Genomic DNA, 68223 nt, shown 5'->3' on the forward strand with positions numbered 1-68223 from the left:
AGGGCCCGCCCTTGCAGGGCCCGGCAGCAGCCAAAGCTGGAGGCGCCTTGGCTTCCAGGCCTCTGGAGCTCGTTCCACAGCCCCTGGCAAACGGGACTGGTGCACCAACATCCCTCCCACTGCAGCCGCCTCCTGGAGCTGGCCCTGAGTGCCCATAGGCCCAAGGCACAGGAGCAGCCCCGAGCGGGAGCCCTGCCGCTAGCCCAGGGCCAGAGCCAGCCCTGGCTCCCACACTGGGCAGGGCTGCTGTGTGTCCTGACAGGGCCTGGCTCTGTCTGCCTGCGCTGCGGGAGCTGTCGCGGGGCAGGGAGGGTCGCGGTGGCAGCTGCTGCTGCAGGGATGGCTTTGGCCCGTGTCCCTCGAAGGAGCCCCTGCCCCAGCAGCTGCGCTGCCCCCGGGCTCTCCTCCCGGCCCTCTGGGCTTTCTTGGTGGCACAGCCTGTGCCCAGGGGCGGCAAGGTGCCTGCAGGCCCCAGCTCTGGGGAAGCAGAGAAGGTCCTGGCCGTATGCAACGTGCTGCCAGCTCAGTAGTGGTGCACAGCACGGCCTCACGCTCCCCATTGCTCCCACAGATGTGCTTGGCAAGTCAGACACAAATGCCCAGAATACATCGAGCAGCCCGAGTGTTTTCTGCCCCCAGGATGTGCGTGCCTCTGCGTCCCTCTCGGTGATGTACCCACTCGGCACAGCCAGCTCTGGACGCGACAGGCTGCGGGGGCCAGCCTCCGGAAACCGGGAGGCCGGAGGTCTGGCTCGTGGGTCCTTCTACGGGACCAAGGCAACAAAGGCAGGTGGTGGAAGAAGGAGGCAGGCTCAATTCTGGGTGAAATCCGGAAGGTTTATTGTGCCTCCGGACACAAGACTTCGCCTACCAGGGGTGCCCAGCAGAAAGCAACCCGGAGGGCTAGCGCAGGAGGTTTTATGGAGGGGTGTTGACAAGGGAGGGATCACAATAACAACCAATCAGAGAAGGGGAGGTTGTGGTAAACAAGATGAAGGGCACACAAGGGAACCAATCTTGGGAAAGGAAGGGAGGGACTCTCTCCCCAAGACCAATCACTCGACCTCCTGGCCAGGACTTTCTAGAAGCTTGGGAGGGGTGCCAGAGTGACTGGCAGGGTTCTGGGAGGAGACAAAGCTAGCACATAGGGCAATTATCATGAAACTGGGAGGGCGCCAACTGGGATGTTACAATGATACAAAATCTAAGGGGAGACCCGGATCAAACCAAACAGAACACACTCCCACATCTCCCCCTTTTTTGTTTTTTATGATGGTTTAAACTCAGGCTGGGGGCGATATTCAGAGTCTGGATAAAGGTCCCCAAACCATGACAACTCAGGGGCCATAGGTCCGGGCTCAGGTTCTTGCAGGAACTCTGCATCTAAAGACATCTTGGCTCGATTGATGTCTGCGGGGGAGGAAGAGCTCATAATTAACTTTAACAACGTTCTTTTGAGAAGTCCAAACATAACTAGGGCAACCAAGAAATCGAAAAGTAACAGCAGTCCAGCTCGGAGAATAGATCCTGTCCATCCGGATAGTCCTCATCCGTTGAAGATGTCACCAAGCCAGTCACCAGTTTCTCTCTGAATCTGCTTCACCATGGCCTGCATCTTGTTGATGGTTTTGTGGATGTTCTCTGCTTTTGATGTCAAATTGAGGCAGCACAGCCCTTCGAACTCCTCCCACCGGTGGTTGTGGAGAAGGAGTAGGAAGTCGATTGAGGCCCTATTTTGTAGTGTGGCCTGCCTGGTCAGTTCCTCGTGTTTCAGGAGGTCGCTTAAGGCGCTTGAAGTAAGATTTGCTTGCTTAGCGACCCAACACTCTAGATGGCCTAATTCCCCTAGCGCTTTGGCTGCAGCCACCCACGGCAAGAGTACGGTGATTGCAACCCCTTTTGGTCTCGACCAATGAACAACTTGTGAGCCACAACCTTGATCTAATTCAGATAACTCGCGTTTTTTGATGGCCATTTCGGAAGTCTGGTTTCTTTTTCTTTCCCAATTATTAACTACGGTTTGGTTGGGTGTCAACAGCATCAAGCGGCCTATTGTGCAAGGGCCTCCTTATAGGCGAGAGGGGATGCCTGCCCACACCCTGTCGCCACAGATGAGGAACAGTCCTCGGGGTAACCCTTTCGGGCGTGACCTGTGAGGATTTTCTGTGGTCACTTTGCTGACGGCCAGGCACCATTTGGTTGCTCAATACTCTTTGTGACTTGGGGCAATGTTTTTAAAGAATTCCTGATCCGGTGACAGCCTGAATTGGAATTGGATGCAGTAGTGAGCCGGGTACGATCCCAGGAGATCTAGCTCTTGGGGCTCACTACTGGCCTTCGGGAGCTTGGGCAGCCACTTCTCAAGGGGGTTGTCGGTGTTACGCTTCCCCCTGCAGTGCCAGCTAAATGGGGGCCGTCTCCGATAGGGCACCCGGGGACGGTGCGAGCTGACAGGCGGCTTGACGACAGAAGCCTTACCCGTCTCTGGCGATTTTGTGGTTCGGGAAGGCATCGTTGAAGCCTGCGTGGGCTTGAGCTCTTCAGAAAGAGAAATAAACTCTTCTTGCTCAAGAGGGATCCCCACTAGACATGTAGCCATAAGGTTTCGGGCCGCAGTTGTGGATAAACATATGTGGTCCTGGCCCATGGTTCGCGTTAGGACTGACCATACGTTGGCTAACGGTTGGGGAACTATCCACACAGGCCATGGGAGCATATGCAGGATGATGACAACCTGCAGGCTTCTGGCGATGGCTCGGACGGATGATACAGGACCCATCTCTGTTGTTTCTAAACTGAAACAAAGCTCGAAGAATACTAAAACTGGAAACAACAACTGGAGGCAAACTTGGGGCCCAAAGAGGCGTACAGTCAGTCCACCCCGGTCTTAGGGGGTACCTGACTTCTCTCTCTGATGGGCTGGGAGATACACGGTTTCAGCCACTTTGATGGGATCCACCTGAGGCCCTCGGGGGTGGATACGCACACCTTCCCCTTCCCCCACCCTTCCCCCAGACTACCAGCTCATGAGGGCCCTGTATCTCTCGAGTCTCCGGGTCTTTAACTAATACCGGAGGCCTGTCTTTCACTTGCAGCTGCCGAGACTGCCCAAAGTGTCGCACTATCAGTGGATTCAGGTTCTCAAAGGCACAGTTGAGAAAGTTTAGCATGAACAGCGCCTTTGAGAGCCTGATGGCTGGGGATTCTAACTTCTCCGAGGACCTTTGACGCTGTAGCATCTTTTTGATATTTTGGTGAGCTCTTTCTACAATGGCTTGACCTGTCGGGGAATAGGGGATGCCCGTCTTATGTTCAATTCCCCATTGCTGCAGGAAGCTCCTGAACTCCTTGGAAGAGCAGGCTGGGCCGTTGTCAGTTTTAATGATTTTAGGGATGCCCAGGGTAGCGAATGCCTGCACTAGGTGCCTTCTGGCATCGCTAGCCTTTTCCCCAGCGTGGGCAGAGGCAAAGATGGCTCCAGAGAAGGTATCCACCAACACATGCACATACTTCATTCTTGCCGAATGAAGTGACATGTGTCACGTCCATCTGCCACACCTCACAGCTACTAAGTCCACGGGGGTTCGCGCCAGTGCTGATGGCGGGAAGAGCTAACTGATGACTTTGCGGACATGCCGCCACGATCGCTCTGGCCTGGTCGTGCTTTAGATTGAATTGCCGAACCAGGGCAGGAGTGTTCTGGTGGAACAGCTGATGGCTGATTTTTGCCTGCTCGAATACGTTCGGAAGCGGGGCCATCACAGCTGGCGCAGTGAAGGCATCTGCTTTCCTGTTGCCTTCTGCGATGAACCCGGGCAGGTCCATGTGTGACCTGACGTGCATCATGTAAAACGGTTGCTCTTGGTGGGAGACTAGGTTAACCAACTTTGAGAGCAACTCATACAAGGCTGTGTTGGAGACCTCTCGCAAAATAGCACGCTCGGCTCTGGAAACTACTCCTGCAACATACGCAGAGTCTGTTACTAAATTTAGATGTTTGGGGAACCTTTCAAAAGCTCTGACGACTGCGTCCAACTCGGCAACTTGAGGCAACTCGAGGCAACTCTTCCACCCTTTTAATGTCAGCCTCCCACCGCTGAGTTTGGGGGTCTTTCCAAGTCATAACCAACTTGTGGGACGCCCCAGACACGTCGGTGAAAACAGTCAAGGCCTTTAAAGGTGTCTCATTCCAAACACTCTTTGGGTTTAACTCGAATCTAATTTCCGAATTGAAAATTTTGTGGGCTGGCCTATGAAGGGAAATTTGGCCTGTGTAGCCCTCCAGAGCAAACTGCAAAGCTTCACAATCCTGAAGCAAACTCTCCAGCATTGCCTTAGTAATTTGGCCCGTTCATGTCTTAATTGGCACATGAATGCAGTCAAAGTCACGTCCTGACAATTCTCTGATCCGGACCCTAGCCTTCCGGATTAGTTCCGCCATCAGCTCTTGTGTCTGAGTCATTCTTTTGGACCTGATGACTGAGGAAGACCCACTCTATTGTCAAGAGAGGGTCCCTCCGGTCCTGGTCCTCTTTGCTCTTTCTCTTGTCTTCCCATTGGAAGACAACCCCATGCAGGTGTGGCAGATTGCCCAGGATAATGAATTTAAATGGCAAGTCAGGTCTGTACCTGCTTGCCTGCCTGGTGGACATCAAGTGTTGAACCTTCTCCAGGGCTGTCCGCACCTCTGGGGTAAGTATCCGGGGAAAACTAAGCTCCTCTCCCCCTTTCAATAAATCGAAAAGAGGGGCTAGGTCTTCGGTGGACAGACCCAGCCACGGCCTTACCCAGTTTAATGATCCACACAGTTTGTGGACATCTGCTAGAGTCTTAATATTTGTTTGAATAGCCAATTTTTGTGGCACAATGGTCCGCTTTGTAATTTCAAGGCCTAGATATTTCCAAGGTGGCATCTTTTGAACCTTTTCTTCTCGGAGCTCGAACCCTGCAGCAACCAATGCATTGATTGTCAGGTCAAGCACGTTCGTAAGTATGTCACTGTCGGGGGCACACACAGGAACATCATCCGTGTAGTGGAAGATGATGGCCTCCTTAACGGCTGCGCGAACTGGGGCAAGCAAGGAGGAGACATACCATTGGCAAATGGTCGGGCTGTTCTTCATGCCTTGTGGCAGCAATTTCCAATGGTATCTCTTCCTTGGGGATTCTCGATTGATAACCAGAATCAAGAAGGCGAAGCGTGGGGTGTCGTCAGGGTGCAGGGGAATTTGGAAAAAACAATCTTTAATGTCAATTACGGCCAGGTTCCAGTTTTGGGGAAGCATCGTCGGGGATGGCATCCCTGGTTGGAGAGAGCCCATATCTTCCATAACATCATTAATTTGGCAAAGGTCCTGGAGGAGCCGCCATTTGTCTTTATTAGGCTTTTTAATAACAAACACCGGAGAATTCCAGGGGCTGATAGTTTCTACTATGTTCCCCTTCTTAAGCTGCTCCTCTACGAGCTTCTTGAGCGCCTCTAGTTTTTCATCATAGAGCGGCCACTGCTCTACCCACACTGGGAGATCCGTTTTCCAATCCAGTTTCTGGGTAGGGCGCTCTTCAGTGGCCGCGACCCAGAAATTTTTTGGGGGGTCAGGTATGTCAATCGTGACTCCCCACTGTTGCATGAGGTCTCTCCCCAAGAGGGGTTCTTTGTAATCTAATACAAAGAAACGTACGTTAGCCAATTGTCCGCTCGGTCTCTTAATTTGCACGACGCTTTTCGATTGTTTTGCCAATTGGATACCTCCAACACCCTGCACGTGTCCTGCCACGTTTTGCAGTTCCCAATGTGGCGGCCATTCTCGTGTGGGAATGATCGTCACATCTGCCCGTGTCCAGAAGCCCCTTAACGTGTAGGACTTCTTCCCCTCTGTTAATCTTGCAGTCCACCCTCGGCTTCCCTCTTCCTATTACATGTGTCGCACACACCATCGGGTGTGGCCCTTCTGCAGGGATAGCTTGGGCGACCGTCTGCCCTTTAGGCAGAAACAGAGGTGGATGGACACAGCGCAGCCAGAGAATGGGTCCTCTGGGACTAGACGTTGTGAGTCCTGGAGCGACTTTGATCTCGGGTGGTGTGCACTTAATGTCTCCAACGATGACATACCTGTTAGGGTTCTGGTCCCACGCTCCCAGCTCACCACCAACGCCCACCGGTGCGGCGTGCCACTCGCTGGCCTCAAGAAGAGCGGTGTCGACAGCTGCAACTTGAAAGAACTATCGGAAGAAGAAGTCAGGCTGAAATGTCATGTTCGGTAATGTTGCAGAGTCTCGTTTAGCCCCTTTCTGTTCCCCCTCCCCCTCGCGTCCTGTCCCTTTTTTATCTTCACGCGGGGTGGGCGCGCGCTCCCCACTCAGTTTTTTTGTAGCTGGCTCTCATGTCCCCCAGACCTTTGCTCTTTTTTAAACTGGTGAAATGGCCGCTTAAGTGGGCAATCTTTGGTCCAGTGACTGGGTTGGTCGCAGAGGAAGCAGGTGGTTCTGGTCTGCTGTTGGGGCTGCCTCTGGCCATTCTTCTGTGGGGGTTGTCCACCATTTCAGCTCGTGGTCCTCTTCTGGTCCGCAGCAGGATGTCGTGTTGCTGTTCTCACTGAAACTGCTCCCTGGGATCGCTGCTGGGTCGAGCCGGTAGGTTGCAGGTGTGGTGCTTTCACAGTGCAGACTTCCAACATGGCCTGAATCGTTGGCGGGGGGTCTAGTGGGAGGCTCAGGATGGCTGCTTTGCACTGCGGATTGGCATTCGCCATCGCCATCTCTGCGATGACCTCCTCTCTGGCCGCCGGCTGCCTGACCTGCAACTCTATGGCTCAGGTTAACCTCTCAACAAACTGGAGGAACGACTCTGTGGGTTGCTGTCTGACCTGTGAGTAAGTTTCTACGGGCGCATCTGGCCTCAGGCTAAGGAATGCCTTTCCGGCTACTTCCTTGACTTGCTGCAGCACCTCTAAGGGCAGACCCTGGGCCTGCTTTGGCGCTAACGCCCATTCCCCCTTGCTGCTCAAATGGTCCATCGTTATTGCCTGGTTATCGGCATCAACGGCTGTACCTGAGCTCTGCAGAAGCACTGGAAGGAGCTGGCAGAGCTCCTTTTCCCATGCTGATTTCCAGAGCAGAAATTCTGCTGAGGAAAGCAAGCACAAGAAAAGTTGACACAGGTCAAAGGGCGTCATTACTGCTCCGGAGAGGTTTGCCTTTAAAAGGCTGCGAAAATATTCGCTGTCTCTTCCGAATTCTTTCTGCGCTTTGCAGAGTTCTTTAATCGTTTGATGGGAGAGGGGTTCCCAGTTAGCGTGGGTCATTCCTCCTCTCCGGGACCTTTGATAAAAAACCAGAGGGGCCAAAGGAATGGAATCCGGTTCCGGGTTCCGGTCCTCAGACCCCTCCTCTTCCGGCCATTCACCGTGGGAACCGGAAGTAGGAAGTGGGTGGCAACCGGACATGGACCTACAACAATTTCCAGGGGCGGAGCACGGGGGCATGCACTGATGATGGGTGGGAGGGGCAACAGGGGCGGGCCCAACTTGGGAGTGGGAGGAGTTGGGGTACAGGGAAGGGTTGGGACGGAAGGGATTGGGACTTTGGAGAAAAGGGTTTCGGGATGAAGAAAGGGAGGGAGGGCAAGGGGGGGTCCCTGCCATGTGGCACCCGCCATCTTGTGCTCTCTGGGTAGGGAGGTTATTTTCTAAGCTATCGGTGTAACTAAAGCGAACTCGGGGTTTAACAACTGGGGGAGTCGGGGAACGGGATGAGCCCCGGGCAGTCTGGCCAGGACTGTCCGGGCAGGGGAGCCGAGAATCTTGAGGAGAGCCAGGGAGTCGGCAGCAACCCTGCGCAGCATCGCGGTTTGCTCTTCTCAGGATGCCTGTTTTAGGGAACACAGGTTTAGGAGAAGGCTTAGGGGTAACTGGGGAACCGGGGGTTGGCTGTCCTTCCATTTCCCTCTTTTGATTTAACGCAGACCGAATTTGTAGATATAACAAAGAAAATTTTTCTAAATCCCTTTTTTTCACCGATTCTAACCGAGCTAGCTTTGCTCCAACGGCGTTCCAAAAAGGGACGCTCAAAACTGAACTCGGGGAGCACTGAGGGAAATGATAAAACCGCCACTGGATGAAACTTTTTAATAACCCCTTAGAAAAACGTTTCCCCCCACCCTGCAGGAGTCCCATAACTTGGAAGAATACCCCCTTCTGTGCTGTGGACAATCTTGCACCCATTTTAACAAACCCACAGCACCATGACTGGAGCTTAACAATAAAACCTCAGACACCAACTTCCCAAAACAAACCAGAGGCAAGCGAACTACACTCGCCCCAGGGCTGCGCAGCCTACCCTAGGCTCTTATACAAGAGCTGAGGACCGTGCAGGTCCCAGCAAAACTTATAAAGGCAAGTCCCCTCTGTGCTGGGGAATACTTACCTGCTGGCGTCCAGACGAGCTCCAGGCGTCAAACCTTCCACCGAGGACGACTCTGCTGGTGCAGGCGGAACTACCGTCCTCACCCCCAGGAGCACAGCTCACTAAAACGGAGCCTGCTACCACTGGGGTAGCTTGACGTCCCAAAGACGTACTTGGAACCCCAATCAGTCCTTTCCGTGGGGTCCGGTAGAAGCGGGGGCCCCACACTGGGCTCCAAGCTGCCTCTGCGTCCCTCTCGGTGATGTACCCACTCGGCACAGCCAGCTCTGGACGCGACAGGCTGCGGGGGCCAGCCTCCGGAAACCGGGAGGCCGGAGGTCTGGCTTGTGGGTCCTTCTACGGGACCAAGGCAACAAAGGCAGGTGGTGGAAGAAGGAGGCAGGCTCAATTCTGGGTGAAATCCGGAAGGTTTATTGTGCCTCCGGACACGAGACTTCGCCTACCGGGGGTGCCCAGCAGAAAGCAACCCGGAGGGCTAGCGCAGGAGGTTTTATGGAGGGGTGGCGACAAGGGCAGTATCACAATAACAACCAATCAGAGAAGGGGAGGGTGTGGTAAACAAGATGAAGGGCACACAAGGGAACCAATCTTGGGAAAGGAAGGGAGGGACTCTCTCCCCAAGACCAATCACTCAACCTCCTGGCCAGGACTTTCTAGAAGCTTGGGAGGGGTGCCAGAGCAACTGGCAGGGTTCTGGGAGGAGACAAAGCTAGCACATAGGGCAATTATCATGAAACTGGGAGGGCGCCAACTGGGATGTTACAATGATACAAAATCTAAGGGGAGACCCGGATCAAACCAAACAGAACACACTCCCACATGTGTGCAAGTCCTGCATGGTAGGCACAGTAGTGACACTGATCACTGTGCCACTTTCCATCATCCTGTGCTGTGTCGGATTCCGGTGGTGGAAGGGCAAGGAACAGTAAGTTGTTGATCTCCATTCCCCAGCTTCCTTTAAAGGCTGCTTGTAGACAGGAAACATTCCCTGTGAAGCTGTGGAGTTGTGGCGAGTCCGTGGTTGTCCAAACAACTCTGCTGAGGGTTCTGCTGCTGTGCAGTGCTTTAATTGGCCTCTTAGTTGCTGGGCCTTGTCCTGGGGAGCCCGCTCGGGCTGCAGCCAGTGCTGGCTGCCACAGAGGCTGCCTGGCCAAGGGCAGCGCCAGGAGCACCGGGCAGGGGCAAAGCAAGGTGGGGAGGAGAAGGAGCGGGGCCGAGATTGCCCTTGAAAGGCAGACGCGCTCTGGGGCCCGCTCCTGGCCAGGGAGCCTGCCCAGAGCCATCCCCTGCTGGCTGGGGCCTTGAGGGGCAGCTGTCCACGTGGGCCAAGGTGTGCCAGCAGCTGCAGCCATGCCGGGGAGCCTTGCCAGCTCGGGGCCCTGCTGGGGAGGAGGGTCCCTGTGTGCCAGGTGCAGCTGGGGGCCTCAGACACCTCCTCTCTCCACAGTCGCCCTGCTCCAGCTCCAGCGTCCCAGCCAGGAGGGCCCGACTCTCCCTCGCCTCCAGGGAGCCCAAAGACCATCCGTTTTGACAGCTCTCAGACATAGCCTCAGCAGCAGCCGCAGTCACCCAGAAAAGCAGAGCACCAGCACTCTCTGCCTCTCCCATGCCCCCCCAGCCCAGCTGTGAAGCGGAAGCCCCCTGAGATCCCCCCACCTCCTCCCCTCCCGAGCCAGCCACCCTGGTCCTCCAGCTAGGACTGAAACTGGACCAGCCAGAACAGGGCTTGGGCCACCAACAGCTTGGGGCATCTGCTAGAGTCAGTTTTCTGACTTGTACCTACAACAGGAAGGGCTGAAGACTCTTCCCATGCCCTGTCTCATCCTTTGCTGCTTTGATTTTCATGCAGCTGAGTGCTGGCTGAATCTCGTCAAAGAACTTTATTTGCAATAGCACTGCATGTTTTACCCCACCTGTAAGCAGAAAAAAAATTAAAAATTCTTCAGTTTAGACTTCATTTTTTAGTGTGGTTGGGCCACTCAAATTTTCAGCAGTTAATTTTCGATGGCACCCCTTCCCTTTTCCTTACTATCTAAAAAAACTTCATCTGGACACGAAAATCACCAGAATTACTGAGATTTACCTCAAAGCCCAGAGGACAATCTAGCACAGAATATTCTTCCTGTGTACTGCACAACAAGAAATATTCTGAGGAAATACTGTGGCAGCTGAGGCTCATGGAACTCCCAGAATACTGAGCCTGCAGAGGAGGCCAAGAGCCCTGGCAGTGGCTGAGAGGACTTCTCCTCTGCAGGCTCCTCTGAAAGTGTGTCACTTCAGGAGGGAAAGCTTTTAAACCTTTCCCTTACCTTCCTCCTGTGCTAAAATGTACGGCTCATCCTGAGAAAATACTAAGCTACAAACAAGCCTCCATTCCTCAACAATAGCTACTCAGGTGCTCAATTTATCTTAAAGAGCAAAACCGAATGTGATCAGATAAATCATCAAAGCCTATTTGCAGAGAAACCCCACCACATGTGAGCAAACATTTATTAGCGTCAGTTCACTCAAAAGAAACCCAACCCTGTATTAACCAGTGTTTCAAATGAACTTGAATTCTCTTTCCTCACGTATCAGCTGGATTGGTTTTCTCCCTTTTTTGTCCTAGAGAGAATCTTAGAATGATTTACTCTCGACAGGACTCCTTGGATGGTCCCCAGACCTGGCCCATGCCTTGCCTGGGCTGTTAATGCAGCCTCTTAGCACCACATGACTTTGCCACCCTCTTCAGACCTTGGGCACGGCTGGTGCCACGGTCCCCTCTGGTGCCACGGTCCCCTCTGGTGCCACGGTCCCCTCTGGCTCGTGGTGTGTCCCTGCTGCTGGAGGAGCCCTGCTCGTGCTGCTCCCTGCGTTCAACAACTCCGGTCCTAGTCCCCAGCCAAAGAGAGACTAAAATCACTGCTTTGGGCAGCTCAGCATTTGAACAGGTTTAGCACTTACTCATCTCTATCACAGACAATTTAAAACCCACATACCTACACCATAAAGTCACCTCATCTACAGAGATAAGGAAGCCTGAGCGAACAGAAGGTCGACTTTCAGGCGCATTGGGTTTTTAATTTAGTGGAAGCACTCACTTGTTCACAAACCTCACTTGTCAAACTGGATTGTGCGATGCTATTGTCTTGCTGCTATTAAAGAGGAAGCAGGGAGAAATTACTTAAGAAATCAGAAACAAACTTGGGGCGCAGGCTTGGCAGACAAACCAAGCAGGGTGGCACCTGCCCACTTTGCCTGAATCCCTTTTCCTGACGGACAAAGGGGATCGCGACTCCGCTGCGGGGCGAGCCGGGCGCTCCGTGAGCAGCGCTGGAGCAGCGCCGGGGCAGCGGCGGCCCCGCCCCGCCCGTCCCGCCCATCCCATCCCGCCCCGCGTGGCCAGGGATGTTGGGGCGAGGCTCTGGGAGCAGCAGCATCCCCTGATGGACTCGGTCTGTATTCCACAGGAACCCTGTTGTACAGTCCACCCGAGTGGATCCACCACCAACGCTACCACGGCGAGGCAGCGACGATCTGGTCCCTGGGCCTCCTGCTGTACCACCTGGTGGTGGGGAAGCACCCGTTCAGGAGGGGCCAGGAGATCATCTGGGGGCGGATCCTGTTCCCACGACGGCTCTCTCTAGGTGGATCCTCATCTCTGCGGCACAGGGGGAATAGCAGTGCTGGGAGACAGCAGCGGGCTCAGGAGCATCCCGCTCTGGCAGCTCTGAGCAGGTGGCACATGTCCTGCTCTCCTGCTGCCCTCCAAAGCACAGAATCCATGGGCAAGTTTAGGCACAGCTCTGGGCACAGCCAGCATGGCCTGGGCACAGGAACGGGGGGCTAAGCAGGCGGGATCCTTCTGCAGCTGCCTGGTGCTTTCTGGTTTCTGTGCCCAGAGTGCCAGGATGTTCTTCAGAGGTGCTTGTCCATGCAGCCCTTGGCCAGGCCGTCCTTGGAAGAGCTCTTCAGTGAGCCTTGGCTGCAGGGTGTTCATGTGCCCTAGAGGATGGCAGAGAGCCACGGGCACAGTGTGATCCAGGGGCCTGGCAGGGAGCAGCCCCACCCATCTCTTGGCAATCAGTGGCAAAGCAAAGCAGACTCTTTTGTCCTGCCTATGGCTGTGAGCAGGGAGCATCAGAAGGGAACACGCAGCTCTTGGGCTGCAGCTGAGCTGGAGGCCTGCTCTGGCAAGCACTGGTGGCCACCATCCCCCTGGTTTTGCTTGTCTGGTTCATTGATGGCTGGGGCCCTGGGCAGAACCCTGAGAGCCTGGTGTGGCTCCAGGGAAGGAGAAGGAGCCCCTGGAGAAGCTGTAGCAGGTGGGGCTGCTGCTGCTGGAGCCACCAAGGACGAGCTCAAGGCCGACAACCTCTTCCTGGAGCTGGCCAGCGGCAGCTGAAGATGATGGCCTTTGATTCTGGCACCTTCTCCAAAGACACGCTCCACGCCCAGTGTGAAGGTGAGTCCAGAGCCAGGGGGATGCTGCCAGAGCTGGGCATGGCACAGCCTGGCCGGGCACCAAAGGTTCCCCCTTTGCTGGGGCGGCTGCAGGGAATTCTTCAGTGGCTGCCAAGCTGCTTTTGGGCTCTGGGCAGCTGCTGAGGAGGTGGATGTGCCACAGCTGGCTGCAGGCTGGGCACATGTCCTGCCCTCCTGCTTTCCTCCCCAAGGCAGCAATGCTGGGCAGCTTTGGGCCCAGCTCTGAGCACGGCCAGCACGGCCTGGGCACTGCGGGCGGCTGGGACAAGGGGGACAGGAGCCTTCAGCTGACGGGCGGCTTCTGGTTTCTCTCCTCACAGCCGGGCTCTGCCGGTGCTGAGGCTGCTCCGGGCTCTGCCAGGGCTCTGCTGGGGCTCAGCCCCGGGCACGGCTGGGCCCGCTCTCCCCTCACAGGGCTCTGACAGCTTTGCATCAGACGAGCCCCTTGTGAGCACAGCGACGGAGCTTTCTGCTTTTGCAGGTGAGTGAGACTCTGGTGCAGGCCAAGAGATTGCAGTCAGGGACACACATCCCACTGGCAAGAACCCAAACTCTGCACAGTCCCAGCTGAACGCCTGGATCTGCACAGGGTGTTCTGTCTGTCCCACTCTTCCTTCCTTTTGGGCTGGAATTGTGCCATTGCACTTTCTTCCTCCTCTGGAAGTGCCACGAGCGGGCCCAACCTGGCGAGTGGGCCGTGTTCCTGAGGCAGTGCAGCCTGGAGCTGATGGATGAAGAATTGTCCTTCTCCAGTGCCAAAGCAGAGCAAAAAGCCCTGAGTGGGACTTGGTGTCTTTAAGAACCCCCTGACAATTTCCAAGGGAATGTGCAGCTCATTGGCAGGGTGAGAAGGAAGGAAGGGCATCTTCTCCATGAGTTGGGGTGGGAGAGAGTTTAGATTGCCAGTGCTGCTCGGAGCTGGCAGGGCACAATCAATTTCCTATTGCTTCAACCACAATTTAAAATAACAATGTTGGAAACAAAGCCCCAAATCTTTAAAAAAGGGCAGCTGAGGTCAGTAAGATGGATCAATGCCACCAGCATATTTACAAATACCTGAGTTGTCTTTTTGAAAAGAGCAGTTACCTCTTAATCCAGAGTTACAAAGGACTTTTCACTCCACATTTGGGTTTTGGTTTTATGTTTCATAATATTTTCTGTGTTTTTTCTTTTTTGTTTTTCTATTAATTTAAACAGAAAACACGTCCTAAATGATGGAGCAGCACTGCTGAACATGGGGACATGCAGAGGGAGCAGAAGCAGCTGCCTTTGTCCCCCTGCAGCTCCAAGGCCCAATCTCTGAGCAGACAGGGCTGGCAGAGACTCGCAGGCTCCCTGTTTGCTGTGCTGCCCCACTTGTGAGCGGCCCAGCTCTGCGTGAGGCACCGGGAGAACAAGGGGCAGCTCCCTGCCAGCCCCGCAGCCCAGGCACCCCTCGGGCCCCGGGGCTTGGGGCACTGTCAGCACCCGCTGCTCCAGCGCCCGCTCCTGCTGGCACTGACAGCAACACCCAAACTGTGCCTGATCCCGAGGGAGCAGCAGCAGGGCCTGGATCTGATCCCTGGCTCTGGGGCAGGGCTGGACAAATGACCCCCACAGCAGCAGCAGCAGCAGCAGCAGCAAATGGAGCTGACTTTCAGCACAGCCCCTGCCGCTCTTCCCTCCCGTTGGCAGCGGTGTCACAGCAGCCTGGGGCACCTGGGAGCCCTCAGTGCCAGCAGGGACTGCAGATGGCAGCCCTGGGCTCCTGGAGGGTGTGCAAGGAGCAGAGGTGGGCACTCCCTGTCCATGTGGAGCTTCCAGGTGGAAAAGGCTGCTGTGAGCAGGCAGCTCCGAGGGCAGAGAAAGGAGGGTCTTGAGCACTGGGTCTGTGCCAGTGCCACAGCCCTGGGCAGCAGCCACCGAGCCCCGGGGGCACAGAGGGCACAGCAAGAGGGACAAAAGCAGTCAAGGGCAGAGACTGGGAAGGGCGAGAGCTGGGAGCAGGAACAGCTGCTTCATTGCACTCTTGGAGAAAGCTCTTGGCTATTTCAAAGCGCTGAAAGGCGTGAAGGGCACAGAGGGGGCCACAGCAAACAATGCTCCTGTTTTCACAGCCTCCCCTCTCCGTGTGCCAGAAGGAATTGGATGAACTGTATTCTTCTCTCCGAGTCGTCTTGTTCAGCATGAGCAGCTCAGCCCCAGGAGCTGAAGGAGCTGAAGCCTTAGGCCACAAGAGCTGAGCAAGAGGAGACTTTTGACCAAAGTAATGCTGCTACCATGGGCCTGGCTGAATGCAGCAGACAGAATCCTGGAATTACAGAATCCTTCCTGTTGGAAAAGACCTCTGAGCTCATCAAGTCCAACCATTAACCCAGTACAGTCAAGGCCAGCACTAAACCACATCCCTGAAGTGCCAAGGCCTGGACAAGAGGCCTGACTGAGGCCTGAACAACAGGCCCTGAGCCAAAGGTGACCTCTGGATGAACCTCCCAACCAGAGGTTATCTTTGTATCTGCTCATTACCAAAATTTGCATGATCTTTAGCGCTGTGATTGATGTATCCCCTCATCAGTGAAACATGTATTGACCTTTCTGTGTTTAGAAGCCGGACAAGGCCATGAAATCCAACATCTGGCCTTGTTTGGGGCTGTGTGGTCAAAGTCAGCTGCCTTGGCTCCTCCTGGAGCCCTGGCCAGGCTTAGGAGGAAGCCAAGAGGAGGATGAAAGCAGATGTTCCCGCACTAGAAGTGCTGTCAGTTTGTTTCTCCAGCACTGTCAAAGCTGGGCCCTCTCCCAGCAGGGTTGGAGCCTCAGCTGTGGCTGGAGGCAGCTGCAGGAATTCCCAGTGTCCGGGAGTGGCTCTCCAGTCCCTGGCTGGGACAGCTTCCCCCAGCTGATGGGTGGCTCTGGGTGATGGTAAAGTCTGAGGGGAACTGGGGCTGCATCTTGGTTAATCACTGCAGGCAATCTTTGGCAGTGATGATTGGGGGCATTGCTGAGCTGCTCCTGCTGTGATTCTTTGCTGCTTTGAGCTGTAGAAAATGACACAGTTCCTTCAGTTGGTGTCTGTGTCTTTGGTGCTGGCCCTGACCACTGGTAAAACAAAATTGTTGTAGTCTGGCCGGATCACACCAAAACGTCGCTTTTTAAATGTAAATGTAAGGAATCAGTCCTGTCCGAAATCCTGAATGGGAAGAGCTTCCCTGGAATTCGCTGGCTCTGGAGTGGGCTGAGGTCGGAGCACCGTGCGAGCAGTGGGGCAGTCGGTTAAAAGGAGCTGAAGTGCTGGATGTCTTAAAATGCATCCCAAAATTGGATATGGAAAAAGGAAAAGAGCTTGTGGGTTTGGGAAGAGGAGGATGGATTTTGTTAACAGCGTATTGGAAACAGCACCAACAGAAGGAACAATTGTTGTTGGAACGCTCCCACATGGAGCAATAGAAGAAGTTTTTAATCTTGAGCTCAAATGTCTTTGTGCAAGTGAACTAGTAATAATATTCTAGTTTATATATATATAAAATGATATTTATATTGTATAGATTAATAATAATGTGAAATAGTGCTAACAATACGAATTCTTTAGCTATGGCTGCTTAGGGATGTAACACTAAATACCCTCCAGAAAATGCTTGGCCAGGAACCAAAGGTCACTGGTAAATTTTGTGAGATGGCACATAACGAATAAAGGAGGAAGGGATGGAATTGGCTGTTTTTATAGGGTTTGCTGGTACTGTGGTCTGGAATGCTTTGTCTGTTCCTGTGAAAAAGACAGTGATGAAGACTGCTGGGTTTTTCATATCCCAGCCTATCCACAAGCTACAGGATTGGTTGAACAGATGAAGGGGTTGTTAAAAGAGCAGCTGAAAAAATGAGGAGATGGGAACCCGTCCCGATGGAGAGCCCATCTCCCAGATGTGCTCCATACCCTTAACAATGGGCCTGCTGGGGAAATGGAAACCCCTGGGTGTGCCCGGCTGCACCCAGTCTGCAAATCCACCCATGGACAGGGAGACTTGGACTTCCTGGGAAATCGTTCTGGGTGCGATGGGCCCTGACAGGGCCACCCCAGAGGCTTCAGGGCTGGGCCTTCCTGCATTAGGATTAATTGGGATAAATCAGAAGCAAGTGAGAGTTATCAACGCAGGAATAGGAATTCAGATTCCTCCGGGACACTTTGGTTTGATAACTGCTTGCTGGAGCTTGGCCTTGCAAAGTGTTCATGTCATGGGAGGAGGAATTGATGCAGATTATCAAGGAGAAATCAAAGGAATTCTGGTAAACGATAATGAACAAGATTGGATTATTTAACTCCATGACAGGCCAGCACAATTATTGATATTACAATTTTATAAACAATTGTGCAAAAAGGAGATCCACCTCAAATGACCACTGTTGGTGGAGATAAAGGGTTTGGATCCAGCAGTCCTAATAATGGAGCCCGAGTGTGGGTCCAGAGGCCCAATGGCCCTCCCGAGGCAGCTGAAGGAACAGCTCCGGGGAAAGACAGCACTGTTTGAATCCTGAAACCTGGGCAGGAACGATGGGAATGTGTCCCTGCAGCCAAGTGTTCTGTGTGAGAACAAGGAGATGTTACAGGATATTGTTTTACAGATCCTGCCAGACCCAATCTCCCTGTTTGCCCCAATGGCCCCTTTGGAAAATGCTCTGATCCATGGGGCTCCATGTGAAGGCTGATGTGACTCTGAGTGACTTCCACACAAATTCCAGCCAGGAGCCTGGGTGCCCCTCAGGGACTGGGACCCGGCACCTCTCCAGCCAAAGGGGAAAGGACCCCACCAAGCCTTGTTACCCCCAGACACGGCGGTAAAGCTGAACAGCAAAGGACCTTGGGGGCATTATTCTGGAATTAAAAAGGTGCCAGCTCCATGGACAATGGAATTATTGTTCCTAACCCAAATGACACTGAGCAAAAATATTGATGCCTCCCTTTAGGGTACTTCAGCAACAAACACAAGCAAGAGTTTCACATTAAGAGAACATTTTCCACCCCAAGAGTGCCTGGGGTTTCAGAATGCAAAAGATTCTGGTTCACCCTGTGCCCCACATGCGCTGCCTCGTCCTGTGGTGTTGACATCAACGAGCTAAATCGATTATTAGAAGAAGCAGCAAATGATACTGTTAAAATATCCAATAGCACATCCTGTGAGCTCCAACAAACACAAATGGGGGCTCTGCAGAACCGCGTAGCCTTGGATTATCTGCCTGCTGGCCAAGGAGGAACCTGGGCATTTATTGGACAGGAATGTTGCAGTTAGCAGTGATGGGTTTGAAGTCCAACAGTCAGGAAACACCTTGATGGGAAGAGCAGTAGAAGAGTGGCAGAAAGAAGGAATTTCTTCTTGCTGGGATTGGCTTCATGGCTGCTGAACTGGAGGCTGCTGCAAAATGCATTTGTGGCAGTCACTTGGTGTGTTATGATTCCATGTTAGAGCTGTTGTGACACTTTGTGCTGGGAAATGGAGCACTGAGACTTGTCTAAAAAGAGACACAGTCTCTAGAAAAAGGGGGATTTGATAAAGAACAGAGAATAGCAACTAATTAGGCATGCTCTTAAAGGAATGTGAATTGTAGCTCTGAGAAATTAACTTGAGCAGCACTTAATTGAGGAACAAGAGGCCTTTATGCCTAGAAGCTAAATCTCAGACTCCGTTATTGAAAGAATTGTTTGAAGGCTGTAGTTCATCTGTAGATCAAAGGACCAGTTGAAATACCCAGGCTGGAACACCAGGCCCTGAGTGAGGCCTGAACAACAGGCCCTGGGCCAAAGGTGACCTCCCAAGGAACCTTCCAAGCAAAAGTTATATTTGTATCTGCTCATTACCAAGGCATTATTAGCAATATGATCTTTGTATCTGTTCGTTGGTGAAATGCAGATTGACCTTTCTGTGTTTAGAAATGAGACAAGGCCCCATCGGGCCTTGTTTGGGGCTGTGTGGTCAAAGTCAGCTGCCTTGGCTCCTCCTGGAGCCCTGGCCAGGCTTAGGAGGAAGCCAAGAGGAGGATGAAAGCAGATGTTCCCGCACTAGAAGTGCTGTCAGTTTGTTTCTCCAGCACTGTCAAAGCTGGGCCCTCTCCTAGCGGGGTTGGAGCCTCAGCTGTGGCTGGAGGCAGCTGCAGGAATTCCCAGTGTCCGGGAGTGGCTCTCCAGTCTTTGGCTGGGACAGCTTCCCCCAGCTGATGGGTGGCTCTGGGTGATGGTAAAGTCTGAGGGGAACTGGGGCTGCATCTTGGTTAATCACTGCAGGCAATCTTTGGCAGTGATGATTGGGGGCATTGCTGAGCTGCTCCTGCTGTGATTCTTTGCTAATGATTATGTGCTTTGCTGAGCTTATGCTTTTGTGACTTTTTGCAGATCTGCATTCTATAAATGACACAGTTCCTTCAGTTGGTGTCTGTGTCTTTGGTGCTGACCCTGCCCACTGGCAAAACAGGGCCCCGTCCTGCCTGAGTGTTACCTGGGAAGACAAAAACCCTCACTCCAAATGTCCCCCCTTCCTCCTTGTTCCCCCCCCTTTATACACTGGCCATGATGTCCTGTGGTCTGGGATATGCCTGGGGTCAGTTGGGGTCACCTGTCCTGGCTGTGACCCCGCCCAAGCTCCCCCGCACCCCCAGCCCCTCCCCAGCGTGGCCGGACGAGAGGCAGGAAAGGCCTTGGCTCTGTGCAAGCTCAGCAAGAACAAAACCATCTCAGTGTGAGCAACGCTGTGCTCAGCACAGAGCCAAACACAGCCCCAGAGAAAGGCCTGGCAAGGAAATTCCCTCTGGCCCAGCCCACAGCAGCACCCCATGGCCACCCAGCATCACCATGGCTCCACGGGTTCCTTTCCATGCCCCCAGCCCTGGCCACAGGACCTTGGGCTGGTGGCCACGGCAGCCGCCTGTGGCCCAGGGCTCCGTGCCTGTGTCCATGGCAGCAGTGCCCGGCCACGGGCCCTGAGTGCAGGTGACCGTGCCAATGCCCATGGCAGTGGGGCCAAGCCTTGGTGTCCGTGGCACCAAAGTGAGGAACGGGTCCCTGTGGCCGCTGCCGTGGCACCTGAGGGCATCAGCGAGTGTCACTGCAATTGTAGCTGGCACCAGCCCGGCACCGCTCTGTCCTGAGGGCTGCCATGGCAGCCAAGGGCAGCCACAGCTCTGCGGGCAAGTGGCCACGGAGCCTGACTGCAGCAATGGGTCCTGGGGGGGTTTCCAAGGGAACTGGAACTGCTGAGGGTTGCCATGGCATCCAACCCCCTGGGATGTCACACAGCCACCCTGGGATGTCACACAGCCACCCTGGGATGTCACAGCCTGCTCTGTGATGTCACAACCACTCAGTGATCTTATAGTCTACTTTATGATGTCAGACCTATGCACTGTGATATCACAGCCATATCTGCGATGTCACAGATCACTCTGTGATGTCACATAGCCGCCCTGTGATGTCATAGCCACTCTGTGATGTCACACCACCCATCTGCAACATCGCAGTCCTCTCTGTGATATCACAAAGCTGTTCGGTGATGTCCCTGCCGACTCCATGATGTCATACAGCCACCCTGCACCCCACAACCCACTCTGCAATGCCACAGCCTATTCTGGGATGTCACACGACCACTCTGTGATGTCACACCAGTGCCCTGTGATGTCACAGCCTGCTCTGGGATGTCAATTTCTCAGTGATGTCATAGTCTGCTAGATGATGTCTGATCACTGCCCTGTGGTGTCAGAGCCCATTCTGTGATGTCACAGCCCACTCTATGATGTCACAGAACTGCTCCAATAGACTCACAATAGAGTCTGTGATGTCAAAACCCCCTCTGTGATGTCACAGCCTGTTCTGGGATGGCCCAGCCCTCTCTGTGACATCACACCAATACCATGTGATGTCAAAGCCCACTCTGTGATGTCACACAGCCCCTTTCTGACATCACAGCAGCTCTGTGGTTCTATGACATAGGCACAGGGGTTGTGAAAAACGAGGTTCACTCTTTGTAAAATTTTAAGAAAAGTTTAATAAAAGGGACAATTAGGAGACTATGGCAAAAACGGTATTACGGCTGGGTGCTTTGGCAGAGAGCCAAAGGCACACCTCTACATCCAAAAGATCGTCTTTAAAAGTCCATCTCTTATTGCATATTCATCACAATCATGCATGATTCATAAATCCTTTGGCTTTTCTGTGTGTCATTCCATCAGCCTTATCTTCCTCCTTGGCTCCACTATGTCTCTGCTCTCTCCATGAATTCTTCTCTCTGGTTTCTGGTTTTCTTCTTCTCTTATAAGACACACCAGGAATGTGAAGACTTTCTCTGCCTATCTTTTCTAAATTGACTACATAAACAATAGACATTCTATGTCGTGCATTACATTACAGAATCTAGGTAAAGTTTTTCTAACATTATGTAACATGAGAACAGCCAACATCACAATACATTCATAACAATCCCTCCCTTTTCCTTTTTTTACAGATCATTTGGCTTGAGCAGTATCCCTTGTTTTCTAGCCTTTATTATTTGCTCATTTTTTTCCCAAATCACTCTTGCTTCTTCAAAGGGGTCTTTGGCACCATTTTGCTTCTTCAACACCATGATCTTTTGTGCCGTTCCCCATGCAGCCAATTTTGGTTCCACAGGCATTGGTACTATTTGCATGCCTTGGACCATGGTAGATATTAATTAAATAAAACCGGGGACCAAGGAAGGGAGAAATATCAAGCCGGCAGTGCCACATAAAAGGAAGAAGCCTAGCTTCTTCCACACTTCTATTCCCAATACATTATCTCATCAGCTAAGTTTTAGTGCAGATTCCCACTTTTGGACTGGTACATGGGCTATTTTTCTGATATTTTTGGCTATATCTAGGATGGCATCCCCATGGTCACCTATCTTCAAACAACAATCTGATGTATTAAATTTTCCACAAACACCTCCTTCTTCAGCCAATAGAGAGTCTAAAGCCGACCTATTCTGATACACCACAGCTCTTGTTTGGCTCTGTTGGCTAGCTAGTAATTCCAATGCCTGACCAGTTTGGTTCGTTATTATTTCTACAACTGCTTGGAGTCTTATAATCCAATTCAGCATGTAAATTGGGGTTCGATATCCCCGACTCCCATCTTGTGCCCAGGTGGCTGACCCATATGCTTCAATTATGTGCTCAGCGGGCCATTCCTCGTCTCTCTGTTTTTGAGATCCTCCAATCAATTCTCTTTTATTCCTTTTCAGATCCTCATATAACGCTGTGTGTGTCATTAATTGTTGTCTCCCCTGATGGGAGAGACGTTCAGATTTTTGCCAGGAGGAAAAAGGAGGTGAATGGGACTTCATGCTTCTCAGTCTCCAGATAGGTGTTTATTAATTCTTATCTAAGGAGCACAAGCCACTGGCGTGGCCTAGACATAGCACAGAGCAGAGAATGCAGCAAGAAGACAACTTATCAAGATTTCACAGCCTTTTTAAAGGTAAATTACCCCATGAAAACTTAAAACGCAAGATATTTCCACTTTTTTACCAATGTCCAACAAGTTCCTAAATCACGTAGACAGGAACTGCGGAATTCTGTATCCAATCATCCCAGACCACTATTGCTGCAAAATATGGACTTTGTGAAGAAGGAGAAAGAAGCTTTTAACTACAACTTACCCTCCATCTTGAGGTTTTCTACTTTTATCTATTTACTATGCAAATAGACCTAAAAACTCTAAAGTTTTCACCCTGTGATAATCTCACATAGTATTCTATCACCTAATTCACACTACTGTAGATTCAAATTCTTCCCAGAGGCAAGGGAAATTTTCCCATGGACAAAAGCCAAAACCAGTACAGTCCTGGGGGATAAAACTCTTCAAAACAGGCAGAGAAATATTCTCTGCATTCTGGGTTCCCTCACTCATACACTGGTATTCCTAGTTGATCTCTGTCTGGCTCTGGTAAAAGAAAGAATCCTGGGTGTATGATTCCCAGGGTACAACTCCCTTTCCACCGAGAGAGGAGCTTTGCATATGCCCTTTTTCCACATTTACAAAATAGGCCATCTGGTGCCTTCCAGTAATCAAATTTTTGTTGATTTATATTTTCCCAAAATTTTGATATGTCTGGGATCCCAAAATAAGGATTTTTGTTTGCATTATTGCATTGAAAGAGTTCGATCTTATTGCTCTACTTACAATTCTCTTCCTTTGTTTTTCTCTGAGTCCAATACAGAGCTGGTTTCTCGGGAACGCACCAGGTAAAAGTTCCATTACTGACCTTATATCTCTTATAGGGAGTATTTCCTGCTTTGTAAAGGACATTGTTCCTGGTGTGCCAGAGACACTCCTCTCCTATCACCGTTGAACTCAGTACCCACCCTTCTGGTCTGTTTTCTCCCCTTATCTTTGTCTGATTCCACTTACGGAGTTCTATTGGGCTCAAGCTACTGCCTTTCCATGGCCATTCCTCTGTCATCAGAGGCCCTCCACAGACCCAACAGTTGGTTACATTAAGCTCCTTACCTGTCCTTTCCCTTATTTCCACAAACAGGTTTTTTCCAAATTTTGAGATATCCTTTTCATTTTCTAATTGTTGTTTGAGTTTCACATACAAGTGTTGAATTTGGGTCGATATAGAGTTAGATTGCTGTGCTAGCTTTGCCTTCTTGTTTTCCAGTTGTTCTTTTACTAAGCCTGAGACTTTACTCCCAACAATATATATGAAACAAACCCATCTTTCTCCTTTTGGACATTTACTTCCCAACCTGCTACAACTTGTTCCTAAATTTTCTACAATCCAGTACTTTTTCCCATTCTATATACAGTTTCCTACTTTGGATGGGTTGTAACAGTGACTGTTGACATGGGTATGCGCAATAAAAAAGGAACCTCGGTGTTTTTCCATATACAGCTTTGGGTAACACCTATGGCATGGCTGTGTCGGTATCCCCAGAGGGCAGAGACAAAAAAGGAGTGACAGATAAAGGAATAACAGAGGTCCGATATGGCTGATACCTCCAGCCCCCATGCCTATGGGGTTGCTGCCCACAGCAGGGGTATGTGATCTTCTTGGTGGCAGCTACAGTGGTCAATTCGGTCTTGCCCTCTATTTCCTCGTCACTTCCTTTTTGCTAATTTCCAGGCAAATTGCTTTTGACACTTAATTGTAGCTTCCCACCGTTCTTCAGGTATCTCCCATTCAACAGGCACATCCACAAAGCAAGGTTACTATTTCAGCTGTTCTTTGCTCTGCCTGGATTGGGGAATAGATTTGGCGTTCTACACTTCATGCAATGAGAGTGCCATTTTTGTGAACTACTACACCAATATTTATTACACTCTAGTGTTGGGGTTTTAGTTTAGTCTTAGTTTTTTTTCTGTTAAAGGAATTTTCTCCCATATGCATGTTGCTAGGGGACAAATAGCTGTACTTAAGAAAGACAAAAAAGGGAGTGGGGCGGGCCTGGCTACTCCTTTTGTCTACAGCTGGGTGTGGGGTCAGTTCGCTCTGAGCGTCCGGAGGGAGAAGCTGCAGAGAAAGGAACTGCTGTTTCTTTCTTTTTAGCCGTTCTTCCTGCTGGAAACAACGCCGGGACCCCAAAAGCCGCTTTCCCTGCCCTGCTGGAGGCCGAGCTGTGGCTGCCCTGCCCCGCTGCTTGCTGCTTCGAGTTTTCGCTACGCTGTAGCCCTGCTCGCCCTGCCTGCCTGGGCATCCCTGGGGTTCTCCCATCTGGATACATCTCGCCTGCCACCCGGGATTTGCATTCGTCCCTGCCGCTCTAGCCTGCCGCTCTAGCCTGCCGCTCTATCCTGCCGTTCCAGCCTGCTGTTCCTGAGAGCCCGGGATCGGCTGCCCAGGGGTTTGTGAAGCCTTTGTCCCATCCCTTCCCGGGATCCCGGGATCGGCTGCCCAGGGGTTTGTGAAGCCTTTGTTCCATCCCTTCCCGGGATCCCGGGATCGGCTGCCCAGGGGTTTGTGAAGCCTTTGTTCCATCCCTTCCCGGGATCCCAGGCCGCCAGTGCCGCGTGCTCCCCGAGCTCGCTCCGGAGCGCCCCCTGCAGCCGCGGGGGAACCATCGCACCTGCCCTGCTCACCGGGAGCCGCCAGCGCCCCTGCCGGCTGCGAGCGGAACTGCACCGGAGGGGAAAGGGCCCGACAGCCGAGAAGGCTGGCACTGGGTTTGTGTGTGCTGTTACTGCCATAGGTGGTGTTGTTTTGTTTGACTGGTTATATACATATATATATATATATAGTAAAGAACTGTTATTCCTATTTCCCACATCTTTGCCTAAAGGCCCTTAATTTCAAAATATAATAACTTGGAGGGAAAAGGGGTTATATCTGCCACTTCAAGGGGGGCTTCTGCCTTCCTTAGCAGACACCTGTCTTTCAAAACCGAGACATCTAGACATTTACATTTAACCCAGCTAGCATGTCCAGTATTGGGATGAATCAGACAGGGTATATGGTATGGCACTGTTGGAAGTGACAATTCCTCCTCCTTTTTGAATAAATCACAGGCTAAGGCCAGAATATGAGAACCCTCAGCCCGAAATAGTCCTGATCCTCCTGTTTGGAGTGGAAGTATTCCTCTCCAAGGAGGGTATTGGAGGTGTCTCAGGACTTGTCCAGGCAACACTTGAAACCACTGATACAAGCTTGGCCTTATTTCCCAATCAGGTGTGGTTCTTGGTATATCCCTTGGATCATTTGGGTCTTCCCAGTGCATTACCACCCAGTTCCCGCTTAAGAGTTAACTTGGTATCACCAGGCTTAGATGTTCTAGTCCACTCCTTGGGTTCTTCCACGGGTCCTTTGATTCTGCTGGCATGGATCCACCCTTGCTCCTTGGTCCAGATCGCTGCTTCAGTCATCAGTAGCACTTGAAAAGGACCTTCCCATTGTGGAGTTAAAGATTGCTCTTTCCACGTTTTTACTAGTACCCACTCCCCTGGATGGATATTATGGATTTTAAAGACTAAAGGAGTGGTTTGAGGGATTATCCCTTTCAACCGCAAATCTTCAAGGGTCCTTGCAATTGTGTTGACATATCCTTTAACACTCATTTCCCCTACTTCATAGGTAGCAGTTTCATGCTGGGTAGTCAGAAAGGGTAACCCAGACATCATTTTGTAAGGTGACACTCCCAGGTCTGACCTGGGTTGTGTCCGAACCCTCAATAAAGCCAGAGGTTGGCATTTTACGCACGACATTTGAGTTTCAATTATTAATTTAGTTAAGGTTCTCTTTAAAGTTTGGTTCATCCTCTCTACCTGTCCTGAACTCTGTGGGTGCCATGGGGTATATAGTTCCCACTTTATTCCCAAGGCTTGAGTTAGCTGCTGTAGAACTTTTGATGAAAAGTGTGTCCCTCTATCTGAGTCTATCCTATTAATCATTCCTTACCTGAATGAAAAAATACCAAAAACCCCTTTAAAGAAGCAAGAATGATTTGGGAAAAAAACCAGCAAATAATAAAGGCTAGAAAACAAGGGATACTGCTCAAGCCAAATGATCTGTAAAAAAAGGAAAAGGGAGGGATTGTTATGAATGTATTGTGATGTTGGCTGTTCGCATGTTACATAATGTTAGAAAAACTTTACCTAGATTCTGTAATGTAATGCACGACATAGAATGTCTATTGTTTATGTAGTCAATTTAGAAAAGATAGGCAGAGAAAGTCTTCACATTCCTGGCGTCTTATAAGAGAAGAAGAAAACCAGAAACCAGAGAGAAGAATTCATGGAGAGAGCAGAGACATAGTGGAGCCAAGGAGGAAGATAAGGTTGATGGGATGATACACAGAAAAGCCAAAGAATTTATGAATCATGCATGATTGTGATGAATATGCAATAAGAGATGGACTTTTAAAGACGATCTTTTGGATGTAGAGGTGTGCCTTTGGCTCTCTGCCAAAGCACCCAGCCATAATATCCTTTTTGCTATAGTCTCCTAATTGTCCCTTTTATTAAATTTTTAAAAAAAATTTTACAAAGAGTGAACCTCGTTTTTCACAGTGGCTCCGGTTCAGCCCCAGAGTGAAGCGGCCCGCGCTGCCCCGGAGCGCGCAGGGCTCGGCCGTGGGGCGCGCGGGGGGGAACAGGCAACGGACACACGGACACCGGACACACGGACACGCGGACAAACGCTCCCAGCGCTTCGGCAGCGGCAGCGGCAGCAGCAAAAGAGCAGCGAGTGGACAGACACTCTGCGTCCCTTCTCCTGCCCGTGTTCTCCCTCTCCCAGTGTCCCGCACCCTCTCCCGCTCTCCCTTTCGTGCTCCACCCCCCGCCCCCTTCCGCAGCCTCCCTCTCCCCACGCCAGGCCGGGCCATGCCCCCGGCCCGCCCCCGGCCCCGGGCGGGGCTTCGCCCTCCCCGCCCCCGGGCGTCCCGCCGCGGTCCCGCCTCCGCCCGGCTCTCGCCGTCCTGGCTGTGGCGCGGCTGGGCGGGCATCAGTGCCTGGCTCCTGGGCAGCATCGCCAGCCCCTGGCTCCAGCTGGGCCGACTCCGGCTCCGGTCCCGGCCCCGGCCCCGGCCCCGGCCCCGGCTCCTCCCGGGACCCGCCGAGGACACAGACGGCGCGGCCGCTCCCGCCGCATCCGCTGCATCTTCCCCGGTCCGAGCTCTTCCCTCGGCAGCTCGGCCCCCGCCCCCGAGCCGCCGGTGTCCCCTTCGAAAGAGGCAACATCTGGGGACGCCCGGCCCGCAGCAGTTGAGGGGCGTTCGGGGGCCGTTCCTGGCCCCGGGCCGAGCGCTGACAGCCGCGTCTCGCCGGCCCGGAAGGGCCTGAAGGAGCGCTACCGGCTGGGTTCGCTGCTGGGGCGCGGCGGCTTCGGCAGCGTCTTCGCGGCGACGCGGCTCTCGGACGGCGCCCCGGTGAGTGGCGGGGCCGGCGGCGGGCGCGGGAGGAAGGGGCGGAGGAGGAGGAGGAAGGCGCAGGAGAAGGACGATGGGGCTCGGCACGGCGGGCGGCGAGCTCAGCCCGCTGCTCCCCTTGGCTTGCAGGTGGCCATCAAACGTGTGCCACGGAACCGCATCCGTCACTGGGGCGAGCTGGTGAGTGAGCGGGGGGCCCAGCGGGAGAAGCCGGGGTGTGACGGGCAGGGGGGATGAGCCGGGGCCCGGCAGGGTGGAAGCCACCAGGAAGCCTCGAGGGAGAGCAGGCGTGAGGCCAGCGGAGGGCACAGAGCATCCCGGGCTGGCTGAGGGCTTGCCGAGGCCTGGCACAGCATCAGCCCCACTGACGGCACCGTGCTCCTCCCGCAGCCCGACGGCACCAGCGCACCACTCGAGGTCATGCTGCTGGACAAGGTGTCCACCGGCTTCCCCGGTGTCGTCCAGCTCCTCGAGTGGCTTCAGCTCCCCAACAGTGTGGTGCTGGTGATGGAGCGGCCGGAGCGGTCCCAGGACCTCCTTCACTTCATTCGGGCACGGGGCTTCCTGTCCGAGGAGGTGGCACCGGAGCTGTTCCGCCAGGTGCTGGAGGCCGTGCGGCACTGCACCAGCTGCGGGGTCCTGCACAGGGACCTCAAGCCAGAGAACATCCTGGCTGACCTGGCCACCGAGCAGACCAAGTTGATCGACTTTGGCTGTGGCACCTACATGCAAGCCTCAGCCTACACCAGCTTTGCAGGTGAGCCCAGGCAGGGGTAGGCTCCCAGTGGCGGCATCTCGTGGCCCAACACCTCGTGGCTGAACCTGGCTGTGGCAGCAGGGATTCACCCTTTTGCTGCCTGTCCTGGCAGTTTGAGTCTTCAGCTGAGTTGCTTGTGAGTGGGGGTGGCTGGGGGGCCATCTTCCAGCCCTGCTGGCAGCCTTCACCAGCCCCTCTGCCCAGGACTGGCGCTGGGGCAGCCAGCGTGACAAAAACACCCGGGGTGGGCGTAGCAGAGAGGGGGGGCCAGAACCTGTGTGGCAGCTGGTTTGGTGTGCAGGCAAGAAGGGGCTTGGACTGCTCCACTCACCTTGTTTGCCTTGGCTTAAGAACGTTTTCTGGGGCAATGCAGGCAGGGAGGACGAAGGCATGGTTTTTCCCCAGCACGGAGTTGGTTTTCCCTTTGCATGGAATGCTCGGGCCTTTTTCAATGCTTCCGCTGCCCTCTTGCAACACCAGTGGCTTCTTTTCCAACCTCCAGTTTGTATACAAGTCACAGGTGCTGGTCACAGGGAAGCGGGTCATGCCGTGTGCCACTGGTGCGGCCCCCGCGTGCCCAGGGATGCTGGGGCGAGGCTCTGGGAGCAGGCAGCGTCCCCCTGAAGAACTCCATCTCTATTCCATAGGAACACCGTCCTACAGCCCCCCGGAATGGACGCACCTGGGCTGGTACCACGGCGAGGCAGCGACCGTCTGGTCCCTGGGCATCGTGCTGCACCAGATGGTCTGCGGGGAGCACCCTTTCAGGAGGGGCTGGAACAGCACCTGGGGCCGGCTCTCGCTCCCACGATGGCTCTCTCCAGGTGGATCCTCGTCTCTGCAGCACGGGGGGAATAGCAGTGCTGGGAGACAGCAGCAGGCTCAGGAGCATCCCGCTCTGGCAGCTCTGAGGAGGTGGCACATGCTCTGCTCTCCTGCTCTCCTCCAAAAGAAAGAATGGACAGGAAAGTTCAGGCACAGCTCTGAGCACACACAGCACGGCCTGGCCATGGCAAGAGTGGGGCAAAGCGGACAGGAGCCTTCTGCAACTGACTGGCGCTTTCTGGTTTCTCTGCCCAGAGTGCCAGGATGTGATAAGGGGGTGTTTATCCCTGCACTCCTTGGAAAGGCCCTCCTTAGAAGACCTGTTGTGTGATCCTTGGATGCAGGATATTCACATGCCATAGGAGCAGGGAGAGAGCCACATGCACACTTTGATCCAGGGAGCCAGTAAGTTCCAGCTGCACACATGCCTTGGCAAGAAGAAGCAAAGGACTGCAGGCTTGTTTGCCCTGCCTGTACCACTGCGCAGGGCTCCTGAGATGGGCACCCGCAGCCCTGCTGCTGGAGCTGAGCTGCTCTTCCCAGCACTGGTGGCCCCCATGCCAGCTGCTTTTGCTTGTCCTGCTTCACTGACAGCCAGGGCCCTGGGCAGATCACTGACAGCCTGCTCCAGCCCCAGGGAAGAAGAAGCCCCTGGAGAAGCTGTGCCAGGTGCGGCTGCTGCTGCTGGAGACATGGAGGGTGACATCAAGGATGACAAGCTCTTCCTCCACCTGGCCAGCGGCAGCTGAAGATGATGGGCTTTTATTCGGGCACCTTCCTCAAAGCCAGGCTCCACAGCGAATTTGCAGATGAGTCCACACACAGGGGGATGCTCCCAGATTTGTGCATTGCACAGCCTGGCCGGGAAGCAAAGGCTCCCCCCTTTGCTGGGGCGGATGCAACTAATTCTTCAGTCGGCTGCCAAGCTGCTTTTTGGCAGGGCTGGGGGGATAGGCTGGGGTGGTTCCGAAATGGGAGTTGGCTCCTGGCCCTGCCAACAGCCCCCAGCACCCAGCGTGCCGCAGGCTGGGGCTGGGGCAGCCAGCCCGACACAAAGCCCCATGGCGAGCAGAGGTGGGACTCCAGAAGTTGTGCAGGGGCTGCTTTGCCTTGCAGGCAAAGACGGGCTTGGGCTGCTCCACTGCCCTTGTTGGCTTTGGGCTCAGCATGACTTTTGGGGGGCAGTGCAGAGGGGAGGGGAGAAAGCGTGGGCTTCCCTGGCCCGTGGGTGGGTTATTGCTCAGCATGTAGGGCTTGGGCCTTCCTCAAGCCCCTGACGGAGAGAAGATTTTTTACGTTTTTCCTTGTTTCCCCTTTTTGTCTGTAATCTCTTTTCATTGATGTGTTGTTTGTTTTGTTAAAGGAAGCGTTCTAGGTGGTGTCCGGTCTGGATGGGGAAGCGCTTGGGAGCAGCTGCGGCGTGGGTGGGACGTGCCCTTGGAGAAGGCTGAGGACAGCGTTTGGGAGCAGCTTTTCTGCTGGCGGCGGGAGGCGTGAGGTGGGTGCCCGTCCTCTTGGCACGGCTGGGATAAGGGCTTTTGGGAGATGGCAGCGAGCACAGCAGCATCCCGCTCTGGGCAGCTGCTGAGGAGGTGGCTGTGCCATGGCTGGCTGCAGGCTGGGCACCTGTCCTGCCCTGCTGCTCTGCTCCCCAAAGGCAGCAATGCTGGGCAGCTTTGGGCCCAGCTCTGAGCACGGCCAGCACGGCCTGGGCACCGCGGGCAGCTGGGACAAGGGGACAGGAGGCTTCAGCTGACGGGTGGGTTCTGGTGTCTGTCCTTGCAGCCGGGCTCTGTGGATGCTGAGGCTGCTCTGGGCTCCACCGGGACTCTGCTGCAGCTCAGCCCTGGGCCGCAAGAAGCCAAAGAAGAAATGCCGTGACCTGCAGCAGAGACGTGCTTGAGCAGCTCGGCAGTGCAGCTCAAGTTTGCAGAGCGTACACCTCCAGGGGAACACATGCCACCCTCCAAAAAATAAACTTGTTCAATAACTTGTTAAATGAAATCAGTCTGAGATGAGCCCAAATGACATTTTTCAGCTTGCTCAAGCTGCAGCTTAGCCCTTTTCTGAACAGTGCTCTCCCGCACCTGCCTTTTACTTCATGAGTGTTCCTTCTTTTTCCCCAGTGAGTTCCCAGCTCATGGCAGTCTCCATCGCACTGTAGCCTTCCTTGATGGCCCTGGGCTCGAGGAAGAGCGAGCCCCATGTTTAGGGGCTCATGCTGTCACTGGCTGAAGAACAGCAATGTCTCAGAGTTCCGGTGAGATTTGAGTGTCATTCAGAGCTGCTGTCCAGGCCTCAGCTCTGCTCACTGCTGGCTTACCACTCCCTTTTCCTTGTCCTTCCAGCAGCATGAGCTCTGGGAATCCCCTTGACCCTCGCCACTCTTTCCAGCCCAGCCACCCAGCCCAGTTAGGCTTAAGCTGAAGCTCCTTTGTCTCCTCTGGCACCCCAGTGCAGTCCCCTCTGCGGGGAGCAGCAGCCCCAGAGCGCAGCACACAGCAGTGCAGGCCGCAGCCGGAGCAGCTCCCTGCAGCCATGGCCTGGCTCTTTGTGGCAACCAAATGCTCCCTGTGTGCAGCTGTCCCTGGAGGATGGCCCCAGGGCAGAGCCCAGCCGGGCTCCCACTGCATCCCCTGGAGCCTGGGACAGTGCTCCCAGAGCTGAGCTTAACGGTGAGCACCCAGAGCTGTGGCTCGCACTCGGTGTTTGCAAGCGTTGTGTTCTCATCTCCTGCAACCTGTGGGCAAAATGAGCTGTGCAGCCGGGCCAGCACTGCCCCTCTGGCCAGTGACACGGCTGAAGGCCTTTCCTGTTGCCGAGGAGGCGGCATTAAGCCTTAGCAGGGCCTGGCAGCTGTGGAGCCGGATCTCGCCCGCTGTCTGGGACTCGCTGCCCACCAACCGCCCCCACCCGCCGCGCTCCGTTCTGCAGGGACAGAAGGCTCTGGCTGTGCGAGGGTTTCCATCACGTCTGTGTGTCGCGATAGAGGGGAAACCCAGACGCTCAGTATGAGTGATCAGCAGGAATCCGATTTACTGATTGTACCAGAACTCCTTATATACTAACAATAATAGGCTTTATGCATATTCGTAACGGCGCATTCTAAGTGGTTCACGTCGACTAAGCTGATCCTAAACCCCTCCTTAGACCCCCTTTCGTGGTCAGCAGTTCTGCCATTTTCCCTGGCCTTCTAACCACAGATGTCCATTGTTTTGCTGCCAAAACCTAACCTTGCTGGCTCTGCAAATAAACCCATAGTTCAGCAGTAAGACTCAATGGTGGTTCAGTTACTGAGCAAGATACATGTAATATTCTGTAACTTCAGTTGTTACACAGGATGTGTGGTGCATTGTCTTATGAGACCTTGCTCAGCTAGCTGCAAGGGTTTATGTGCCCGTTCTCACGTAGCCAGCTTCTCAGATCAGTAAGCTGCAAAGAATCTGTATATCCTGAATCTGTATGTCCCTTTTCACGTAACCAATCTCTCACATCTGTGTACCCGTGGCTGTGGAACGCACATGGAGAGGGAAAGTGTCAGTCCTGGTGCTTGTGCACTCCTTCCTTCAGATACCAGACACCTATGTGCAGCCCCTATGTGCACAGATGGATTAAAAGGATAGGCATGGATAGAGATTTCCCACAGAGCTCTAACTTTGGCATAACTCACCTTGTAAGCTGGCGGCCAGGGGATGTTTTTTCCCAGCTCTGTGTCAGTAGGTGTCCAAGAGCTGAAGGGAGCAGCAGCATTTAGAAGATCCTGGCAGGGGACACAAGCAGGCCAGCTGACCCCAATTAGCCAAGGGGATATTCCATACCATATGACTCCAGCTCAGATATCTGAAGCTAAGGGAGAGAGGAGGAAGGGTGTGGGGGGGCTTTCGTGATTCCTCAACGTTTGCCTCCTGAGAAACCATTCCCTGTGCTGAAGCCCAGCTTGCCGGGAAGTGTCCGAACACTGCTGCTAATGGGGAGTAGAGATTGACTTTTTTCCTTAGTTTATGCACCACAGAATCTTTCTTTCTTTCTTTCTTTCTTTCTTTCTTTCTTTCTTTCTTTCTTTCTTTCTTTCTTTCTTTCTTTCTTTCTTTCTTTCTTTCTTTCTTTTTCTTTCTTTCTTTCTTTCTTTCTTTCTTTCTTTCTTTCTTTCTTTCTCTTTCTTTTCTTTCTTTCTTTCTTTTTCTTTCTTTCTTTCTTTCTTTCTTTCTTTCTTTCTTTCTTTCTTTCTTTCTTTCTTTCTTTCTTTCTTTCTTTCTTTCTTTCTTTCTTTCTTTCTTTCTTTCTTTCTTTCTTTCTTTCTTCTTTCCTTCTTTGCTTTCCTGCTTTCTTGCTTTCATTTTTATATCTTTTGCTTTCTGTTTCTATTTCTTGTTGCTTGCTTTTTCTTTCTTTTCTTTTTTCTTGTCCTTTTCCTTTTTCTTGTTGGTTTCACGTTATTCTGTTAACTTCCCAATCATTTTGCTGCCAAAAAGGAAGCCACTCAGTCCATCCCTTAAACACAGCATAGGAATCAGTGTAGATACAGACAGGAGAAGTATTCTGTGCCTCACATTGGAAAACACTCCAAACAGCTATCAGCTCACATTGGAAAACACTCCAAACAGCTATCAGCTTGCCAACTTGGGCACTGCCTTCCCCCTATGTGATAATTCCTTCACCTGAGGAGGTGTGGAGGGCTACAGCCTTATGTTTCCACACCTTTCCTTCTCGCTTGGCAGAAGCATCCGTAAGCCAAGAATTTGCTGACCATTTGGGGGAAAAAGGAGGGGCTACTTTAATGACTGAGGCAGGTTTGTCCTGGCTGCTACCCAAGTTTTCAGTTTCTTGGATTGCCAGATTTTTTACAGCTCCTTCAGTTCTTGAGAAGACACTACAATCATGTTCAATCTGAGCATACCACTTCCTTACTGAGGCCCTCTGGGCCACCCCGTCAGGTGGGGGTTCCCAGTAGAGACTTCCTTAATAACTTTGAAAGGGCCTCTCAAAACAATTGGTTGTTGTCATGCAATCTTCTCCACTTCTAGGAGAGCTAAGCTAACCACAAACAATCCTTTCTCCCAGGTAGTGTACCTTTTTTCAGCATCTTTAAAGCCACGGGAGTAAAAACCAACAGGCTTCGTCAGACCCTCAGGACCCCGCTGCCATATGTGTACTGACAACCCTGAGGAGACAAATCCCCATTCCACCTGGAAAGGATCTGTAGGACGAATAGGGCCCAGGGCTTCGTGAGCTGTTGCTTCAAAAACCAACAATTGCAGTGCTTCTTCTTGAGAAGCAGTCCATTCCCATTTTACCCCTTTTCTCAACAAGTTATAAAGAGGTCTGGCAATTATGGAAAAATCTGGGATGTGTTTTCTCCGGAGCACTTATAATCCTAAAGCATGTTGGAGATCTTTTTTGGATTCAGGCATTTTAATCTGCTCTAAAGAGGTTAGGGTATCAGGTGGGATACATGTCATACCTCCTTTCCACCAAATTCCCCAAATTTTCACTTCATGTGAAGGGTTTTGGATTTTTTCTGAGGGAATTTGCAAATCAAGGCTTTCTAAGTGGGAGATCATTTTCTGTTGGGTATCTCTCACTTCTTCTCTTTCATCTCCTCCCACTAGGATATCATCAATGTATTGATAAACAGCCACATTGTCAGCTTTGGGTACTTTTTCGAACTCTTGGGCTAAAGCGTGATGAGCCAGGGTGGGGGAATGTTTGTACCCTTGGGGAAGCCCAGTGAAAGTGCGTTGCTGTCCTTGCCATGCGAAAGCAAAACGGTCCATATCTTCTGGCTGTAAAGGTATCATAAAAAACATGTCTTTGACATCTATAGGTGCCGTGATTGAATGAGCCTTTTCTTGAATCAATGTTATCAATTCTGCCAGATTTCGGACGGCTGCTGTGAGAGGGTCTGTGTTGGCATTTAGCCTGGAAAAATCTATTGTCAGCCTCCACTTCCCATTAGGCTTTGGCACTGGCCACACCGGAGAATTGAAAGGAGAATGGGTATTAAGTATTACTCCTTGTTCTCGCAGCTCCTGTATCACTGGCTTGATGCCCTCTTTGGCACCCAGGGGGAGGGGGTATTGTTTCACATTAGTTACTTTGCTGAATGGTAGGGAGGGTGCGGCTTGGAGCAGTCTGATGTTGAAACGTGGCGTGCCAAAAGACCACAGGAGACCCTATGAGTCCTCCCACTGCCTCCCAGCAAGGGCATTCATCCCTAATAAATTGGTTGGAATATCTCCAATCACCATATGAATAGAGAGTTGGTTTTCCTCTCCAAGCAAAGTGAGCTTGACTAAGGCCACATTCATAGATTCTGTCATTCCCAAGGCATTTAAAACACAATATGCGTTCTTTGTTGGAACAATTCCACACCTCTGGGCATCTTTCTTTGTCAGCGCAGAAATTTGTGCCCCAGTGTCAATCAGAAAAGTTACAGGTGCCCGTTTAGGGCCTGTAATAGCTGTGATCATTATAACTCCTGTTTTATTTTTAGTGAGCATTCTCAGGTATACCCATGCTCCGTCTCTTCGCCCACTGACAGGAGACGGAGGGTCTAGTTTCCCTGGTTTTGATCACTGGTTATAATCACTTTGTTGCTTTTGTACTTGAAGACAGAGGAACGCACTGCCTGAGAAGAAAAGGGCAGACAGCCCCGTTTCTTTAGATGTGAAATCACATAGTACATGAAATCATGAAATGCTCCCGGGTTTGGTTTTTTTAACAGTGTCCTGTTTTAAAAGTCAAATGTCTGCTAAGGAAGGTGGGAACCTTCCTGGAATGCCAAGACCACTCTCTCCGAATCATTATAACTTCAAAAATTATGGGGCTTAAACAATGCAGGAAAGGAGTAGCAGTTCTTTAGTACAGAATATGCACAGAACAAACCGCAGCACACGCACAGGAGGCTCCCCCGCCCAGGGCCGGGTTTGCCCTTTGCTGCAGTTACGGCCACGCCCGGCAGGGGCCGCTGGCGGCTGCGGCGGGCGCGGGGCGGGGCCGGGATCCCGCGCGGCCGGCGGGGGGCGGGGCCGGGGGCACTCGCGGCCGGCAGGGGGCGCTCCGCTGCACGCTTGGCCCCTCAGCGGGGCGGGGGCGGCGGCGGCTCGGACACAACGGAGCAAAGGGAGCGATTCCCCGGGCACTCAGGGGACGGCGGACACAGCCCCGGCTCCAGGCGGCACACCGTGCACCGTCTGTGCATTCCCGAGCGGCAGGGAGGCAGGGAAAGCAGGCACATTCGATCACATTGCCGAATTGCAGCCTAGCAAAGTCCCGAAGCCGAATGCACAAAAGCTCCCGCAGCAACCACGCAAGCGACTGCCCCGATCCGCCGGCGGAAGGGAAGCAGGCAGTTTTACACCGCAGTCACTGAATTCCAGGATGCCCGTAAGTCTCGCGCAGAGCGTACACCTTTTGCACGATGTGCGACTGCCTGGGCAGCCTTTAAAAACGCGTGCCCTAAAGCAAAGCCCTCCATCCTCCCCACGGTTTCCCGGCTGCCAAATCCTAAAGATACAGTGACAATCTTTTTGGTGCAAAAGATCATGGGATAGATACCTTATGGTTAGGAATCCCCACCCAAGCCGGTGTCCTTCCAGGGAGTTGGAGAGAGAGGGAAGGTCCTCCCCGAGCCTCCTTTTCTCCAGGCTGAGCCCCCCCATCTCCCTCAGCCGCTTCTCCTCAGACTTGTGCTCCAGAGCCTGCCCCAGCTCAATTCCCTTCTCTGGACACGCTCCAGCACCTCAAAGTGTTCCTTGCAGTGAGGGACCCAAAACTGACCCCACGATTCGAGGTGGGGCCTCAGCGGTGCCCAAAACAGGGGGACGGACAGTCACTGCCCTGGTCCTGCTGGCCGCACTGTTGCTGACCCAGGCCAGGATGCCAATGTCCTTCTTGGCCAGCTGGGCACACCTGGGCTCATGTTCAGCAGCTCTTGGCCAGCACCCCCAGGTCTTTTTCTGCGGGGCCATTGGAAATTGCACAGAACGGTCAGTGCAATGGGGGGAGTTTAGTAACAACTCCAGGCAGCTCAGTCTGATTTAGGGACTCTGTGGCCGCTTTGCTAACAAGTCAAGGCGGCCCAGTTCCCTTTAAGGGCTCTGTGGCCGCCTAAAGTAACCAGCCCGTAGCGCTGCAGGGGGATGTTGCGAGCCAAGTGCAGGTGTAAACTATGTCCTTGGACACCAATTCCCGCTCTTGCAGAACGTTTGGGTTTCTGCAGTAATCCCTCCTGCCCGGTGGCCGAAGCGCCTTCTTCGCGCCCGCGTTGCCGGCCGTGCTGGCGGCGCAGCCACGGAGGAACGGCCGCTCCGCGCGGGCCCCGCGGCCGCCGCTCCCCAGGGCACGGCCGAGCGCTCCGCGCGCGCAGCGGGACAGGGGGCGGAGCCTGCGTCGCTCGCGCTGCTCGGCCCGCGGGCGGAGCGCGCGCCACCAATGGGGAGCCGCGGGACGGGCGGGGCTGGGCGGGGATTGGCCGGGGCCAGGGGCGGGGGCGGGGCCCGGAGGGGCCGGGGGCGCTGAGGGGCCGTGGGGGCGGCAGAGCGGGAGCGGCGGCGGCGGGGCGGGCGCGGGGAGCGGGGAGCGGGGAGCGGGCTGTGCTGGGGGAGTGACCCCCGGCGAGGGAGTGACCGGCCCCCGGCGGGGGACTGACAGAGCCCCGGTGAAGGAGTGGCCCCGGGCGTGTGGGTGGGTGCGTGCCTTCCTTGCCGTGGGTGGGATCGGGCCTGGAAGGGCGCCAGCCGTGTGGGCAAAGAGGAGCGGCGAGCCGCCTTCCCCTCACATCGCTTCTGAAAAGGGTTCTAGAGGGAGTGGCCTTCAAATGAGACAGTGGGGATTCGGATGACATATTAAATTTTTTTTTTTGCTGTTGGGGTGGTCAGGCGTTGGCACAGGTTGCCCAGGGAGGTGGTGGTTGCAGAGGGTACGGTCAGGCTCAGTCAATGTGCAGAGAATGGATCAGGTTGGCGGCGATGAGGCACAGCGAGCCGGGATGTCAGTGCGTAGTTCGGACTATAGGATGATGATCTTTACCGTAAGAAGTGTTTGATCAGACCGAAAGAAAGCTGTAGTGCATGTTGCACAGAGAGAATCAGGTGTTGCCAAGTAAGTCATTCTCCATTCCCACTGATTTTTTGCTTGGATAGGATTCTGTCTTATTTTCTGTGGTGTAAATGGCATATATGGAGCAAGGAGTCTGGGCAAAAGCATCCCAATTGACAAGGTCCAGTACAGGTAATGTTATAGCAGTAGCAGTTTCTCAAAGTAAGAAAGGCAGTTAAGTTTACAGGACTTTATTTCTAGAGGTTTATGAGAATGTGGTGAAACTTGTTTTTTCCTTTTGCCTGTATGTGTAAGTAATAAGCCCTATATTATCTGTGCATCTTCAAAGAAATTTCCAGTTAGCAGGAAGTTTAAGGGATTACTTTGATATCATTGCAGTGCTCCAAGCAGTGTCCCACTAATGTCACCCTTGAAAACTGGAATGTGAAGGACCAACAGCTTGCTCATCTTCATGCCTGGGTCACTTTGTTGCATGCATGGCAGTGCTGTTAAATTTGTTTCTTCCACAATTAAAAAAAAATTTTAAAAAAAATTGGAGGATTGTTGGGGATGTGTATTGGATTAACTTTTGTCCTGATATTTCCTATTTATTGCTACTCTGTGGCCAATGTCACCTCTCAAGTTTGAAGATCACCTCTCAAATCTCTGTAGTACGCTGGGAATTTCAAATATAGAAGTGTCAATATTTGCAAAATATTGGGTTAAATAAAATCGAATGGGAAAACATAGCCAAAGCTTCCGGTAATTACTTGTAGCAGTAACCGAGTTGTTTGGTTGGATTATTGTAGGAAGAAAAGTTACAAATGCTCCCTTGAGGAGGGTACAAGAGGCTGAGCGACTCCCAGACTGCCTTAGATCTACCTAAGGAAAAGAATCCATGGCAGTGTTGTAGTGTGTAACCTTTATGGATTGTCAGCATTCCATTTCCGGATGGAATGGAGTGGGGAGAGGGGAACTTGCAATACCTCTGGGAAGGGAGGATGCCTTCCCACCTGGAAAAGCTCTGTCACAAATGGCATTGCTGAGCTCAGGGCTCCATCTCTGCAGCATAAGGGTGGTTGCAAAGGAATGGGATTGCTCGGTTCCAGTTTCACTCTGACCATGAGAATGTCAACAGGACAATGTGCTGTTGCCTCGTGGTGGCAGCCAAACTATTTCCTGCTCTTCCTTAGCAGTCTAAGGTTCTGATCATGTGTTAACCGAGAGCTGCACTGCCTCAGTTCGTTCTATTCAATAATGCAGAGCCTTCACTCAAGGTTAGAAGTGATGTGCAGTTGAAGATAAAACTGTAATAGCATATTTTTTCTGCTTTATTTCATACAGGATAAAGTCTCAATGTGTGTATCAAATCAAAAGCTGGCTTTACTTTTAGATGATGGATACAGATCTGTGTTATGGCTACTGGACAGGTAATGAAACTATTTTTTTAAAATTATGCTATCCAAACTTTAAAAATATTTTTTCCATTAAAAATGCAAAAAATTTTTGCCGTCCAAGGAAATGTAAAATACGTGTTTTATCATCTTCCTGTAGTACAAATCAAAACAACAAAAACTATCTAGTAAGTACATGTTGCACCAGCTCCATCTCTGTAAAGTAGCCTGGAAAGATTGGAGAATCAGTACAAGAATAAACCAAAGGAAAGGTCTTCTGAGAAGAGGGAGTGAAAACAGGAAACAGATGAGTTCCAAAGGGAAAAATATAAAAGAGAGAAACAATTGCCAATGTTTTTGCAAAAATAAAAAAGGACAAAGATGTGTGGTTACATCTTGTAGCTAGAGGATATTGAGAATTGTATTGTATATTTTAAAATTCTGATCTGGACAGAGACGATGTGTAATCCAGGTTATGAACTAATAAGAGTTGTAAGAGTTATGAGGCATAGTCACGATAGGAGTTGTGAGAATGAGCTTCAACAAACTCTGTGTCCACTATAAAAGAGTTACAGAGGAGATGATGTATTTATAGCTGGCATAGAGCAGTCAAGTTATGAAGCCTTTCTTGTTTAAGCAGGAGATAGAAAAGAGGAGGCCTCCAGTAAGGCACTCCCACAAGCCAGAGGCAGAGCAGCGATTGTCCTGGAGCCACCAGTGCCCCAACCAAGGTTCCAAGAACGATGTGACAGTACCAGAGGAGAAGACTTTTGGTGTGGGGCTGGACAAAAACCTCCAGCAGCAAAGGCAGATGTTCCCATCTGCAGGGCACTTAGAGCCCTCAGCAATGGAGAAGAAGGATGAGGATGAATTCCACAGGTCGGATATTCCTGGCAGGAGACTTGACCATACCTGGTACCTCCGTGAGAGGGGCAGGACTGGAGACGGAGGAAGGCCTTTGGACAGGACTCGCTGCTCCCTCCGAGCCGCGGCTCTCAGCAGAACCGGCTCATTGCTGAGGATGCACGTGGCCAGGAAGAGCCTTGCAGAGGAATAGGAGGCCGGCTCATTGCAGTCAGGGAATGGCTGATGGGTGTTTCCCAGCAGCAACTTTCCTGGAGGTGCCAGTTCCAGTCCGTGACTCGCAGGATGCTGTGGCGCTGCCATAGGAGAAGGCCTTTGGCATGGTGCTAGAGAAGATCCTCGAGCAGCAAAGGCAGGTGTTGGCAGCTCCCTGATGTCAGCAGTGGAGGAGCAGGATGAGGAAGATCTCCACGCTTGGGATACTTCTGGCAAGAGCCTCCATCCCTGCCCGAGCCTCAGTGAGAGCTGCCGGAGCGCAGACGGAGGAAGGCCTTTGGACAGGTGCAAGGTAGGAATGATGCACGGTCTCCAGTCGTGGTGTGAGCAGAAACATTTCTTCCAAGCATCTCTAGCTTTTAGAATAGTTTCACTCTCAGGTTGGAATAGCGTGAGCCTGGCAAGCCAATAGTCTAAATGTTCAGATGTCTGCTACCCAAAACTAGACATGAACAAGTCTCTCCTAGCAACATCAGGCTTTTTCCCTAAGCCAAGTGCTGGAAGGAGAATTTCTTCTGCAAAACTCCTGTGCTTCTGCTGCTTGTTCCATTTTAGAAAGTTTCCTCCATCGGCCCTGCCTTGATTGAATAGTCCGTTCTCTTCTAACTAGAAGCTCCAGGTTCTCTTGTTACAAGTTGTCTTTGTTTTCTTTGCCCACAGACAGGAGTCCCTGCTTCCCCAGAGCCACGGTGATCTGCAGAAGCGGCTCATGGCTGAGCATGCAGATGGGCAGGAAAGGGCTGGAAGTAAAAATTGGAGCCAGGCTGTGTCCAAGAAGATTTTCCTGGAGAAAAGCATCCCAGCAGCAAGTGTCCTGGAGCTGCCAGGTGCCAGTCCATGACTGCAGGGATGCTGCAGCGCTGCCAAAGGTGAAGAGGCTCAGAGAGCTGCCAGACAAAATCCTGCAGCAGCAAAGGCAGCTGTTGGCAGCTCCAGGGAATTCCCTGATGTCAGCAGTGGAGGAGCAGGATGAGGAAGATCTCCACCCTTACCCCTCCTCCTCCTCCACCACCTACTCCTCATCCTCCTCCTCGTCCTCGTCCTCCTCCTCCACCTCGGCCTCCTTGGCCTCTTCATCCTCCTCGTCCTCGTTCTCCTCGTCCTCGTTCTCGTCATCCTCCTGGTCCTCATCTTCCTCCTCCTCGTCTTCCTCCTCCTCTTCCTCGTCCTCCTCCTCCTCTTCCTCATCCTCCTCTTCCTCATCCTCGTCCTCCTCCTCCTCCTGCTCGTCCTCGTCCTCCTCAACCTCTTCCTCCTCCTCCTCCTCCTCCTCATCATCATCCTCCTTCTCGTCCTCCTCGTCCTCGTCCTCTTCCTCCTCCTCCTCCTCCTCCTCCTCCTCCTTCTCCTCCTCCTCTTTCTCCTCCTCTTCCTCCTCTTTCTACTCCTCCTCATCCTCCTTGTCGTCCTCCTCATCCTCCTTGTCGTCCTTCTCCTCCTCCTCTTCCTCATCCTCCTCATCCTGCTTCTCATCATCCTCCTCCTCATCATCATCCTCCTCCCATTCCTCGTCTTCCTCCTCCTCCTCTTCCTGCTTCTCGTCATCCTCCTCCTCCTCATTGTCCTCCTCCTCCCACTCCTCGTCTTCCTCCGCCTCGTCCTCATCCTCCTCCTTGTCCTCCTTGTCCTCCCCCTCGTCCCCCCCGTCCTCCAAGTCCTCCTCCTCCTCTTCATCCTCCTCATCGTCGTCATCCTCATCCTCCTCTCCACATCCACATCCTCGTCCTCGTCCACCTCCTCCTCCTCCTCCTCCTCTTCATCCTCCTCACCCTCCTCATCCTCATCCTCGTCCTCCACCTCCATTTCCTCCTCCTCCACCTCCCCCTCCTCCTTCTCCTCCTCCTCGCCCTCCTCCTCGTCCTTCTCCTCGTCCTCCTCCTCATCCTCCTCCTCGTCCTCCTCCTCCTCCTTCTCCTCATCCTCCTCGTCCTCCTCATCCTCCTCGTCTTCATCCTCTTCATCCTCTTATTCCTCTTCATCCTCTTTGTCCTCTTCGTCCTACTCGTCCTCATCGTCGTCCTCGTCGTCCTCCTCCTCCTCCTCCTCCTTCTCCTCCTCCCCCGCCTCCTCCTCGTCCTCCTCATCCTCCTCGTCCTCCTCATCCTCCTCGTCCTCCACCTCCTCCTCCTCCTCCTCCTCTTCGTCCTACTCGTCCTCATCGTCCTCCTCGTCCTCGTCCTCGTGCTCCTCCTCCTCCTCGTTCTCCTCGTCCTCATCCTTGTCCTCCACCTCCACCTCCTCCTCCTCCTCCTCCTCCTCATTCTCTTCGTCCTCCTTGTCCTCCTCCTCGTCCTCGTCTTCCACCTCCACCTCCTCCTCGTCCTCCTCCTCATTCTCTTCGTCCTCCTCGTCCTCATCCTCCTCCTCCTCCTCCTCCTCCTCATCGTCGTCGTCCTCCTCCTCCTCCTCTTCGTCCTCTTCGTCCTCATCGTCCTCATCGTCCTCATCGTCCTCATCGTCATCCTCGTCCTCCTCGTCCTCCTCGTCCTCCTCGTCCTCCTCCTTCTCCTCCTTGTCCACCTCGTCCACCTCGTCCTCCTCGTCCTCCTCCACCTCCTCCTCCTCCTCGTCGTCGTCGTCCTCCTCCTCCTCCTCTTCGTCCTCTTCGTCCTCCTCGTCCTCCTCCTTCTCCTCCTCCTCCTCCTCCTCATCCTCCTCATCTTCCTTGTTCTCATCCTCCTCCTCCTCCTCATCCTTTTTGTCCTCGTCCTCCTCCTCCTCGTCCTCCTCCTCCTCGTCCTCCTCCTGGTCCTCCTCCTGGTCCTCCTCCTCCTCCTGGTCCTCCTCCTCGTCCTCCTCCTCCTCATCCTCCTCCTCCTCCACCTCGTCCTCCTCATCCTCCTTGCCCTTGTCCTCCTAGTCCTCCTCGTCCTCGTCCTCCTCGTCCTCCTCGTCCTCCTCGTCCTCCTCGTCCTTGTCCTCCTCCTCCTCCTCCTCGTCTTCCTCCTCGCCCTCCTCCTCCTCCTCCTCCTCCTTGGCCACCTCCTCCTCCTCCTCCTCATCCTCCTCCTCCTCCTCATCTTCCTCCTCCTCCTCCTCCTCGTCCTCCTCCACCTCGTTCTTCTCCTCCTCCACCTCCACCTCTTCCTCTTCCTCCTCCTCCTTATCCTCTTCGTCCTCCTCATCCTCCTCGGCCACCTCCTCCTCCTCCTCCTCATCCTCCTCCTCCTCCTCATCTTCCTCCTCCTCCTCCTCCTCGTCCTCCTCCACCTCGTTCTTCTCCTCCTCCACCTCCACCTCTTCCTCTTCCTCCTCCTCCTTATCCTCTTCGTCCTCCTCATCCTCCTCGTCCTCCTCCTCGTCCTCCTCCTTGTCCTCCTCCTCCTTGTCACCTCCTCATCCTCCTCCTCCTCCTCCTCCTCCTCCTCCTCCTCCTCATCCTCGTCCTCCTCGTCCTCATCCTCATCCTCCACCTCCACCTCCTCCTCCTCATTCTCTTCGTCCTCCTCGTCCTCCTCCTCGTCTTCCATCTCCACCTCCTCCTCGTCCTCCTCCTCATTCTCTTTGTCCTCCTCGTCCTCCTCCTCCTCCTCCTCGTCCTCGTCCTCCTCCTCCTCGTCAATCTTGTCCTCCTCCTCGTCCTCATCCTCCTCGTCGTCGTCCTCCTTGTCCTCCTTCTCATCGTTGTCGTACTCGTCCTCCTCGTCCTCCTCGTCCTCCTCGTCCTCCTCGTCCTCCTCCTCGTCCTCCTCGTCCTCCTCGTCCTCCTCGTCCTCCTCGTCCTCATCCTCCTCCTCCTCCTCCTCGTCCTCCACCTCATCCTTCTCCTCCTCCTCCTCCTCCACCTCATCCTCCTCCTCCTTCTCCTCCTCCTCCTCCTCGTCCTCCTCCACCTCGTCCTTCTGCTCCTCCTCCTCATCCTCATCCTCCTCCCTCTCCTCCTCCCTCTCCTCCTCCTCCGATTCCTCCTCCGACTCCTCTCCCGGCTCCTCCACCTCCTCCTCCTCCTCCTCCTCCTCCTACTCCTCCTCCTCCTCATCCTCGTCCGCTTCGTCCTCGTTATCCTCCTCATTGTCATCGTTGTGCTCCTCCTCCTCCTCCTCGTCCTTGTCATCCTCCTCCTCATCCTCCTCCTCTTCCTCCTCCTCCTCCTCGTTCTCTTCTTCCTCGTCCTTGTCCTCATCCTCGTCCTCTTCTTCCTCTTCCTCTTCCTCCTCTTCCTCCTCTTCCTCCTCCTCCTCCTCCTCCTCCTCCTCCTCCTCATCGTCCTCGTCCTCCTCTTCCTCGTCCTCCTCCTTCTTTTCGTCCTCTTCCTCCTCCTCTTCCTCGTCCTTCTCCTTTTCTTCCTTCCCTTCTTCCTCGTCTTCCTTCTTGTCAAAAATCACCTGAGGTACCTGATTGGGAGCTCTCTTGGGATCCCAGCTTGGATATAAAGCGCCTAAACCAGAGATGGAAAGACTCTGGGAGATTCCAGGAGGAGTCTCCAGTGGACCTCGGAACAGAGAGCGGTTTGCAATCACAGGGGTAGAAAAGGCAGGATGGGCATTCTGTGGGCGAGCCTCTGGCACCCAGCCACGCTCCCAGCGCTGCCCCTTTTGCTTTGCCATTGAGTTCTCAGTAAATTTTAAGAACTCATTTCCATATCGGGTCTGGGTTGTTTATAACAGTTCCAGGGGCCCCGCAATGTCACAGTGCTCCCTGCGCACCCTGAGGCCCCACATCAGCCAGCCCAGGCCATTGCCACACTCCCAGTCACTCCCAGCATGATCCCAGTGACTCCCAGTCTCTCTCAGCATATCCCAGTTTCCCCCAGCATGCTCCTGGTCACTGCCCCTTTTTCCCAGTTGCTTCCAGCATGATTCCAGAGTGCCCACAGCCACTCCCAGTCACCCTCAGTGATGTCCCAGTTGCTCCTGGTGTATCCCAGTTGCCCCCAACGTAGTCCAAATTGCCCCCAGCATGCTCCTTGTCACTCCCAGTATGATCCAAATCACCCTCAGTGCAATCCCAGTTACCTCCAGCATGGTTCCAGTTGCTCCCAGTTGCTCCTAGTATAGTCCCAGTCACTGCAAGCATGACCTCAGTGGCCCCCAGCACAGACACAGTCACTCCCAGTTGCTCCCAGTTTCCCCCAGCATGCTCATTCCCAGTCATCCCAGTTGCCCCAGCATGGTTCCAGTTGCCCCCAGTATGATCTCATTCATTCCTTGTATATCCCAGTTGCCTCCAGCACACACCCGTCATTCCCAGTTGCTCCCAGTAGCTCCCAGTAGCCCTCAGTGTGGTCCCAGTGGCTCCCAGTATTTCCATGTCAGTGCTCCCGGCGCTGCTCCCAGCCCTGATCCGTGGGGATGGGAATGTCCTGCTCCCTTCCCGGGGCAGGCTCACACCTGAGCCAGGTGTGCAGGGCAGGACCTTGCCCCGAGCCCAAGCCCTGTCCCCCCTGCAGGATCTGCTTCCCACCGGCCTCTTCCTCCTGCGGCCCCAAGCCCAGCTCGGTGCTGAACGAAGGGCGCTGGGCCGGGGTCATCCCCCGGCGGGGGCTGCGCACCCCCTCTGCCCCCTCCCCAAATTCCCTCCCGGAGCAGCAGGGGCTGGCTCAGGAGCCCTGGGGCTCCTGGGGCTCCGTGCTTTCCTTCCTAAGGAAAAGAACCATCCTTCTCCTCCAGGCTCCCACGGCCAAAACTGAGATTCTACCTCCCATATTCTGTCTATGCAAGGATTGCTCCCAGACCAAAGCTGCCATGAGAGACAGGTCTGGCTGCTCTCGCCCATGGTGGCCACCTCTCATCTTCTTCCAAAACACCTGGACTTTGTGCTTTTCTTTCATGTGGAAAGAACCCATCCTCAGCTGGTGCTATGACCCAGCCCACTGCTGGGCTGGGGCAGCGAGATGCCGATCAACCCCGGACCCTCCCGTGGATCGAATTTCCCCGGGACACAGACTCGCAGGGTGGGTCGATAGGCGGCTCAGAAGCTTAAGCCACATCCCCCCGGGGCTGCGCCCGGCTCCAAACTGCCTTTCCCTGTTTGGGAGAATTCCCTCTTACTCGGTTGTTCACTGGTTCTTTGTTGTATCTCCCAGTAGTTCTTGTTGAATTGTATCCTCCCGTGGCTTGTAACTCACTGGTTGTTTTCCCGTTTGCCTGCAGTTTTCAAACCCCCTCTAAAACTGAGGGAAAAGCCTCTCGGCGGGATCCCAGATTAAGATCATTGCCATGTTCTGGTTGCTAAACTTCTGACAATAAACCTGTTGGAAGCCAGACCAGAACCCTCTGTTCCTTTATCTCCGAACTAACATGAGCCGATATCATCAGCTCCTGCCGTGTCTCCTCTGCAAAGAAGCCAGCGAGCTCAGCCAGCAGCACTTTTCCTGATGCCAAAGTCACTTCTGCGACGCACAGAAGTAACACAGCTGGACTCTCTCTGACCGAGGGCACGCCAGAGATCGTGCAGCAAGCACAGAACTGCGTTACTCGATGTGAGGAACGAGACAACTCTTAGAAAAATTAAAATAATTTATTAAGAATGGAAAAATTGAAAAGTTACAAAACTCGGAAAAATGTAAAAATTTGGGATCCTAATGGCTCAAGACGTATGCCCCAGGAGCGCAGGGATGTGAGATCTTTCGGCTTAAACAGCACTGGACCTCTGGTGGAATAACTTGCAGTGCTGGGCTGACTTTCAGCTAGTCCAAAAGTCAAAGAAAAAATTATTAAAAGCCCCTAAATAGGAGTAACGCTTAAGTGCCCAGCACTGGCGTCCACTACAGCTAAAATCTGCAGTGATCTGCACCTGCTCTGAGGCTGACTATTTTATAGTACCTTTGCTCCGCCCCAGTCCGCCCCCAGACCGCCCATGGCACACCCCTTTGGTCCCAAGTGATTGGTGCTTCCCTTTTGACAGATCATCTCTGTCTACCAATGGCTCGTCGTTGTCAGGGGGGTAGCAGCAGCTGGAGTAAGGGTGCTAACATGCCCTCATTAAGATTCAGGTTGCCATGGAGCTTAGTTACAGACCAACGACTAAAGGTCTAAAATTAGCTGTTGGCTGTTAGAAACTGGGGTTTGGAGCTGGTTCTGAGACTTAAGGAGCAAAGTAGAAACCCTTAAATACTAAAATACATCTAACCCATCTTAAAACATTTGTAAAAGTATACAGAGAACATGAGAAAAACAACTCTTACAGTGTACAAGTGGTTTAAAGTTGAAAAAGGGATTTTTAACTGGGATACTCTTAACTGGGGGATTTTAACTGGGACTGGTGCAGAAAAACTGCTTTGAACAAGTGAAAACACTAACAGCAGAACTTGATATTTGTACCTGGACTGATGGGTGAACATTAGCACTCAATTAAAATTGTTTAACCCAAAATTAACTAATTAAAACACTTAACATGCAAAGACCAAACCAATTAGGGATTTCATGTATGACACTCGACAAGGTGCCCATGGCCAAAACTGGGATTCCACCTCCCAAATTCCCAATATCCAAGGGCTGCACCCAGACAAACCTGCCAGGACAGACAGCTCTGGCTGGCCTTGGCCTCTGGTGGCTGTGTCTCATCTGCCCCTGAAACCCTGGGGCTCGGTGCTGCCCTTCCTCTGGAGACCACTGTGACCCTGTGTGGCCTCGTGGAACCCAGGGGCCGTTGTGACCCTGCAGGGCTGGTGGCACCAAGGGGACCATTGTGGCCCTGTGGCGTTCCATGGAGCCAGGGGGCCGCTGTGGCACTGCTGGCCCCAAAGAACCGAGGGGCCTTTGTGACCCTGCAGGGCCCATGGAGCCAAGGGAACGTGGAACAGCTCTGGCTGCCTTGGGCTCCTGGGGCCACCTGACAGCTCTGGCTGACCTTGGCATGGCCAGAGCTGCTTCTCACCTGCCCTGCAGCGCTGGGGCTCCGTGCTTTCCTTCCTGTGTGTGTTGGTTTGGCACGGCCTGGGTTTTGGTAGCGGGGGGCCACAGAGGTGGCTTCTGTGAGAAGCTGCTGGAAGCTTCCACCATGTCCGGCAGAGCCGATCCCCGATGGCTCCAAAGATGGACATGGCACTGGCCAAGGCTGGGCCACTGAGAAAGGCTGGTAACCCTCTGTGATATCAGATTTCAGAAGGAAATGAAAACAAAGTGGGACACAGTGTTTTTGTAGTCAGAGAAGAGGAGGAGGGGAGAACATGTGAGGGAAACAACAGGGAGACACAAAGGGCAGTGGAGGAGGAGGGGGAGGTGCTCCAGGAGCCAGAGCCGAGATTCCTCTGCAGGCTGTGGTGAGACCATGGGGGAGCAGCTGTGCCCCTGCAGCCCCTGGGGATCCCCGGGGGATGCAGAGATCCACCCGCAGCCCTGGGGATCCCCGGGGGATGCAGAGATCCACCCGCAGCCCCTGGGGGAGGTCCCCGGGGGATGCAGAGATCCACCCGCAGCCCCTGGGGATCCACGGGGGATGCAGAGATCCACCCGCAGCCCCTGGGGATCCCCGGGGGATGCAGAGATCCACCCGCAGCCCTGGGGGAGGTGCCCACGCCGGAGCGGGCGGATGCGTGCAGGAGGCTGGGATCCAGGGGCAGAGCCGGTGCAGAGGGGCCCTGCTCCCAGGCTGGAGCAGCCTGGCCTTGAAGAACTGACCGCATGGAAGAGTGACCCACGCCGCAGCAGTTTTGGGAGGACTGCTGCTCGTCAGACTGGACCCACGTCAGAGATGCTCACGGAGAACTGTCTCCCGTGGGAAGGGACCCCACGGTCTCACAGGGGAACAACTCCTCTCCCTGAGCAGCGAGAGAAGCCACAGGAGATGAACTGACCACAATCCCCATTCCCTGTCTCCTGCGCCATCGGTGGGAAGGATGGAGGGGAGGGGGAAGGTGTTTTGAAAGCTCTTCTTTCACTTCTCATTATCCTGCTCTGATTTTGTTATGAATAAATTCACTTGATATCTGTAAGTTGAGCCTGTTTTGCCCAGGACGGTGTTGGATGAGGGATCTCTCCTGGTCCTTATCTCAACCCATGAACCCTTTGTTATATTTTCTCTCTCCTGTCCAGCTGTGGACAGGAGTGAGAGAGCAGCTTTGGTGGGTGCCTGGAGTCCAGGCAGCATCAATGCACTACAGACCTGAACAAATCTCCCTGGGCAATGATTCCCCTGGGGTCTAAAGCCCCCACCCCTGACACGACAGCCCCGTCCCACAGAAATGTCAGCCACTGAGCCTCTCGCTCTCCACGGCTTCACTGCTTTGGTGCCCAGTGGTTGCCACGGGGCCACCATGGCCCCTCTGAGCTGGGTTTGGGTGGGGTTTTGGTGGGTCTGCAGTCCCTGTTGTAATGTGGTTGTTCCAGTTCACAGACCACGATCTCTGGGCTGGCCACTCTGGGGATTTATTTTAGGTCACGTTTAAGCTGCAGCTTTGTCCATTCTGTTATTCATGTTCAGGTTGGCAGCTCCAGGACTTGCTGTGATCCACCTGTGACTCACATGCCAGGGCCATAAAATTCTGAAAAACTTCACTGATCAGCCCAGCAATTCCAGCCACTGCTGTCTACTTTTAAATAACACGAAGCTGTCAACCCCTCCTGTGCTCACAGGAGTGCCACAGAGCAGGAGAGCAGCGCAGCAGCCAAAGCTGAGGACTCCCACAAGGACAGAAGGACAGCGTGGAAGGATAAACAGAGCAGCTCTGAAAGCACCGAGTGCTGCTGCTCCCTGGCCCTGCTGCTGTGCTGGGACTCAGCTTCTCTCCCCCTCTGCACACAGGCACTGCCCTGCCAGATCCAGATGAGGTTTCAAAGGAAGCATTTTTGACCAACAAGTTGCTGCTGGATCCTTTATTTTGCTAAAGTGCACAGAGTAGGTGACTCCTCATTTCCATTGTCTCTGGGTAAAATTCGAGGTGTAAGCAGTGAATTTAAATAGGATGAATGATCCCAGAAATGGGATGTCGATGGGCTAAATAAAGTTTCATTGTGCACAACATTATCACAAAATGAAAAAGGAAACCCTGCACACACACAACCACTCTGAAAAACTTGAGCAGACAGGCTGGGCCTGCACTGAGTTACACTGCAGCTGTGGAGAACAAAACCAGCACTTCATTGCTGCTGAAAAAAATCCAGTCATCATTTTCCTCAGGGCATCCCTTAGCTCCTGGTTCCTCAGGCTGTAGATGAGGGGGTTCAGGGCTGGAGGCACCACCGAGTACAGAACTGACAGGGCCACATCCAGGGATGGGGACGAGATGGAGGGGGGCTTCAGGTAGGAAAACATAACAGTGCTGAGGAACAGAGAGAGCACGGCCAGGTGAGGGAGGCACGTGGAAAAGGCTTTGTGCCATCCCTGCTCAGAGGGGATCCTCAGCACAGCCCTGAAGATCTGCACATGGGTGAAAACAATGAACACAAAACAGCCAAAGAGCAAACAGACACTGACAGCGATGAGCCCGAGTTCCCTGAGGTGGGATTTGGAGCAGGAGAGCTTGAGGATGTGTGGGATTTCACAGAAGAACTGGCCCAGGGCATTGCCCTGGCACAAGGGCAGGGAAAATGTATTGGCCGTGTGCCATGAGAGCATTGAGAAAGGCACTGGCCCAGGCAGCTGCTGCCATGTGGGCACAAGCTCTGCTGCCCAGGAGGGTCCCGTAGTGCAGGGCTTTGCAGATGGACACGTAGCGGTCATAGCACATGATGGTGAGGAGGGAAACCTCTACTCCCATAAAGACGACAAACAGAAACCCCTGCACTATGGGACCCTCCTGGGCAGCAGAGCTTGTGCCCACATGGCAGCAGCTGCCTGGGCCAGTGCCTTTCTCACTGCTCTGCTGCACACGGCCAATACATTTTCCCTGCCCCTGTGCCAGGGCAATGCCCTGGGCCAGTTCTTCTGTGAAATCTCACACATCCTCAAGCTCTCCTGTTCCAAATCCTACCTAAGGGAAATTGGGGTTCTTGTTTTTAGTGCCTGTTTATAATTTGGCTGTTTTGTGTTCATTGTTTTCTCCTATGTGCAGATCTTCAGGGCTGTGCTGAGGATCCCCTCTGAGCAGGGATGGCACAAAGCCTTTTCCACGTGCCTCCCTCCCCTGGCCGTGCTCTCTCTGTTCCTCAGCACTGTTATGTTTTCCTACCTGAAGCCCCCCTCCATCTCGTCCCCATCCCTGGATGTGGCCCTGTCAGTTCTGTACTCAGTGGTGCCTCCAGCCCTGAACCCCCTCATCTACAGCCTGAGGAACCAGGAGCTCAGGGATGCCCTGAGGAAAAGAATCACGGGTGGTTTTCAGCAGCAATTAACTCTCCTTCTCCTGCAGAGCTGCTCTGATGTGAGTCATTAATGCCCACTCTGTGTCCTGTGTTTGTTGCTGCTGACACAGGTGTTACGCTGCTGTGAATTTGTTCTCACAAAAATCTTTGTCTGTTCCATTTTTAATTTGGTATTTGCCTTTCCAGTGTGACCCAGAGACTGTATAAGCGGGGAGCTGCACTACACTAGGCGTGTGCTGGAACAAAAGAAAGAGCCCTGTGTTGCCTTCTTTCCCTGACATCTTGCCTCCCTGACTTCTCTGGAGCTGCAGGGTCGGTGCCTCTGGGCAGAGCTGGGGAGAAAAGAGTCCCAGCAGGACAGCACTGCCAGGGACCCCCAGGGCTTCTCCGTAACTCCTCTTCCTTCCCTTCCACACTCCCCTGCAGAGCCCCTGCGTTGGTTTCAGGCCTCAGGGCTCTGTCAGCTGGGTCCCAGTCCTGCTGTGTGACTGCCCAGGGACTGCAGGCAGGGACAGGTCGTGGGCACTGCTGCAACAGAGCTGGGCTCTGCAGCAGCATTTCCATCATGCGAGGGCATCTCCCCAGTGCAGGGCCTGAAAGCTTCCATCTCCTTCCCAGTTTTGTCTCAAGGATGTGCCCAACACAGCGCCCTGGAGAGGAAACCAGCCCTGAGCAGCAAAGGGTGGCAGTGCTCAGGGTGGGGGCACCCAGCAGTGCCCTGGCAAAGCCAGCGCCGCTGCCAGCAGGGGCCTCTCTGCCCAGGTCACAGAGGTTGTTCTTCCCTCCATGGAGGGACATCCAGGGACCGGGTCAGGGCTCCGTGTTTGCAGTGCACGGACAAGACACAGCCCTGAACACCCTGTGTGTGGGGGGGGGACGGGACATAAACCTAGCGAGCACAAACACCTTCAGCTGTTCCTGGAGTTCCCAGAGAGTGCCATCCCCTGGGAACCCCCTGGATGCAGGGCTGGGATGAGCTCCTGTGCACAGAGCTCCCCATGCCCATCCCTGCGGCCGTGGGGCACCTCGGGCAGGGACCAGGGCTGGCTGATGGGAGCTGGGCTGGGATCCAGGGCTGATGGGAGCTGAGGGTCCAGGCATGGGAGTGGAGGGCTGGGGGTTCCAGAGCTGGGTGAGGGGGCTGGGCAGGTCCAGGGCTGGATGATGGGAGCTGGGGGGATCCAGGGCTGGATGATGGGAGCTGGGGGGATCCAGGGCTGGATGATGGGAGCTGGGGGATCCAGGGCTGGATGCTGGGTGCAAGGTGCTCAATGGATGCTGATTCTGGTTGCAGATTCTTCTTCACTCTGCATCAGGAAGACTCTCGAGCTGAGTTTCTTCTGTCACTTCCCTACCTACAAGTCCCTGGCCCTGCCTGCCACCAGATTCACACGGTCTGTTTGCAAAGACACATTCATCACATTCCTTTCAACTCTTTCCTTGAAATCACTGTATTGTTACACTGAATTCAACAAATCTTTGCTTTTGAGGGATGCCTTTTTCTTGGAATGGACAAGAGACCTTCATGTGTGCAAGCCGTGTGCCTTCCTGCTTGCTCTGGTCTGAGGGCAAAAGTCGCTTTCTCTGTTCAGCTGTGCTGCTCCTTTCCACTGTGGTGGCTCAAACAATGGACACAGGCACTTCAAACCAGTGTAAGGAGTTGGAAAATTTGAGTGAAAATAGATTATCCAGAACCACCCTTGATCTGTCCTCGCTCACTCACTGGACTTGAGGAGATCCTTGAGAAGTGCTGCCCGGGAAGCCTGTGAAAACAGGAGTAAATCTGATTTGACCACTCGTGTGCTGTGATGCAGCCTCCAAAAGGAGCGATGCTTTTCTGCACCTGTGCACACACGTGTCTAAAGCACGTGAATCCTCCATTGGTTCCACATTCATTCTGAGGCTTTGCACCCAACTGTTGATTTGGTCCTGATGTTGCTCATTTTAGCTTCAATGGTTGCAAAACAAAGCAGATCAGAGGAAACAAGAAATTTAAGTACCCAAGAACAACCTCTGATGAAAATGCAGAAGAAAGACTTTATTAGAGTATAGTTTTTCTTTTATTAAATCTTTTGTCAGTGGATATGTTGCACCTAACTACTTCTTTATGCCTTTTGAACCACAGCTATTTATCATTATTCCTTTTTAGTATTTATTATGCCTTTTGAACGCCATGTACAACTGACTGATGCAATCACAAGTAGTTTTCTGTCCAAAGAGATTAAAACTCACGTTTCTTCATCCCAAAGAAACTAAAGCCGGTGTGTTTGGCGTCCCATCTCACACAGGCGGTCCCGGTATCTCCGCAGGGGATTTCTGCCCTGGGGCAGCCCCGTGGCCATGGTGACACCCTGAAACATAGATTTAAAAGAAACATAAAGATTTTAGTTATAGGCTAGCTGTGTTGAAATGAGTTAGAATAAGAAAGAATTTGAGCTGGACTAGAGCTAATGAAAATAGTTAAGAGAGCTAGATTTGAAATGGTTTTTAAGATGTTAGTAATTGATTACGGAATAAATGATAGTCTGTCATTTGTATGTTTGTTTAGCTGTGCTTAGAACGAGGAACAGAAATATTGATCAGTTGGTGTAGGGAACAAGGACAATTCCCAATTTCCTCCCTCTGTGGGAACCTATTCAAAAGTCAGGCAAGAGGAATTTTGGAGGTCACTAAAGTAATTAAAATTGTTAAAGTTCAGAGAGGCAAAAAAGGTCCAAGTGAGGGAGATGAGCTTACTTCATCGATCTGGGACCACCGACCCAATTCGAGAGCAGCGACTCAATTCAGAGCACGCACTAGGCATGCTTAATGACATTAAAGCTCATTTCCATACGAAGCGGAGAATGGGAGGGGTCATTGTTATAAATATGTATTTGTATTTTGGATATTCATCACTTTGTGGATAAATGAACTCTGTAACCGTTCATAGCTGGACACTGCGCATTAGGAAGCTGTTCCACGCCGCTGTCCGGCGCCAATAAAGCATTCACTTTCTAACTCTAAACTGTTGGAGAGCTTTTGTCTGTCTCAGCTGGATATCGATATGAGATCGATATTCATATCTTGGTAAATCAAGCCCCGAGCACGGACACTGGGGCCGGTGTGCGAAGGCGTTTGGCACTGCACGGACGTTCTGCAGCAGCAATGTTTGTCTTTATTCTCTCTGTCTTTATTCTCTCTCTTTACTCTCACTCTATTCTCTTTCTCCTTATTGTCTCTCTCTTTTCCCCCTCTCTCTTTATTCCATCTCTCTTTACTCTCTCTTTCTCTCTCTTTACTCTCTCTCTTTCTCTCCCTCTTTCTCTCTTTATTCTCTCTTTACTCTCTCTTTATTCTCTCTCTGAAGAAAATGAATACAAAAGCTAATTTTTTTAGCAATATAATATTGAACATTTATTAGTAGAACAAAGGCAAAGCACAGCGCTGGGGCGCTTGGCAATATTCCCAGAGGCGCCCTCCATTCAATTTACTGTGGACTTAAGGACTCTCTTAAACTGTTACATATTCATTAAGGCCAGAAAGTCATTTACACTTCACTCAACTTTCCCCCCTCTCCGGTCTCTGCCCCTTCCCCCAGCACGCCGCCGCCTCGGTGCTCTGGGTCGCTTCAGAACTGAAGGCAGGCACCCCCCTCCGGTGCCTCCCCAGTCTCCAGCCTCATTTGCAGCTGCCAGTTCCCGTGGCAGGTGTGAGTTCTGATGGGAGAACAGTCTTCCTGGGATGCACGCAGTTTATCTTCTTTGTTTCTCTAAGATGTCTCGGTTCCTGGCTCTGTAGTTTCTCAGCTCAAAAGACATTTATTACCATGTGTTTATTAATACATTTCTTAGCGTATTTCAACTATTCCGAAGTTACAATTTACATTAATCTCGTTTCTACTTAACTACATTTTACCTTAACGCTATTTCTACATAGTACATCATCACTTCTAAATGTTAAAATCAGAGATGTGAAAGACAACATTTATCATTCACTCATTTCTCACAGTTGGAATCTGGATTGCAAAAGCTGACAGACAGACCCCGAGCGCCGACGTACACCCGTCCCCGGCGTCACGGCCCAAGGGATCGGAGCTGCGGCTGGCGGGGCTGGAAGCTCCGTCCAGCAGCTCCGCTGCCGCCCCCAAACCTCGGGCTGGACCGTGGGGTCTGGGACACAGCCCCGTGCTGGGGGGCAGAGCCGCTGCTGGGGCCAGCGCTGTGTCCAGGGCATCCTTTGTGCCCCTCGTGTAGCTCCAGGCTCCCGAGGGCTCCCCGAGGGTTTCTGTGGCTGTCCCTGCTCCCCAAATCTGTCGCGTTTAATGCCCAAGCGCGGCAGCCCCGTGCCCTGTGGCAGCAGCCGGTGCCGGGACACAGCCCCGGCAGCTGCGCTAATGCCCGGCCGTGGCCAGGAGGGACTGAGGGGAGGGGACTTCATAAGGATCCCCCCCCTGCGCCCCTGGCTGCGCACGGAAAGGTTCTTTAGCGCATGGGAACGATTTTCCGGGATTTCTGGGCTCGGCGGGGCCGAGGCGGCGGCAGCGGGAGCCGCGGGGCCAGGCCCGTGGGGGCGGCCGGGCTGGAAAAGTGCGCGGGGCCCCAGCGCGGTGCCCGAGGGCTGAGCGGAGCTGACGGGAACAACCCCCGGAACCTCCCGGTGCCCGAGGGCTGAGCGGAGCTGACGGGAACAAGCCCCGGAACCCCCCGGTGCCCGAGGGCTGAGCGGAGCTGACGGGAACAAGCCCCGGAACCCCCCGGTGCCCGAGGGCTGAGCGGAGCTGACGGGAACAAGCCCCGGAACCCCCCGGTGCCCGAGGGCTGAGCGGAGCTGATGGGAACACCCCGCTCGTCTCCGCCGCTCCAAGCCGCTTTCCCGGCTCCGGCTGCCGCCGCCGCCCGGCCCCGGCGCGGTCCCGCGGGGTCGCCGCTCTTCGCGCCGCTGGAGGCTCGATCCGAGCCGCGCCCCGCCCGTCCCTCGCTGCGGCTCTTGCGGTGACACGGAGCGGCCGAGACCCCGCGCTGCTGCCCCGACGCTCCCTCGCTGCAGCTCTTTCAGTCGCTGCGCAGCCGCCACTCCCCGTGCGCTTCTTCTAGAATTTATTATTCCATTCTCCTTCTTTTATTCCATTCGCACCTCCCATCCCACGCCCTCCGCTGCGGCTCTTTCAGCGCCGGGCTCCTCGCCGGTGTCTCGGTGCAGCTCCTTCAGTGCCACGGGCCGCCGGAGACGCCTCTCGGTGCGGCTCTTTGATCGGATTTTCTTCTTTTCTCGGGGTTTGCCCTCGTTCCCAGCTCGCCCGTCCCGCGGAGCGGCTCCTTCAGGGGCCCGGGGCGGCACCGAGCCCTCGGGGCGGCTCCAAAGGGCCCCGCCCGCCGCCGCTGCCCGAGGCCTCCCCGCTGCTGCCGGCGATCGGACACCGCAGGCGGCCCCGGCCCCTTCCTCTTCTTCCTCCTCGCTGCTGCCGGGATTCAGCCCCCGCCGCCGCCCGGCTCCTTCTGCCGCTCCTGCCCGGCACGAAGCGGCGGTGCCGCTGACGGGGCCGGAGCGCGGCTGCCCCGCGACTGCCCCGCGCCTCAGGGCCGGGCCGGGGAGTGACCGCACGGGTGGGGAGGGACCCCCCGCTGGCCAGGGCAGGGACTGACCCCATGGGAGGGACCCCCCGCTGGCCAGGGCAGGGACTGACCCCATGGGAGGGACCCCCCGCTGGCCAGGGCAGGGAAGGATTCCTGTCCCCGAGGGAGAAGCAGCGGCACGAACTGACCGCGACTCCCATCCCTTCTCCCTGCCCCGCTGGGCACGGCAGGGAACAGCCGGGGATAAAGTGAAGTCCGGCAAGGAGAAAGAGGTCGGGGGAAGGTTCTGTACCAGAATTTGTTTTACTCCTCACTCTCCTGTTCTGATCCGCTCCGTCCCAAATCCAGTTCATCTCCCCACGTCGGGGCTCTTGTGGCCGCGATGGCGATCCCTGAGTGACCTCTCCCTGCCCTTAGCCCGAGCCACGAGGACTCGGATCTGTTCCAGTTCCGTGCAATTCATGGGCATTTGGGGCAGCTGGAGCGAAGCAGCTGGAAAGCACAGCGGGCTCGAGAGGGACTCAAGCAGGGCAGGAGCCGGGGCTGCCCCGAGGGAGCTCTCCCGACACGAACCTTCCCGGGCTCTTTCTACGGGAATTGCGGGGAATGTTTCCATTCCTCGCTACAAAGCAGAGTCACAAGTGGAGCTGAGCTTTCAGCTTGAAAGGAGGGAATCGAACGTGTGCGCGGGGACTGCTGGAACCTCAAGGTGTCCCTTGATACTTTCGTTTCGGAAATATTCAGCCCCTCAGCAGCGATGTCTCTCCCAGCCCACCGGCTCCTGGCTCAGACCCAGCTCGGAGCTTGGAGAAGAGAACCAAAGTCCCAACAGAATCAGCTCTGCCGCTATTTTCCTCTTTCATAGTTATTTTATGCTATTTTATTTTATAATCTATTATACTTTTATTTTTGTTTTTATTCTTTTTTTTTTCAATTTTTTTCTTCTGTTACATTGTTTTTTCTTCTCTATTCCCCCCCCCCCCCCCCCTTTTGTTCCATCTTCTCGACTTCATATCCTAACTTATGGTCGCCAGTGTGTTGTTTCTATTGCTTTTGTGGGTATCCTTCCGCAAATATCTTAATTCAGAAAGGAATCATGGTGAGGAGATTGTGACCTTTGAGGCACCTTGGTTTAGTACCTCAGCAGGAGCTGTACTTCTGAGACAGGGAACATTTCACAGGGCATGAGGAGTCGGATTAAAACAAAAACCAAAATCCATCTTCTCCTCCAGACAGGCAAAGGGACAAATATTTCTCTTTTATCCTCCCCTTCTCCCCCTGCCCCACCCTAAGAATGTGCATAAATAGTATTAAAACTAAATCACCAAGGGAAAAAAAAAAAACTAGAAGAGTTTCAAGCTGGCCTGGCCCGAGGCAGAACTACTTGATATTCTTGCATATACATCCACTCAGTTTTACTGTGCCTGACAACACGTCAAAGGCAGAGGCATTCAATGTAAACATCGATGTAAACATGAAATCTCTTTTATTTTGCAAGGGATGACTCTTCTCTATTAATCTCTTTTCCTTATTGAAATATTTTCCCCATCATTGGCTGGTGTCTTCTATTTTTAGTTTTATTTTGTTGCAGAGCTGAAATGGAGGAAGTCGATGGAATATGGGTATGATCTCTAGGGGAAGTGTGAGTTTTGATTTAATGTTTTGGTCATCTTTAGCTAGAAGTAGTGATACTCTCCTGACATGTATTACCAACAGCTAGATGTGGCCGTGAATTGCAAGCTAGCCAAGAAGTCAGTTCAAGTTTGCTTTACAAAACCTCTGACTGCAGTTTATTCTCCTCAAAGTGCGTGCGGGATCTGCCCAGGTTTTTGGATACTGAATGTGTAGGTAGGTTTCAGTAACTTCCACAAGCAATTAACTCTTCATCTTTCTTGCAGAGAAAGTATGTCAAGTGTGTGGGGTAGATAGGCACTTTGCATATTCTGGTGCCCTTCTGGGAGCTGAAGAATAAAGGTTGTTTGTTTGGTTGTTTTCTTTCTAAATGTGGAGCAATTAGCACCGTGGAGAAGGAGACAGCTCTGCAGCATTTGTAACCCAGCAAGTCATTGGGAAGCTCTTGCATGCTTATTTCAGCTTCTCCCTTTAAGAAGGAGGCTCCTACAGCACAAAGCACTCGGCTGGTGCTGGTTCCTTGTAGCCTGCTCTAACTTGGACTGGCACCTAATCAGAGGAGAATGATTTTTTTTTTTTGAAGTTGAAATCTGGTGAAAATAGATTCTGGAATTGCAAGCAGATTCTTGATGTAGCATCTGACTTGTTGCACTATGTGAGGCATCATTCCTTGTTCCTGTCCTTTCTTGGGAAGAATATTAACAGTGAGAGAACAAAGACGAGTAATGAACTCCCAAGGGTGGTTGAAGTCAACTGTGGCCTCACAACAAACACAGCCTATAAGTCCCCCAGCTCCCTGTCCAGCCTGTTTTAGGGGCAGTTTTATGAATCCTACCTGGAGTTCAGCTGTGATATAAATACACATGTGAAGGATGCAGGATGTTTTGTCCACTAAATATCAAGTAGCAGGAAACCAGCTGCCTATACCCAGATAAGAGTCAGAGACAAATATGTGCTTGCCTAATCCCTATCTGTACTTGCTTAATCAGCTTTTAGTTCCAGGACCTTGAGCATAATGACCATACAAGGAAGGGGCAACCAAAAGACACCGGAGGATGACTACTAACCTTCATTCTGCGACCACCAAGAGGAAAAAAAAGACCCCCTAGCAACAAGTCACACATGCGCAGAATACCATGAAAAAGACACGTTAACAGGAAAAGAGACTGTATAAGAAGGAACTGGAACTGGCGAAAAGCGCGGCAGTTGGTGGAGCGGAGACTCCCCTGCCGCCCAGCGCTGTATTTGCTTTTGCCTTGCTTGCTTGCTGTTAATAAATAAAATTGTAATTAGCACATTGAGTCTCGAATTCATCACAAATTGGTGCCGTGACTCGGATGCAACCTGTACGGCGGGGTAACGGCTCTACCGGGGAGGCGCCCCGCCAATCTGTCGGCGGCCCTGGTGGTCCCGATCCCTACCTCGGTTGCACCGACGAACCTAAATTCAAGGCATTAGGCAAAGGAAGCCGGCAGACCCTGTAAATTTTGTGCACAAAGGTCCGGACGAAGACGCAAGACGCGTGAGTATCTGTGCGGAAGGATCCGTTCGGTCTGGGTCGGGTATCCTGGAGTGCTGCGAGTGTGTGCATGAGAGGGGAACCGGCAGCTCGGATTCTCCAAGCGAGTGTGGACCCTCAGTAGTGCGGTTCTCATTGCCCGCGAGGGCGTGAGCCACGAACCGGGGAAGCGAGTGAATCTGCATCACAGACGCGCTTGAGGGCACTCCAGAAGATGGGACAGGGGAAAAGCAAGCCCTCCGTACCCATAAAACTTCCCCCGGTGCCTAGAGATAGTCCACTGGGGTTTATGTTAGATAATTGGAGACATTACCCTAGCACAGGGGGTAAGGATAAAGCTAAAATGATTCATTATTGTATAGAAATATGGGGCGGGAAGGAAATTTCCCAGGGTGTTTTCTGGCCTATATTTGGATCATCTGAAGGATGGGTAAAACAGAAACTTAACACCTGGGTGAATACAAAAACTCCTTTTAGTCAGGAAGAGAGTGATTATGCTGGCATTTGGGCAGCAACACCTGAAGATGAAGTGCTCCTGTTCCCCCTTAGGGAAGGAAAGCGAAAGAAAGATAAGAGTAAGGAAGAAGACATCCCTTTGATCCCTCCCCCCTATGTACTCCCTCAGGATCCCCAACCCCCAAATGCACCTCTAAGGGAGCCCCAGGGGGTGGGAGATAACCCCGAGCCCCCAGAGGAAGAACAGGGACCTATGACTAGGGGCCGGGCCAGACAACATAACTTATACCCATTAAGGGAAATGCCCATGGGAGGCCCGGGTCCTCAACCCGCAATAGGATTCATCTCAGTACCCCTTAGTTCTAGTGATGTACGGGAATTCAAGAAGGAGATGGGGAACCTCCTGGAAGATCCACTGGGGGTGGCAGAAAGGTTAGACCAGTTTTTGGGGCCCAGTATATACACTTGGGGTGAATTACAGGCCATATTAAATATTCTTTTTACGGCTGAAGAAAAGAATATGATTAGGAGGGCAGGAATGCGAATATGGGACGCACAACATGCGCAAGGACCATTAGCAGATACTAAGTGGCCTCTGCAGGATCCCAATTGGAATCACCAGCAGCAGGCAGACCGAAGTCACATGCAGGATCTGAGAATAATCATAATACAAGGAATTAGAGAAGCAGTGCCTAGGGGGCAGAATATTAACAAAGCATTCAATGAAAGACAAAAAAAGGAAGAGACACCCACAGAGTGGTTAGAGCGCCTGAGAAAAAATCTGCAGATGTACTCAGGTTTAGACCCCGAAACACAACTAGGACAGGCATTGTTAAAGACACAGTTTGTGGCTAAATCATGGGAAGACATTAGGAAAAAGCTGGAAAAGCTAGAAAATTGGCAAGATAGAGGTTTAGATGAATTGTTGAGAGAAGCACAAAAAGTGTATGTTAGAAGGGATGAAGAGAATCACAGGAAGCAAATAAAAATGATGGTGGCGGCAGTTAGGGAGACAAGAGGAAACGATCCTCCCCCTCCTCGCAGACCCCGTCAAATGCCCCAGAGAAATGGGGGAGGGGACACACGAGTAGAGAAAAGGGATGTAAATGTGTGTTTTTATTGTGGAAATAGAGGGCACTTTAAGAAAAACTGCAGAAAAAGGCTGAAGGACGAGAGGATGTTTCAAGAAGATTAGAGGGGTCAGGGGCTCTATTTGCTGGGGGCACGGAAACATCAGGAGCCCTTGATAAAAATTAAGATAGGTCCTCAGCAGCAGGAATTTGAGTTTTTGGTGGACACTGGAGCGGAACGGTCCACAATACAAGTATTGCCCGCCGGGTGCAAAATTTCTCGGGATACTGCCCAAGTGGTTGGGGCAAAAGGGGAACCCTTTGAGGTCCCCATTATAAAGAATGTATTAGTAGAAACAGGGTCTAAAATGGGAATAGGGAGCCTCTTATTAGTTCCAGAAGCTGATTATAATTTGTTAGGAAGGGACTTAATTATAGAGATAGGCATTAATGTAGAAGTAGTGAATAAAGAATTAAAAGTTAGACTTTGTCCCTTGAGAGTGGAGGATGAAGAGAAGATTAATCCAGAAGTATGGTACACCCCAGAGAGTGTGGGAAGACTCGAAATACCTCCCTTCTCGGTAACCATTAAAGATCCTGAGGTGCCGATAAGGGTCAAACAATACCCCATTTCTCCAGAGGGAAAAAGGGGATTAAAACCCGAAGTTGACAGGCTACTGAGTAAAGGTCTTTTAGAACCTTGTATGTCCCCTTTTAACACCCCTATCTTGCCAGTAAGAAAGGCAGATGGGTCATACAGACTAGTTCACGATCTAAGGGAAATAAATAAAAGAACAATAGCACGCTTCCCGGTAGTGGCCAACCCTTATACCTTATTGAGCAGATTAGGTCCCGAAAATCAGTATTATAGTGTAATTGATCTTAAAGATGCATTTTGGGCATGCCCCCTAGACGAGAAAAGTAGGGACTATTTTGCCTTTGAGTGGGAAGACCCAGTAACACATAGAAGACAGCAATTAAGATGGACAGTGCTCCCCCAGGGATTTACAGAGTCTCCGAACTTATTTGGACAAGCCTTAGAGCAAATCCTGCAAGAATATCAGACTAGAGAAGGAGTAGTCCTCATTCAGTATGTAGATGACCTTTTAATTGCAGGAGGAGCAGAGGACAAAGTACGAGCAGAAAGCATCAGACTATTGAATTTTCTCAGTGTTAAAGGACTAAAAGTATCTAAGGCAAAATTACAATTTGTGGAAGAGGAAGTGAGATATTTAGGCCATTATCTGAGTAAAGGAGAGAAGAAAATAGACCCTGAGAGAGTAAAAGGAATCCTGTCCATACCATCCCCTAAGAACAAAAGACAAGTGAGGCAGTTACTGGGTCTAGTGGGGTATTGTAGACAGTGGATTGAGAACTATAGTAACAAGGTTAAGTTCTTATATGATAAGTTAAGCCAAGAGGGTTTAATAAAGTGGAGCGAGGAGGATGACCAACATCTAAGAGTACTGCAGCATGATCTAGTCAATGCCCCTGTCCTGAGCCTACCAGATTTAAAAAGACCTTTCTATCTATTTATAAATGCTGACAATGGAACGGCCCATGGAGTACTAACCCAAGAATGGGCTGGAAAAAAGAAACCTGTGGGGTACTTATCAAAATTGTTAGATCCTGTCAGTAAAGGATGGCCCACATGCCTGCAGGCAATAGTAGCTTGTGCTCTCCTGGTAGAAGAGGCTAACAAGATTACCCTCAATGGAGAACTAAGGGTATTATCCCCTCATAATATTAGGGGAATTCTACAACAAAAAGCAGACAAATGGATAACCGATGCCAGACTCTTAAAGTATGAAGGGATCCTATTAGACTCCCCGAAATTAACCCTGGAGGTAACAACGCTACAAAATCCTGCTCAGTTTTTGTATGGAGAGCCCGATGAAGCTAAATTGGCCCACGATTGCCTGTTAACCATAGAAGAGCAAACTAAAATAAGACCAGATCTTGAAGAGGAAGAATTAGAAGAAGGGGATAGATTGTTTGTAGATGGATCATCTCGAGTAATTAATGGAAAAAGAGTATCCGGTTATGCAATAATAGGAGGGGAAGAGTTTAAGGTGATAGAATCAGGACCATTGAATAGATCCTGGTCAGCACAAGCCTGTGAGCTTTATGCCGTGTTACGAGCACTGCAATTATTAAAAAATAAGTTAGGAACAATATACACTGATTCTAAGTATGCCTATGGGGTTGTGCACACTTTTGGGAAAATATGGGAAGAACGGGGACTAATAAATTCCCAAGGAAAGGACTTAGTCCATCAAGATCTAATAAAACAAGTGTTACAGGCTTTGAGGGGGCCAAGAAGAATCGCTGTTGTACATCTAAAAGGACACCAGAGAGGGCTGGACTTCAGAAGCAGGGGAAATAATGCAGCAGATCAGGAAGCAAAAAGGGCCGCACTATTAGCATTACGACCTACTCCCAAAGAGGATCCAGCAGCTGAGAGAAGGAAGTGCCATACTTGTGGGGGAAATCTACAGGACCCTCCTTGCTATGCTTGTTGGGACAATTGGGGTATGGATGCTATAGAATGCGCCTGTGAGACACCAGGGGCTAAGCATTGTCTTTTCCATGGTAAAATTTGGCAGATTTATAGTTTTACAGCCCAAGAGAAAGAAAAGATGCAGAAAATGGGATTGAGGGAAAATTCGAAAGGGGAATGGAGACTCCCAGAAGATGACAGGATCGTGCTACCAAAATCATTAGCCATGGAAATTATGAAGAGAATGCATAGCAAAACACATTGGGGAGCACAGGCATTGGTAGACCAGTTTGCCATTAAGTATATGTGTATCGGGGCAAATGACCTAGCAAAACAAATAGTGAGGGGATGTGTTATTTGCCTAAAGGTAAATAAGACGAACCTAAGGAAATCCCTAATGGGGGGACGGCCTACAGCATATAGGCCATTCGCCAACATTCAGTTAGACTTCACTGAGTTGCCAAAAACCGGAAGATATAAGTACCTACTGGTACTAGTGGACCATTTAACCCATTATGTAGAGGCATTCCCGACTGCAAGAGCAACGGCGCAAGTTGTAATTAAAACCTTGTTAGAACATATTATCCCAAGATACGAGATAATAGAAACCATTGATTCAGACAGAGGACCACATTTTGTGTCAAGAGTGATCAAAGAAATCATGACAGTAATGGGGATAAAATGAGACTACCACACTCCCTGGCACCCCCAAAGCTCGGGGAGAGTGGAAAGAATGAATGGGGAAATCAAGAAGCAACTGACAAAACTTATGATGGAAACCAAATTGTCATGGGTAAAGTGTCTACCTCTAGCATTATTGAACATTCGAACCCAACCTAGGTCAGACATGGGAATATCTCCTTTTGAAATGTTGTACGGAATGCCCTATAATATGGAAGAGCCTCAAGACCACCCAAGCCTAAGAGATCAGAATATAAATATGTATATCACAAGTTTAATGAAGTATAGAGAGAATCTGTGGAAAAAGGGAATGCTAGCCCAGAGACCCCCATTAGACCTTAAACTACACCGGGTACAACCAGGAGATTGGGTGATGATAAAATCCTGGAAGGAAGCAACCCTACTCCCACTGTGGGAAGGTCCTTATCTTGTACTACTTACCACAGAAACTGCAGTTAGAACAGCAGAAAAAGGATAGACGCATGCTAGCAGAATCAAAGGACCAGTGACGAGGCCAACCCCCGAGTGGCAGGTGACCAGCCGCCCCGGAGACCTGACATTAAAGATTCAGAAGAAAAATCATTCATGAGCAAACATCGGGTAGAATATGCACCAGAACCATATTATATTGAGGAAGGACTGATTCTAGCGCGGATATTAAAATAAGGTGTGGGAACCCCAAGTGTCACTATTATCCGTTTGTATGCTACATCTGTAAAGTATGCGGGGACAAGTAGTGGAGTCACTGTAGGCGAAAGGTTCCCCCTAGAGGGGTTTGTATTCCTTGCTGAATGCTCCAGCGGGACTTAATTGATTAGATCCTAAAGTATAAAGTGATGCATGAAGGATTAATAAAAAAGGAATCTGAAGAATAGTGGAAGATCCTTGCATACGGGATTGAGCCAAAATATTATTGCTATCATCCTAATGAGCCAATCCCCTTATAGTTGAAATTATTCATTGCACCTGTCGTACCCACCTGAAGGGAATCCGGTGTGATACACCTCAGGTTAAGAACTGTAACTGGGACTCCTATGTTAAGAGGCAACAAGAGCGACAGAGCTGCCCCCAGGGGTCTCCTGAAGAATACTCTTGCTGCCGAGAAGATGGTACCCCTCGTGGCTCGAAGCAACCGAGTCGACGAGCGAGGCAGAAGAGTAGAAGGCTGTGGAGGAAAGAACCCCCAGAATGGAATAATAAAACTACGCTCATGGAAATGCCTCAAAAGTAAGATTAAGAACAAGGATCCCTGGAGGGAGGGCAGGTCGCAGTGTGTAAATTGGAGGAATCCTCAAACATACTTTTGTGCTCCCCACGCCTTTAGTGATGCTCGTTGCTTGACCCGGCATATTACCCTTCTTGTGCTTACATTGTATTTAAATGAAGCTAGCGCAACAGAATCCCTATCACACCAACCATTTAAATGGTCATTAATACGGTGGGAAGATCAGAAGGTTATACAAACAGTAACTACGCCAAGTAACCCAAGCTTTAGTTGTCAACTCTGTGATATTATACAAGTAAAACCATGCCTGAACAAAAAAGGATTTTATTTCTGCCCAGCATCTAACCCAGGGAAAACCTATTGTAACTGGCCTGGACACTACTACTGTGCATACTGGGGCTGTGAAACAGTTGCCTTTGGGTTTTCCCCTAGAGGAGGACAAGACAAATATATCAAGGTCGGGTGGAGGCCCAGCGGGTGTCAGCCCCCAGAGGTAGGGCCAGACACAGGAATAAAGCAGGGTGGAAATTGTCACGGAATTCAGATAAATGTGACTAATAAAATGGATTCCGGATGGGCAATAGGAAAAACCTGGGGAGCCAGATTATGGGAATCCGGTACAGATCGAGGTGGGCACTTTCTAATAAAAAGGGAAGAGATACCACCGAGTGCTGAAGCCATAGGCCCCAACGTAGTTATTAACCCCCCTATAAAAATTCAGTCCCAGGGTAATCAAGCGGCAGAGGAAGACCACACTGCTCAAACACCGACTATTTATAATCAAACTGAATCAGACCAAAAAGAATTGAGGGAATACAGCACCTTATGGAAAGTAATGCAAGCCAGCTTTGGCATTTTAAATAAGACCAGCCCTGAACTGACAGAAGGATGTTGGTTATGCTATAATATCAGGCCTCCCTTTTATGAGGCTGTCGGAATAATGGGTAAACCACAAAGACTCAACGAGAGCAACCCAAAACAGTGCTCTTGGAAAAAGAACAAAGTGAGTGAGCAGGGGATAACACTCTCCCAGGTATCAGGACAAGGACGATGTGTAGGTACTGTTCCCGAAAAGAAAAAACATTTATGCAACATCACAGTGAAAAATCCAAAGCAGAGACAGCCAGCAGCATGGTTAATCCCGGCCGCCAATACCAGATGGGTCTGCCAAAGCATAGGAATAACTCCTTGTTTGTCCCTTGAAGTTTTTAATCATACTCATGACTATTGTATTCAGGTAACCATCATACCTAGAATCACTTACCACCCTAAAGACTATGTTTTCAAGCAACATATCACCCCTGAACACCACTTGATGAAGAGAGAACCTTTCACTGCCCTAACCATAGCAACCCTCTTAACAGTAGGAGGAGTGGGAGCTGGAACAGGAATAACCTCACTAATTAACCAGCAAAAAGAGTTTAAAGCACTAAGGATCTCTGTAGATGAAGATTTAAGTAAAATAGAGCAAGCAATTGACGGATTAGTCAAGTCAGTCAGGTCACTGTCAGAAGTGGTCCTACAGAATCGCAGGGGACTAGACTTACTGTTCCTACAACAAGGGGGTCTTTGTGTAGCACTCAAAGA

At 52.3% G+C, this 68223-nt stretch overlaps 2 pseudogenes across 2 annotated transcripts; one reads left to right on the forward strand and one right to left on the reverse strand.

Moving 5' to 3' along the window:
• Positions 1-7401: 7401 nt before the first annotated feature.
• Positions 7402-51457, reverse strand: LOC309581468 (olfactory receptor 14J1-like; annotated as a pseudogene). The gene is made up of 4 exons: positions 50837-51457; positions 11921-12064; positions 8425-8704; positions 7402-7449 (listed from the first exon to the last, which is right to left on the reverse strand). The product of its transcript is annotated as an olfactory receptor 14J1-like (transcript).
• On the forward strand, positions 51458-52072 carry LOC309581469 (olfactory receptor 14J1-like; annotated as a pseudogene). Its single transcript has one exon. The product of its transcript is annotated as an olfactory receptor 14J1-like (transcript).
• The last annotated feature ends 16151 nt before the right edge of the window (positions 52073-68223 follow it).

Source organism: Coloeus monedula (assembly GCF_965178545.1).
Source record: "Coloeus monedula genome assembly, chromosome: 23".
Taxonomy (NCBI): Eukaryota; Metazoa; Chordata; class Aves; order Passeriformes; family Corvidae; genus Coloeus; species Coloeus monedula.